Below are 72,089 nucleotides of genomic sequence, written 5' to 3'. Positions count from 1 at the left end.
CTTTTTTTTTTCTTTTTTTTCATTACAGCTTATGCACAAACCTGTGTGATGGAGTTGATGACTGATGATGATGATAGTAATGATAATGGCTGCTTGATTTTTTTCTTATGCTGGTATTCACTAGTCCTATGTGCTGAAGGCATACAGTATGCACTAAGACTTCATTAGGAATTTCTGAGATGGATGATTCCTTTTTTTCACCTAAAAATACCTTTCATCTACATTTCTGATCCCAGCTCCATTCTGTAGAGAACTTTAAATAAAAAAAGGAATTTCATGGCTGGTGTTATTTTTAAAATGAAACTTTAAAATAATTGACATTTGAGAAACAAGAAAAGGCTTTTCTATATGTTGCACATCCCTCTATTAATCTACATACTATTATTGATGAATCAAAAGAATTCTGACAAGAGAGTAATTATGTTCTGCATATTACAGCAGGATCTACAAGATGGTTTTTGTAATGGTACAGTATAAAATGAAGCAGTCTCTCAGAAAATAAAAAAAAAATGCACATTAAATATTTCTTTAATCACTGACACTGTGTGCTGCACAACACTGAGTATTCTGAATTCCGAACTCTCAGGGTTAAGATCAGAGATGTAGCTCTTGTCTCCCATAAACCCTCTTTATGAACACAGGAGGCTGCAAAGGTATTGATTTTTGAAACATCCATCAGATTCAACAATCAACCAGGACCGGTTGATTGGTCATTGGTCACTGGTACACAGATTCTCTACTTATACATATGATAGCATGGTATTCATTTTCCATTTCAATGATTAAACATAAACAATAAAGATTAGAAAATACAAGAGTGCTGGGTATCTACTGAGTAATAATGTATCACAGTTAAAACATAATAGGTTGAGTTGACCTTGAAATGAAGAACAGCAGAGGAGAGATAGGGTCATTCTCTTTTCACACAAAAAGGGAAATGAACTTCAGGTCATTCCTACTTTCTTGGCCACTGGCTGTTATCCTGGAGGTGTTGTGCTTGAGAGATTTTATCAACAATACTTCGTGATTACTACTGGGCAATCCAGAGAACGACATTAACATTGGCCTCAGAGGAATTTTTCCACATGTCATCCCAGCCCGAGGCTAAAGAGCTATAAGAGAAGTTATGGAGGAAAGTTAATTAGAAAAGGGAAAGGAGGATGGAATTGAGTATAAAGATAAAAAAAAAAAAATCTATTATTTTCAAAGTTGTAATGGTATATGTCCTTGTGTGTATTTCTATCTCCTTTCCTCTGATGCCCTGTGACATTCTCACATTTTGAGTTACGTTACATATTCAATCAGACAGCAAGCTTGGAGGAATATTATGCCATCAAATTTTTTTCAGGAGTGAAATTCTATAGCATAACTTTTTCATGAAGGTCATTACTGTAAGTTAAAAAATTGGAGACATATAGTATATGCATTTGTTAAGGATGCCCAGGTGTCATATAACATAGGATTCAAAACATTTGTGACTCAAATCTGTCACATTTATATACGAGATGAAGAAAATTAAGGATGTTGTCTGAAAGTTTGTGTCTTCATGGAAGATCTTTTGCTTATCTTCTTTACCTGATGATTAGACTGTGACAAAAAAGCATTATTATTTTTTTGCACTATAGGTTTCAGCAGCTTTCCAGTACCTTCTGGTAGACTCCTTTACCACAAAGGACTAGCTAGAAGTCTACAGCCTTTTCAACATATCTCATGTTTTCTGATATGCATACATATTTTGATTGTCTTGGATCCAATTATCTTAAACATTTGCAGTTCAGGAAACCACAGATGAATTAGTCATCCAAGACTTTCTTCATATTGGAGGACAAAAATGGCACTCTTAGGACACAATTCATTTGACTTGTTCTACATGTTTATGTTAAGATAATTTCTTTCTTAAGAATGAGTGTTTATCTCCACTCATTAGTTAACCTGGGTCAGACTGTTTAGAGGAAGACATTGATGACTTCAGTGCTGAAGATGTCTATATTTGATCAAGTATATCCAGTCCCTGAAGACTAGATAATTTCAACATATGAGGTGAGCAGAAAACTGTATGAACTTTCCTGTCCTTTCTAGGTAGGTGGACCTTCACAAGCTCACATTCTCCATCTTTGCTCATGCTTTTAAAATATTTTCTTTCCTCTGTACACTGCTCAAATTGGAAGCAATTTCTAAAGCTCTGTAGTTCGGAACCTGTCATTTATGAAAAGGGCTCAGTACAGCTGTTAAGACAGCACTGTGATGCACTGAACATCTTTATGGGCTGAGCAGAATAGACTCTGTGTGGATCCCCATTGCCTTTAGAACTTGCTCCTCTGATAGCTGTTGGAGAAACCTACATGCTTTCAGGGTGAGACAATTATTTCATTTATTTTTTGATGAATAGTGTTTCTTGGTTTGCTAAACTTTGTTCAAATAACTACTACTAAGTTTTCTAATGATGCCTTTAAATGACATTTCTAGCAGAAACATTTGTCTTATTTATTCCTGCTAGTGAGAGTGGCACATGCAGTTTACAAGTTTTCAATTTTTTAAACAAAAGTGTTTAGCTGCTGTGGAGATCTGTACTATAAAAGTGAATAAAAGAATGTTTTCAAAATTCCTAAAATTCTCTTATTCATATGCTGTCCGCTGTGATAAAACTCAAGGTGGTAGGTGCTTAATAAAATGACTGACAGGCAATATAATGCAAGTTGGTAGTAGCAGTGCTAGTTCTGTAGCACACACTTCAGTTCAGCCTAAGACCCATATCTGTGAAGAATGATAATTAAAGAAGAATAAATATGCAATATTTAAAAATGCCAGTTCACTATGATTGAACATACTGCTGTACATTTTTTATTTTTAATTCTTTTCTTTTGTCAAAAGTTCTTTTTTAATTTCTGCATATTATATATTCTGTTACCCATAAGCTTGAGTACGTAATGCTAAGACATTATTAATTTCCTAAAGTTTAAATTGTGATAACGTTTGACTTCCTTTCTCAGCTGGTTGTGGAGTTGCATTTAAATGAGATGTTTGTGATCTATACTTTTAACATTATAAATAAACCCTTCTGCTGCTGTAACTATATATATATATGTAAAATTTTTACAGAAAAGCCATTCAGAACATGAAAACACCTCTTTTGTTTACTGATTTTTTTTTTTTCTAAACTGAAGATAAAATTGTAAACTTTACAGCATAATTTTTTGCTTTCAAATCTAAGGAAAGCTCAAAAATTTTATAAGAGTTATACCGGTGGACCAGGAAGTGGCATGTTTCAAAGTTCTGTGTAGATGTTTGTGTGTGTATAGACACAAGGTGAAAATATCTTTCCCTGTGCAGTGGTAGACCACTTGGATATAGACTATCCAGCACTGAAAATATATAGCAGAGGAATTTTTCTGTTTTTCATTTCTATTATCATTTTAAAAGCAGTTTTATTTTATCTAATAAGGATTGTTGTCCCTCAAAAACTCTATGACAACCTTCACAGGTTTGTGAAATGTCTGTATTGAGATCCAAATATTATTTCTGCAAATGAGCCTCAACCATATTATTCTGAAGAAGATCACATCTGAACTAAAGGAATTGGTCTCATACAAATACCAGATGACTGTTGTATCTTAGGTAAAGCTGCAGGTGTACGAGGGATCTTTCGTATTTACAAAGTACTGGGATCTCAGTGTTGAGAGGAGAATAGGTCTGATGATTTTTTTTTTTTTTTTTTTCCCCTGCTGTGCCACTGGTCTATTTTCCCCTGGTTGACCTTCCTATGAACTAATCAGAAGAGATAAGTGAAAGAGGAAATTTATATCCTTCTAAACAAAAATGGAGGCTGCTTCTGTATGCCTTTGGACAATTTCCTTCAAACAGTTCACATTTGCATCCCCCATCAAAAAAAAGTGCAGTAGGGTAAGTAAGTTTCCTCTATGTAATTTCATAAAAGGTACACCGAGATCACACTGGTTAGGGAATTATAAAACTGCACTGTACCCTTTTGTTGATGGATTTGTATATAATTTTCAAAAGCAGACAATTTAATAATGGATCTGTAATCTATATGTGTATATTTAGACATAGAAAATTGAGCTTTATTTTTTCTCTTAAGAAAAAAATGTTTCTAAAACTGACTTTCCTAGTGATGTGAAATTTTTACATCTATTAAAACAGCCACTTTATGAAATAAGCCATTCTATTTAGTGTCCATAACCTTTTTCAGAATGCATGTGATGAATCTCTCAGAGTGTAGCAAACACTTAGATGCATTTGTAAAGCCCAGAGCAAGTGATATCATCATGTAAGTCATACCAATCAAATATTATTTAAAGTATAATAAATCAGAACAAAATTACATGTCAGGTATTCAAAGGTTATGAGCAATAGAATTGCAGTACAAAGTCATTGGCAGAAGGAGAAAATCACTACTGCAATCACACTGCAATTATCCAGTTCTAGATTCTTTATATGAAAAGTGGAATTGTAACAGTTTAATGAAACAGTGATAATAATTGTAAGCTAGTATTTTTGTCTTCTTCAGATTTGACTTTGCTAGGATGTTGTTGAGAGGCCAAAGGAACAAAACTAGCAAGTGACTAAAAGCCACCTTATGTTACTGTATCAGAAAACATCTGTCATGATGTCTAAATCCATATCATTTAGTCAGAATAAAATCATCAGTGTGCAAAGTATAGTAAAAATTATTCCATTATTTTCTTTCTTCATGACATTTTGAGGGTTATTAATAGTGCTTAAACACAGGGAACTGACATGGGAATTTCCAATCAGAATCAGAATACTTCAATAAGGTTTCTGCTCTGAGTCACCCTCTGGCAGAGTTTCTCCCTCCTTTCCATCTCCCCTTTCCCCCTCTCTTTTTTTTTTGTCCTTCTTTGTTTTTCTCTTTCTTTCTCTGTCTCTCTCCCACTCCCTCCCTGCGTAATATAGAGCACCAAGGAGACTTTCAAATGACTCTTACAGTAGGGTATTGTTAATATTCCCTTTTTCATGCAAATTTAGAAAATATATGTTTAGATTATTAGCATTAACTAAAGTAGAGTAAGATACTACACAAGGCACAAATGTATTCTTCATGCAAATAAAGGAGGTAAGTACTTCTGATTACCATGGCATAATCAGGGAACATTTGGCTCTCTCTCCAGCAGAAAGTACCTTCCTGATGAATTATGAGTCTGTTTGGTTATGTGGAGAGTTGGACCAAAATCAGACAAAGTGCTGATGGTTCATTTTTATCCTAAATCCCTAGTTTAAGGTAGGCCAAAATTCATTATTCTAAGATACTCTAATTTGTACCTTTCTCTCAAGTGTGTAAACTAATATCCTTGAAGAAGAATCCGTAAATGAGTTAATCAGAAGTCTATTATGTGGGAAATCACAAAATGATTTTTGAAGTCATAAAAACCCTTAAATGTACTGTAAATTTATTGTAAATACTGTCTGGTTGATCTTGCAGTCTTTTGGCAGGCAAAATTCTCCTTGATGCCAATGGGAGTTTTGCCATTATGAGAATTTCAAAGATGAGATCTTCTATACACACCCTAGTAGTCTAAAACATTACATTTTATTATCTCCATGAGAACTATATTCCTTATAAACTTAATAATAATGAATAAATTTGTTCCTGACTTGAGGCTCTGAGAGAAGTAATGTGGCTATAAGACCGTACCTAAGACTTACTTAGGTTTATAAGCAAGCAACCGGGTGCACTCTTTGTGCCTTGCTGATTTGCTGTCTGCCTCATGCCTGCCTAGCTGGCTGCCAGTATGTGGGTGCATTTGGTTCTGCGGGAACTGTGGCCCTATATGTAATGAATAGGGAATGTGAAAAATCATCAACTTACCCTAGATAATTTGACTTGTTAGTACAGCGACTGTTTTTCTTTGTATTAGGATAACGCAACTTCTATGAAGTTTCTAGCCAACTCTGTTTGATGCACAGAAGGCCATCACAAGGATTTTTGCTTCGTGTAAAAACTTGCCATGTACCAACCAACATCTTCAAACCCATAAGGGATAGGAAAACAACCATGCCTGAAAATGTATCTTAACATGTCACTCCCTGCCCCCTGCCTCTCAGTGAAAATAATTTGTTTCCACGCTTACTATGAATTTCTGTGTATAAAAGGAATAAGTCTTTCTTATTTAGCTGTTAACTGCAACCATATTTGTTAAGTTAAAAAGAAAAACTATAGTAGAAGCTAAATATTAAGGACTAAACCCAAAGAAGGGTTTTACATGCACAAGAACCTACAGACTCCATGGTTGTGGTTGGAATTCTGTTATTTAGTCAGCTTAGATGTAATAAAAATTATTTTATTATTCAGTGTTAGGACAGACATGCTTGTTAAACATGCTGAATTAACAGACATCAAACTGGGTAGAGAGCTTGTCAATGTACTGTGTAATGGCAAACATTTGAAGTACTTACAGTAACCAATCCTATTGCACAGCAATCTTCCTGTGCCTCATTTCCTAGTCACTTCAAATACTATCACACAGAATACTTCTTCACAAAACCTCATTTCCCAGTGCTGTGTAGCTGGTGTGAAATGAGCCACTTACCCTCAAAAATAGCTGTTGAAGGTTGTCAGAAGGCAGTTTGATCAGCTACCAATGCTCTATATGCTGTAATAAAGTGGCAATGCTGTCATTGAAACCCAGCCTTTATAGGATGCAGAGACGTAGCTTTTTGAACTGTGTTCTGGTCAGTCCTATAACTCATTGAGGATGACTGGACCAGATCAGTTCTTGTAAAGTAAATTCCAAAAGAAAACCGAGTGTACTAGAAACTACTCTGGTGTTTCAAAAGGTCTTTCCTCCTAGACCAGCTCCAAACAAATATTCCACTGTGGTTCTGATGAAGTATTTTTTCTCTGGGTAATATGCAGGGAGGAAAAAAAATCAAAACACTAAAAGCTATAAATGCTTGTTGTAGAATAATAAGGATATTTATCGTAATGCATGTCTGAATTTGGCAGCACCCTGGCCAAATGCTATTGTTTGATGATTACATATTATCGATAATAGTATAATTATACTATATGGAATCAATTTCTACTTGTATTTACAAATGGAAAATTTGTGCTATTTTTTACCCATTCAATCACTGGAATAAGTTGATTCTGCATAATTTAAAAGTTGATATATTTTATCCTGTCTGTGTTGCAGATGAAAATGTATGCATTACATACACATATATTAAATTACATTACATATACAAATAAGTAAGAATACATTCCGACACTCTCTGTGGAAAACTTACATTGATTTTGTCTGTGATTTTGAATGTGTGCTAAAAGTCAATGAGCAGTGAAAGGATAACACAAGTTATTTGAATCTCCAGAGTCCCTTTAATTGGTTGCTTCTTCCGGCTGACATCCTTGGTTGTTCAACACAGGAGATGCTGAAAGCAAAACATTGACCAAAACCTTTTCACATGAATTTCATAGTGGAACTGAAAATAAGGTTGTCAGTTTCTTGGAAGAAAGAATTTTTCAAAGACAACTCTTTGCTATAGAGGAGACAGAAGGCAATCTGACATGAGTGGTAGTGTGGTCCAACAAAGTGGGTTTGTACTACTTTGAAAAATAAATGGCTCTTGTGTATAAAGGGCCCTTCAGAACCACCAAAGGTCTGTTCTGATGTCTGCATTACCTGGGATTTTCTATTAAGATGCAATACCTGAGGACTACTGTAGTAGAATCAAAACAAGGTATCCAGCATATTTTAGAAATTACAGTTTGTCTGTCAAGTTCAGGAAAAGGGAGTTTGCTCAGCTCTATCCAGAATACTGAAGTACTTCCCACTGCTGTGCTAGTGTTTCAGATCTCACACCCCTATCTAAAAAGCTCTCCCAGGTGGATATTAAGCTGTGAAGTCTTCTGATTCTCTGACTTATGGTAATGCTTTTGGAACTGTTTACTGTGCAATCCTGAGCTCTGATCCCAGAACTCTGCAATGAATTCCATTATTTCTAAGCTATATTTATGTATTTATCTCTATTCTAGCAAACAGTATTTGCCACAGTATTTGCAAATATTTCTGGAGTTCTAGAAGGAACCTCTGTATTGATTTTACTTTCTTTTAATGACTATTCACAAGAAACATAAGACTGAAACAAAAGGAGCTTAACATAGCATACTTCAGCAGAAATTCAATTCCCAGCCATAGAAAAGAGATTTTATCCATACGAACCACATGAGATAGGACTGAAGTTAAAACAGATATTTTATTTCGACATTTGTATTCAAATCCTATTTGTCTAAATTACGTCACTGTAGTGCCTGATCTTTTAACTTTCAATAAGCCTTTGTATATATACATGTACACACAAATATCTTTCTATAAAATCTATCTCTGAATGTATGTGTGTATGTATGCATTGAGGTCTGTGTGTACTTATACACGATTATATATATTGTTAAATTCATTTGTATGTCTGTGTTTATATGCCCATGTGTACACAAATATATAAATATTTTTACAGCTTGTTGAAAGCTGATATAACCTGTCTTTGGTAAAGGAATACTTAGACACTGATTTACTTCAGAGCTAATTTCTTGAAATCTACATTCAAAACTAGAAAGACTGTCAAATCACCTTGAAAAATATGCAATTTAATCAAAAGAAATTTTCTGTCACGTAAGATAGGACTTGGCACTTCCCTTGTTGAACTTCATGAGGTTCCTCTCAGCCCATTTCTCCAGCCTGCCGAGGTCCCTCTGGATGGCAGCACAACCCTCTGGTGTATCAACCACTCCTCTCAGTTTTGTTTCCTCAGCAACCTTGCTGAGGGTGCACTCTGCCCCATCATCCAGATCATTAATGAAGATGTTAAACAAGATCAGACCCAGTACTGATCCTGGGGTACACCACTAGTCACTGGTCTCCAACTAAACTTTGTACCACTGATCACCACCCTCTGAACCCATTTGTTCAGCCTGTTTTCAACCCACCTCACTGTCTTGTCATCCAACCCGTACATCAATAGCCGCTATATAAGGATCTTACGTTAGACAGTGTCAAAGGTTTTACTGATGTCTAGGTAGACAATATCCATTGCTCTCCCCTCGTCTACCAAGCCAGTCATTTAATCACAAAAGGCTATCAGGTTGGTCAAGCATTACTTCCCCCTAGTGAATCCATGCTGACTACTCCTGATAACTTTCTCATTCTTTATGTGCCTGTGTCATGGGTTAACCCAGCAGGCAGCCAAACACCACGCAGCTGCTCGCTCACTCCCCCTCCCCCAGTGGGACGGGGAGAGAATCGGAAGGGTAAGAGTGAGAAAAACTCGTGGGTTGATATAAAGACAATTTAATAGAACAGAAGAGAGATAATGATGATAATAATAATAATAATAATAATAATAATAATAATAATAATAATAATAATGATAGAATATACAAAATGAGTGATGCACAATGCAATTGCTCACCACCCACGCTGACTGATAACCAAGTAGCAAGTGCTACTTCCTGGATCACGCTTACCATTCATATACTGAGCATGACGTCACATGGTATGGAATACCCCGTTGGCCAGCTGGGCCAGCTGTCCTGGCTGTGCTCCCTCCTCCCAGCCTCTGTATTTGGTAGAGCATGGAAGTTGTCCTTGACAGGGTACTTAGCAACAACTAAAAACATCAGTGTGTTATCAACATTCTTCTCATACTAAATCCAAAACACAGCACTAGGAAGAAATTTAACTCTATCCCAGCCGAAACCAGGACAGCCTGGAAATGGTTTCAAGGATTAATTCTTCCATCACCTTCCCAGGGATCGAGGTGAGGCTGATGGGTCTATAGGTCCATAGGTCCTTCTCTCTTGCCCTTCTGGAAGATATGAGAGATGTTTGTCTTCCTCCCGTACTCGGGTACCTCTCACAATCACCATGATTGTTTGAAGACGATTGAGAGTGGCCTCACAATGGCATCAGCCAGCTCTCTCAGCACTTGTAGATGCATCCTATCAGATCCCATGGAATTTTGTATGTCCAATTTCCTTAGGTATTCTCTAACCTGATCCTCTTCCACCAAGGGTAAGTCTTCCTTGCTCCTGACTTTCTGCCTAACCTCTGAATCCTTAGATTTCTGAAGGATGGTCTTAATAGTAAAGGGTGAGGTGAAGAAAACATTTAGTACTTCAACCTGTGTTCCCAGTAGGCATACAAACACAAAACCACACAAACACAACTTTACACCACAAATATACATATATACACATGAGAGGCCACACAGAGTGACACAGACAGACATATTCAGCACTCACACAAACACAAATAACAGTAATGGCCTCATCCTACTTCCTTCTTTAGCTGAGCAGGATGAGGATACACACACACATAGATATGTGTGGATCCCTCCAGCAGCTGGGCTTACACCTGATCTCAGTCTCCCTAATTGCTGGTATATGAATATATGAGCCCCTGAGGCTGAAGGCCCACTTTGGTTGCTGGTACAGATTCACACATACACACGCATATCCAGCATGTATCCTTGGATATTTTTAAGGCACGAGTGGACAAAGCCCTGAGCAACCAGGTCTGATTACATAAATGACCCTACTCTAGAGCAGGAGGTTGGATTAGAAACCTCTTAAGATCCCTCCCAAACTCAATTTTCCTATGATTCTATGATTCCATAACAGAAGTGAAAATACTTCAGTTTATAACAAATAGCTGATGTAATTCAATGTATTTTTCCCCTTTCTGTGATTCTCAAAGCGTGAAGTAGTTCAATTAGTGCCTACCGGCTCTTCTTTTGGTGCTTACAGAGAGAAGTAAGATTCAAGAAGGCCTACCCTTCTGTCTTTAGGACTAAATCTTCCAAGGGATTGTATGAAATGCAGAAATTTACTTTAGGCACTCTGCTTTCTGATAGAATCCTAAGCTTTTAATTCATCATCTAGATTCCCTACAAAATGCTGTGGAAGATTTGAGAACCTAAAAAAGAGATTTACAAAGTTCAGTAAAGAAAAGGAGGAGCTGGATGATAGGAAAGGCCATTGAAACGTGTTCTAGCATGCCTTCCAGTCCCTGAGTTAGACTCCAAATTGCAAGACAAAAAGAATTTCCATTTTCATGCAAAACTGTAATTTGGGAATTGGAATTGTCTTCTGTGGGCAGTTTTTGTCTGGACATGCCAAAAGGGTAAATATCATCCACTCCCTTATTACCATTGCCAGATGACATCTTCCTTGAAGAATCCCGTTAACAAATCTCTATTCTGGCTGGAGTGACAAAGACGTGAATGTAGGTCTCCTGCTTTCTAGAAGAGTATGCTAAAATGAAGTTACTGAATATGATGACGTGGATCTTGATCTTTAATTTTTTGAAGTTCTTTACCACTCTTTCATTGCAAATGAATATTAAATGAGTAGGAAGTTGAACCTGATTATCACCTCATGTCAGATGAACATCTTATCCACCTAACTGCAAAGTAGATCTTTGAATGTTAGCCCCGTAGTTTGATGACAGTTAATAGTATATATGGACTGCAAAAGTTTTAGTAGAGGAATAGCTGAAATCAAAATATCTTACAGTGTAGCATTTAGCAGACCTGTGTTCAAACTCTGGTTATAAATAATTAAAACAACAACAACCTCATCGCAGTTGACAACTTCCTCAAGGGGGGCAGCAGAGGGGGGAGGTGCTGATCTCCTCTCTTTGGTGACCCGCAATAGGACACGAGGAAATGAAATGAAGTTGTGTCAGGGGAAGTTCAGGTTAGGTATCAGGAAAACGTTCGTTACTGAGAGGGTGGTCAGTCACCGGAACAGGTTCCCCAGGGAGGTGGTCACAACACCAAGCCTGTCAGAGTTCAAGAAATGTCTGGACAATGCTCTTAGTTGTATGGTTTATTTTTAGGTAGTCCTGCAAGGAGCAGGGAGTTGGACTCGATGATCCTTATGGGTCCCTTCCAACTTGAGATTTTCTATGATTCTATGATTCTAACAAAACCAGATAGATATGTAATTCCCATATTAATTACCTTAAAATTAAAACAGACAACAAATAAAACCTAAAAAGCCTTATCTGTCAACTACTATTTGGCAGAGTCTAGTAAGCATTTTGTAAGAATGCTTTCTTCATTAACCTTGAAGTGGAGATTCAGGGAGAACCAGTAGCCTGACAATTCCAGCAGTAGGTGTTGACCAGCAAAATGACACCTGGTTTTTGTTTTGCATATGGTTACAAGCAGCAAAAACGTTGGTAGCACCTGTGAAGATTATAAAGATGCAGTCATAGTGGATTCAAAAACAGATCCATTCAGCAGTTTGCTTGTTTACTTTCTGCTGAGCAGATTGACTTGGAGACTCAGTTCCTTTCTCACTCAGACTCACTTTTTGGCAATGCACTTAGATTTCTTTGTGTAGAGACCAGGCTGTGGAGAGAGAACTACGGGTTAGTCTATGTCTATGTGTCACCTCAATACGGAAGGTGCACATGCACCTTGAAGTAACTGTGGCTGTTAGCATATAGACAGGGACTTTACTAGTCTAGCTGTTAACCCTCAAAGTTCAGTGTAATACATGTGGGTACTTTTTACATCATTATGTAGTACACTTTGTGAAATTGACATGACTCAATCAACAGATTTCTTCAGCACCCACAACCTGGATACTTTATCATTTTTACTTGTTTATTTGGAAAAATAAAAATATAGAGTTTTAATTTAAAATTAGTTCCTTTCAAAATCCCATGGATGAGTCGTCATATCTTACATACTTTCCTGATCCTCATCACATCTGTATAAAGACAAAAATGTCAATAATAACCTCTCTCTTTCCTCTACTTCTCTATCTGGCCTATAGCTTGTTTCTATTGATTTGGTGGTTTTGGTTGTTTGGTTGGTGTCGTGGTTTAACCCCAGCCAGCAAAAATAAACGCCACGCAGCCGCTCGATCACCCCCCCCCCGGTGGGATGGGGGAGAGAATTGGGAGGGCACAAGTAGGAAAGCTCCCGGGTTGAGATAAAAACAGTTTAATAATTGAAATAAAACTAAGTAGAACAGTAATAATAACAGTGAGAACAACAACAATAACAGAATACACAAAGCAGGCAATGCACAACAGAACCGCTCACCGACCGCCGACCGCGTGTCACGAACGGGGGCGAGCCCCCCCACACACCTGGTTTTTAAACTGAGCATGATGTCACATGGTATAGAATACCCCATTGGCCAGCTGGGTCCACCACCCCGGCTGTGCTCCCCCCTCCCCGTGCAAGCATCACCCAGCAACAGCCAAAGCATCAATGGGCCATCAACGCTCCTTTCACACCGAACCCAAAACACAGCACACCCCCCCAGGCTACTGGGAAGAAAGTTAACCCTGTCCCAGCTGGAACCAGGACAGTTGGTATTTTGTTTTGTTTTGTTTTTTTCTTGGGTGGAGGAAGGAGACTGGAGGTTGCTTGCCTTTTTGTTGCTATATGAAAGTTATACACATTTAAGAAACTTAAAGGAAAGCTAAAGAGAAGCAATTACTCTTGCATTACTTATACAAATATAGACATGCATGACAGTAATTCTTCTTCACAGTTAGGTGTCCAGATACTGTCAGATATTTCACATGAACTTTATTCCATTGGTCAAGAGTTTCAGAGCTTCACTCGAATGTAATGCCTTGGGAGGTCAGGATCATGCAGGGAAAGACAATTTTTCTGCCAGTTAGTGCCAATCCTGTAGAGAGTCTTAATACTAGAGAAGAATCCTTGATTTGGTCTCTGAATTTCATGAGGAGATAATGGACCACGGGGGTGATGTGCTTATCATGACCTCTGCTGCTAAGCAGATGAGCTAACACGGCCTATAATACCTGAAGGTTTTTCAGGTTGCACTGCGCCTGGTTCAGGACAGCAGCTTGAAGCTGGGTTTCCACATCTCAGTGTAAGCATCCTACTGCCGTTTTTTTTTTTTCTTTAAAGAACCTTTTCAGTTTGCATTGATAACTAAGTATTCAAAAGCTTACTACATGCCAGATATGAAGTGGAAGACCTATAATAAAGCTCCTGGTTCAGATTAGCCAGAAAAACAAATTGAAAAAATTTCAGTGCATCCCAAATGTGTATCCTAATCTTCAAGCTAAAGTGTCAGTCACTGACTGGACCCGATGACAAGGATATAAGGATCACATTGCCTACATTTTTGTCATCTGTACAATAGATCACAATCCAAAATACTCCTAATATGGTAAATGAAAAGTTAGGTGTGTTGGAGGACGGCAATCCAAATAACCTATGTCCAGAAATCAGCAAAAGGAAACACTAAACAGAAGGGTGTTCATGAGTATTTCCCCATGCTTAGTTGTCCAAGACAGGTTTTCCAGCAGGCATCTTCTTTAATTCAGGGTATGAATGGTGGAAAAAATTTGCTAGCAGTAAAAGTAGTATTCACCTGACCATATATAATTTAATCCATTAGAATCCATTTATAATCACGGAAAAAATTAAGTATTTTAAGATGTAGTTCATTTCATCCCTAAATAGATTTCTAAATGAATTGCAGCCTGTTATTCTGTGTTGACTATAGAGATAACCAGCCAAAAATGCTTGTATTGAAAATGTCTAAATTTAGAGTTAATATGTACTTCTCAGACATAAAGGACAGGATATCTTGGACATATGGGAAAGGATATCAAACAGAAATTTATACCTTGGACCTCAATATGTCTGCTATTGTTATGTCTGCTATTTGAAAAACAGATGCAATCCTTGTCTTTTTTCTCTTGCTCACAAAGCAAATGAGAGAAACTAACAAGGCCAGGATTGAATAGGGTACTTGGGGCTATGAATTTGTTCTTCCTGACTGTCACAAGAAAAAAACTACTTAGTTTGTACAGTTTAACCAAAATCAGGAGCAAAACAGTTTATAATTTTATTAATTCACATAATTAACTACTAATCAGTGAGCTATACATTCAGAATCAATGTCGGTAATGCAACAGACAAACCACAACTCTAGATGCTTACAAAATGTTAATAAGCACCTATACATTTCTAAACACTCTTCTTTAACCAAAACCTTCTAAATTTTAATCCTCCCCCCACAGTTCCTCTGCTCCCCGTCCGGAGGTCACCAGCAATGCAGGTTCCCCACCTGCTCACCCCCTGCGGGAGATGTGGGTCCTCCAGCTCTGTGTGAGGAAGCCCCCCACAAGGTCCCCTGCACCCAGCCCTGGGTGCTGGCCCCATGCTGACACCCTGCTGCCAAGTGCAAGCTGCTCCTGGTGCCCCGCGGGACAGCTGTGCTCCCTGGTCTGGGCTGAGGTTGGGGTGCTGTGGGGCCACTGTGGCAGGCACAAGCCCAGTGTGATCGCTGCTGCTTCTTTTCCAAGGTCTTTCCCTCCTGTAATGAATTTGCATGGTGTTTCTGTTTGGTTGGGTTTTTTGTTTACTTTTTTAACATACTTATTTTCAAATTGCCTCCTTCTTTGTTTCAAATATCTCTGAAAATTCTTAAGTACTGTTTAATCCAGCTGATCACTGCCCTCTTGCCTGACGTTGACAGTTGGGGGTGGGTGGCTGTCTTCCTCCTTAACATGATAATTTTTTGGACAAACACCATTCAGACAGTTTTGTCTATTCAATCCCCCCACGTATTGTGTGCACTCATATTCTTATCTTAACAGGTGGTGTTATCCAGGCTATTGGCCAAGGGTGGGTATGCACCCCCACGCTGATTTAATACACTAATCATCACAGCCATGGCTTTTACAAGAAAACCAGCATCTGCTGTATTTTTGAAGTAGAATAGATTTTGCAGAAAACCTGGTCCACGGGCACTAGAATATCTATAATGCAGTTACTGGATCAATCCCAGTAAGAACAAACACTCATGTATCATTGATTTCTGTATTTTAAGGAGCTGGGTAGGTATGTTCTCCAGCTTGCTTTCTGGTCATGTGGAGATCTCTAAGAAGACTTGTTTTCCTAATGAATTTAGATACCTCCAGGGTTGGACATTTGAGGCAGGATTTTATTTTTAATCAGAATTTTGTAATTAGGAAGTTAGGCCTAGACTGAGACATGCTTTTAGGACCCTAATTCCCAATGAAATCTTCCCTGCCTGCTGTTATTTATTCAGATTTTAAAGTTAGCTGATATTCATTTGTAGTGGTGAGCTCTGGCTCTCTTCCTCTAAAGGGCAAGTTCAATAGGCAGGACAGGACACCCCTGAGAGAGTCATTTGGGATGGATACCTCAGAGTATTCAGCTTCCCAGTCTTACAAAGGCTGCTTCCCCCACATAGCAATTAGCTGTCCCATTCAGTAGGAATGCTTAGGTCTGATAAATAAGCTATCTTCAGCTGCAAATTGAACCGGAATAAACACCACTTGTGGTTACAGTGAGGACGTGCATTTTCACTGTGAAAATAATAATTCATAAAATGTAAAATTCTATTATCTAGAAACTCTTTCTAGAATGAAAAAAAAGTTCAAATATATCTCTTTCAAGAGCTAAATAGTCCATTTTAATAAGATCTATGGAATAATTGAAGATGATAATAGAGTACTTGATTTTTTTGAGCATACATATTTAGGAAGTCGTTCTAGAACAAAGTAGTGCATGAATTTAAAGAGGAACCAGCAGCTGCATCTAGGCTGACCAAGAGGGTAGGTGGCACAGTGTATCTGGGCATCCTGGTCTTTTGATCTTCCAAATTCAGTAACCTACCCAAACACATTTAATTCCCCTTATCACTGAGAGACTAAATATGGAGGAAAATGAATTACTGGTGTAACCTCAAGCCCTCACTCTAAAATAGAGCTGTGATGTGGACAGAACAGGTACCTAAATTGGAGAGCCAGGAATAGTTCCCACAACCACCAGTTCAAAAGTGGACCTTCAGAGTGAATTCTGCAGATGAATAGCAATGAACTTTTCTTCTGGAGGAGGAAGGAAGGCTTTAGATGTCTCCCATGGGTGTCTGTGGTCTAGACACTGCAGTGCACAAGACATCTGAAGACACCTGAATAGGACTAACAGATGTGACCCAGAATGTGTGCAAGACCTGTACACTTCTGGAGCAGCAGCTGGAGGGCAAGTTGGATACATAAAAAAATCTCTCCATATGTGTCTGAATCACTACATTATTTGGGGAACGGTTACTCCAATTTCTCAATAATTATTCCAAAATGCTGCGTAGAAAATCCCTAAACTAAAATTTATTTGAGCTCCAGTAACTGAAAAATTAACAAAGCATCACTATGATAAAGAGATTTTTACACACTTTCTGTAATTTCTGCTATTCTGTTTCCTCAAGGAATTATGAAAATAGCTTAGAAATAGTATTTGCAAGTATCTAAACTTCAGGCAGATACTGGCAATTATATGGAGAACTCATGGGGTTATTCTAGCATTCCTAATTATTGTCATTAGAGCTCTTTTAGCTTGATTTCATACCCCACTAATGACCTTCACAGATTCTAAAAATCCTATTTAAGAATTTATTTTTGGTCATGTTCATTATGCTTTTTGTACAGCATATCAGCTACAGTATCTTAACCTCTGCCTACCTGAAATTTATATTACCATTCAAAAGTTTGAACAAACTGATGAAAAAAGAATTCTGTAACTGGAAATCACATAGCATTTTTTTCAGAGATTTGTGAAATGCTGTCTTTTTCTCTTCTCTACTTCTAATCTGAAAAGTAAAGCTACTTCTATTTCCAAATATAAAGCTTTTATTATGAAGAAATATAAAATATACCTTCTACTTTGTACTGCTAAATATTTTACAATGATTTCTAAGTGGAAATACTACGAGTTAGCTTTGAATCATCTGCATTGTACATGCTGGCTACCTATATTTTAGTAAATGAAATGTTTCTGAGAATCATCTCTGTAACTGAGGGCAAATAGCGCTGAATAAACCATATCCACACTTTTAAAATCTAGTATATCCTTCAAAATTGAGTTATTGCCTACTGTGTATGGTCTCTGGTACAGGTTAATATACAAATTACGTTTGGGAATTGTTTGTCAGCATACTGATTGACTCAAGCCAAGAAGATGACTGAGATTACTCTAAAAATTTAGGAGTACTTTGTATAGAGAGATATATATATAAAACCAAACACACACACACATATACATATATAAGTTATATAGACACATATATAGAGAGAGTATATATATTTTATGAAAGTTTCTTTCAAATGCTGGTGATGTTCCAAAGCTCTCCTTAACTTGCTGATAAAGTAATTATATATTAATCCAGCACAAAGTAAATGTTTTAGCGTTAAACGAAAGCTATTTGGATCTGGTAGTGTCAAAAATTCAATCACGACATCATGGTGTTCAAAACAAGAAACAAAAATCAAAAGAAATGGTTTTAACAAGGCCAAACTAACCCTTCGTTGTATCTGTAGCACAGATATTCTATTTCAAGAAGTGTCTGTCTGTTTTGTAAGAAGATTATCTCTTGTCTCTAAGATCCTCCCAGTAGTCAGACTGACTTCAACTATGCCAATAGGGAAAGGGCATGTATCGTCACCTTATATAGATTCCATATGCTTTTTGATGAGTCTATGATGCAGAATTTCTTTGGTCTTTTCCTTCAGATTCCATTTCTAAAAGTTATAAAAGTTTTTTAGTTATATTATTATAATTATTATTTAAAAAATATTCTTTAAACATTTTCATTGGTAAGTACTAACATATTTTGACTCTATTTTTGACCTTTAAATTATGAATTAATGCCTAACCAATCTGTTATTACCATCTAAGAACTTCAAATTCTAAACATGTTATTAAACCTCATTAAAAAAACTTATATAGACCTGTTTTCTGTTTGAAAATATCATTCAACCAAAAATCAAACTGCTTTCCAAAATTGTGTCAAGTTTAGCAACATTTTATTTTGGCAGAAAATGTAAGAAAAAATATATGTGTAAAAAGTTAGGATATTTAATATTTTTGAAATTACATGTTTTAATTTGCCATTTTAAAAAGACTGCATCCTTTACTTAAAAAAAAAAAAAATGTCAGGAGCCTGATTCAGCTGCAGCTTTAAGGTCTTTACTTTTCCCTTAAAGTGAAGATGGCTTTAACTCTCTAATGCTTTCTGTTATTAGAGTAGAAAACAGATCAAAACCAGGTCCTGGAGTGTAGAGAAAATCATATTTACTGGTTGAGGCAGATTGGAATAAAATAAAATAAAAAATAAATAAATAAATAAATAAATAAATAAATAAACAAAAAAACCCCAACCCAAACAATTTGAACCTAAACCTATGTCTACCCTACTTTGTCTCTGTAGGACAAGTTCTGTCCTCTAATCTTATTTTCAGTTCAACTTTAAATGACTTCTTGCATTATCAGTATCTCTGTATAGTTCCTTTATTTCATAGGGATGTTCTGTAATGCTTCATTGCATGTCTTCTTCTGTCTTTTCTCAAGGGATTTCTGGTATAATATTCATTGTGCATATTTTTAGATGTCCATATAGCAGATGTCTAAGTTAGGTTGTTCATTTTAGGCTTCCATTATAGTCAAAGATGAGAAATAGTCATTCTCAGCCATTATTTCTCTGACCTGTTTCAGTTAACTACTTGTCATGGTTTAAACCCAGCCGGCAGCTAAACACCACACAGTCGCTCGCTCACTCCCCCCGTAGGATGGGGGAGAGAATCAGAAGAGTAAAAGCAAGAAAACTCGTGGGTTGAGGTAAAGACAGTTTAATAGGTAAAGCAAAAGCTGCAGATGCAAGCAAAGCAAAACAAGGAATCCATTCACTGCTTCCCATTGGCAGGCAGATGTTCAGCCATCTCCAGGAAAGCAGGGCTCCATCACGTGTAACAGTTACTTTGGAAGACAAACGCCACCACTCCAAACATCCCCCCCCTTCCTTCTTCTTCCCCCATATTTATATGCTGAACATGGCATCATATGGTATGGGATGTCCCCCTGGCCAGCTGGGATCAGCTGTCCCAGCCGCGTCCCCTCCCAACTTCTTGTGCACACCCAGCCTACTTGCTGGTGGGGTGGGGTGAGAAGCAGAAAAGGCCTTGACTCTGTGTAAGCACTGCTCAGCAGTAACGAAAACATCTGTGTGTTGTCAGCACTGTGTTCAGCACAAATCCAAAACACAGCCCCATACTAGCTACTATGGAGAAAATTAACTCTATCACAGCCCAAACCAGCACACTACTTTATGATGAAATTAATCATGCCCAGAAAGCATTTAATTCCCTCTACAAACCATACAGAGAATCCAGGCTAACTAGCTCAGATGTAGACAGACAAGGTTCAATCCAGTCACCCTCCAGCAGCCGCAGAGTCTTGTCTGGGATGTCCTAGTATCTGTCCTCCAGCTGCCACTCCAGAAGAGAATGGGTCCCCCATTGATTCTGTGTCATGTCTGCCAGCCTGGTGTGGATGTTTTAGAGAACCAGAGGCTCTCACATGGCACTGGATGATTTTGTTAATGTAGCATAATCCTTCCTCAGATAACTATCTGTTAGGTTTGAGCAGTCCTGTTATAGTCAGTAGGAATTTGAAGTTTGACTTCAGTTACCATTTGGATGCCTTTTGAACTGCTCTATAGCATCTGAGGTGTCTATGTAATGTTGGCATTTATCACATAAGGACTAAAAGAGATCCATGATCTCCTCGGTAGGAAGCTTGAAGGTAGCTGAGATATGCTAGGTCATGGTAAAGAACATTAGATATTTATATGTGAGTAACTGAATCAAGCCTTCAGTCAATACAGTGAAAGGATCAATTCAGTTTATGCTATAGCAAACATGCACTTTTAGACAGATGAAATGTGTTTTGATCTGCACTGGCCGCAGTGCAGAAGGCTTGTTTGTGCTTCCTGGATGCACTGGGGGATTCCACATCATCTCTGGCTGTCACTTTAGAAGGTCTTTTATGTATCCTGTATTGTACCTACACGTATCTAGATATTTTGGGTTAGATGTTTGTGTTTCTGAATCAAGTCCTAGATGTTTGAATCAACAGTGGAACTAAGTCGTAGAATTCTGTTCATTTGAACAGGAGCCTAAACACAAAGCTTAGGTGTAAACCTAGATGGCTGACACATAGAGCAGGCATGATAAATTTGTGCTGAATTTGGTGAGATAAATTGCATCCCAGTCCCTACATGTGCTAAAACCTTACAGTTTGCTGTGTCTGTAATGCATATACTGTCTGCATCACCTAGCACTCTACAACCTTTATTGTGTCAATGTCCCCTATTGCTCTAGAAGAAGGAATAATTTCTGTCTTCCTCTGAAGATTAGAAGATCACACATGATTAAGAGGACAGCAAGCAAGACAAAGCAGATAAGCAGCCTTACTTCCTGCTGAAGAACAACTGTTTACCAAAACATAACACAAAATAACTAACAAAGGAAAAAACAAACACATATTATTTGATCAAACAAATCAAACAATGATGTTATAAGAGTTATAAAATAATGTTGAAAAAGTAAATGTAAATTAAAAGTTTTGATTTCATAAAAGCAAAACTTTTAGAACAACTCCAAATGTGTTTCCCTTAGAAACTTTTCCTTCATAAAAAAATTGTGACTTTTGGAAGACATTCTAAATTTAAATCTATCCTTAAACACAGTTTTAATAAATAAATCAGCTAGAAACTCTATGTGAGCCTATTTCATATTTTAATCTGCAAAGAATTTCCTGTATGATATTTCTCTGTTGCTCTGGTACTGGGTGAAAAATCTTTCCTTTTTCTAAAACAAACCCACATTAGCTGTTTCTAATAACTCTGTCATGAGAGAGTGTTCCCTTGAGCTGATGCCCCCTTTTTTACTGTAACTGAAAAGAATTACTATGAGATTGTATTTGTTTTCCCCAGGATATTGTTAGATTAGAGAATTTTCACAATGTATGGGTTAGATTTACTCATCCTTTTGTGCCATTAACATTTTCTCCCAACCTTCTTCATATTTCTTACTATCTTCCTGTTGAAGGGCAAATATAGTCAACAATAGATAAGCAAAATTCAAGAGAAATTGTGTATTGTGGCAAAACAAAAATCTAGGTGATAATTATGCTCAGAACTTAGGCCAAAAGTCAAGGAATCAGAAACTGGATTGGAATTAAGAAAAGGTAGGTTAAAAGCTGGATGACCATCAGGTAAACGGATGTGAGAAACTGAGAAAGAACGAAAACTAAGGCAAGGGAAATGAGAAAGGGATCAGAGTTAAGGCAAAAAGCAGTTTGGGCAGAACTTAGCTAAGTGGCACATTGAACAACAACAACATCAGCTGAAGGGGCTAATGCGTATGCCAAATACTGGGACTAATCACCGGTCTAGAGGTTAAAAAGATGAGGGCTTCTTTGTAAATTTGACCTTTCAGGAAAGGAGGAAGTATGCAACAGTTTGAAACAAGTAGAAGAGCAACACTGGGAAAGAAGAGATTTATAAAGCACTTGCACTGTTTTGACGATTACGGTAGCCAGGCTTCCTCTTGGTTCTTGAATATCTAGGCTTTCAGTGCTGACAGGTTATTATTCAATTTATAAATTAATATTTTCCAATTAAAAGAAAAAAAATCACTCATTCCTCAAAAAAATGCTCAAGCATACAAAGGTATACCTTTGAAAATTCAATTGTGTGTGTGTTAACTTGGTATTAAAAGTCAAAGAGGTTTTTTAAAATTATTTTTCAATTGATTAATAACTATTTCATTTTAAAAGTAAGATATTTACACTGATCACATTTTCTTGGAAAAGTAATAGTTTCTCATCTTAACAAAACACTGTAGAATATGTATTATGGTTTCATAATTATGTGTGACAGTGACAGTCAACCCATGACCTGGTGACTGGTTATTGTAAAGCCAAATTACCATTATTATATTATAAATATATGATATTCCTTTTTCCTTAGATAAGGTGTTTTGAAACAGAAATGGGTATTGAAGTTACAGCAGATTTATTGTCACAAAGAACATTTACCAATTGTTCTTCAGTGTCTTTAGGAAAATGTATGCAGATAATTCCATTCTGCAACAATAATAAGCGTAAGTAATAAGAAAAAGGGAATTTATAATTGTTAGATTTTCATTTTATTATTGATATGGTTATTACCTACTTAGTAATTCACTAATGAATTTTGAAGAAGAGACTGGTGAAATAACATGAAAACGAAAAGGTGTTTCGTTCAAGTTGTACAAGTGTCTTTCTAGTCCTTTAAGGATGATGTGAAGAAGCCTTACAGAATATATAACATCACAAAGCTCACAGCTCATCAAGTTAGTCATGATTTGAATTGTTAGATTGATGCCACACGGGTCAATGCCTAGGAGGAAGATGGAATCAGGTAGCTCCACAGATTGTTACTGGGCTTAATACTTTTGCAATGGGGCCAGAATCGTCCTTTCCCTTACATTACATCTTCCTTCACTACAATCTCTCTCTGAGTCCCAAGAGAAAAAAACCTCATCTTCTCTTGCTAACTAATCAGATTCTATCAATGCAATTGGGCCCTGCTCCCCATAAATAGTACCTCAGAAAACATTCTTCCACTATGCAGTGCTATTTCTGTGATTTGCTGTGTGCAATCCCATGTTATACTGGTCTTGAGAGTGCTTAGATCAAATTGGTTTATGCGTTTGGTTAATTTTCTAAAATGTAAGGTCAATATCTTACCCCAATAGATTGACCAAATATAGGTTTGAACAGAAAATGAAATGTACTCCTGGGATGATAAAATCTCATTCCTCTACAGGAAATATCTGGGATATGTACCTTTTTCATGGTATTTATATGATATGTGAGTTCATGTCGGGCTGTATATAACTTCCAAAATAGATTTTTTTCTTCCGAGATATGATGAATACATCTGGAAATTACACAAGAGACAGTAAACTTGAAGGGGGAAGACGGTTCTCAAGAAAACAACTTAATTACATATCAAAGCTAATTAAGACACACCTGTCAACATTTTGGGTTTTTTATGAGAAATTTGGTGCAATGGACTTATTCCACTGTGGCAGCTGTCTGTAATGGTACTGCATTTCCCAACTGAAAAGTAAAGAACAAGTAGCTCAGGGAGTGATAAAATCATCTTACACACAGGAGATTACCTTTAGCTGATCATCCTGCAGACTCATTTGCTTATGCTCTGGAAATGACTTTTTCTTTCTTTTTTTTTTTTTTTTTTTTTAAATTTGCCCGTGTAAAAAAGATTTACATTTGGGGAAAGTTTTACTTGACTCATTTTTTTTTGCAGTTGTTCAGGACCATGAATTGAAATTGTTCTTTATAGTTGTTTCCTTCAAAACATTTCTCTCTCACCACAAAGAATCCTATACAGTGACTAGGCATATGTGAATCTGAATGGAAGCCCTTTTCAAACAGCAATTAAGTATTCAGCTGGAATCTCCTTTTTTACTACTCACAAGTAAGTATTGGCTCAGGTGCCAAGAATGAAACATGGTATCCAATTCATGAATTATTAGTTCTTAGTCATTTTCTCTGTTTTTTTGTTATTACAGTGTTTCAGCTTTTCTGTAGGTCCTTATAAAATTGCACCATCTTTTCACTCAGTAGCTGCATTGACTTAAGTGTTGTATCAAAGCAATACTGTTGCCATTACACAACATATGTCCAAACTGTACAAAGGAATGGGAAAAGTTGCAGAGCTCTTCACCTTTGAAGGATAGTGACTTTCAAACTCTGCTGTTTGCTCCATTTAGAGAGAATTTAGAAGATGCTGCTGTCTGGTAGAGATCTGTGATGAATTCAGTGGTCCCTGCTCCAGCTTCTTGACCCATGCTGCTGCTGCTGCTGATAGAGACCCTCGAAGGAAGATCTCTTAAACTGTACTCAAGTATTTCCACTAAGTAACAGAAACACTGGGATGTGCTCTTATTTCTTCAAAGGTATCCAGCCTGGAGAAAGACTGATCTCTGGAATGTGATAAGAAGTGAAATACTAGAGCTCAGTTCAGTTGCATAAAGGAAAAGGAAGAGCCATACTCTAGGAAAAGCATATCCAGTATGCTGCTCCAGAACAGGCTCACATAGATCGTGCTGTCATATCTGCCAGCCCATGCAGATTATTTTCATTTTACTAGGTATGGCAGTAGGTGTCTATTCTTAAGCAATTCAATTCAGCCTTTACTCAAAGTAATGAATGGAGAGCTAAGTAGAGGTATTCAGTTTATTGGTCTGGGGAGACATTTCATGTTATGCAACTCTAAAAACTCAATTCAGAGCAACAACTGAAGGTAAGATTATGAACGGTTGAAGTAAGCAAAAAGGCAAGAAGACAAGAAACTTTCGTTCTCTTATTTTCCAGCATTATATAAATCCTCACACCAAGGTAAAAAGATACTCTGATGTGATGATGAATATGTAAAACTCCATGTAGAACGAAGTACAGAATCAGTCCTTTTCTCTTGTATTTTTTTCACACATATATTCAATAGAAAATTAGCTAATTGTCATCCTAAATCCATCTCTGATGCCACTACTTGCCCTTGTGCATTACAATGCATGGGCCCAAAACTGTGGTTCTTAATTGAGCAGAACTACCATTGAAAACAACAGGATTTCATTTGATTAAGGACTGCAAAATACGTCCCCATGTGTGCACTTCTTTGTTCATGGTTAGTCAGACAGTAAGTCATGCAAAAGCTCTTTTTAATTACATTTTCAGATGGTGACATAATTGGTTGGAACAATCAATATCTTGCTTGATTCCTGAAGGTGAGACTTTCCAAATGAGACCACTGTCATACTTATTCTGAAATATAAAACCTTGAGAATACTTTTCAGTAGATTATTATTTATTATTACTTGCATTCAAATAAATAGAAAATAAGATACATATTTATATGTTACGGCTTTTTTGAGTTTGTCAGAATTCTCAAGATATTAGAAATACATCATAACTGTTGCTTTACTTTTAGTATAGTTAAAACAAAGAAAACTAGATACTGCCACCACAGAAAAGTTGTACGTAGTACCATGTAAAATATAGATACATGTTCAACAAGCAGGCAGAGAATTTTCATGAATGGAATTTTTTTTTGTGGTGGTCAGCTCATCAGGGAGAGCAAGGGGGACAATCTGAAGAAAATGACTAAGGAGGACCACAAATCCACATAGGCAGTGACACCCCCGCTGAGAAAAAGATGTGTGAGAAAAAGCTTTTAGCTTAATTTTAAGACTATGGTAAAAAAAACCACTTGCCTTCATCATCTATTTCTCCACCTTACAGAAACAACCTCAACATTCTGAATTTAGCTAAGCATTTGGGTCAAAAGGGCCAATAATACACATTAAACTTTAATAGGCTTGACAGGCAGTAAGTTAAGAAAAAGAAGTGAAGGCATCAGTGTTATTTATCCTTTTGTTCCCAATCTACTATGCAACCTGAAAAATGATCCACTAATTTGATCCAGCTCATACTGGGGTATAATATCTTTTATTTTAATCTGTTTGCTATATCCAGACTGAAGTCTGGCTTCAAGTAAGTTAACTGTTCTAAAACACTGTGATTTTAAGCTAGAAAAGGAAATTGAAGATGGGGGGAGAGATTTGTGCTCATTTTAACCCTTATTCCTCTCACATCTTTTACAAGCAAAATTCCTACTGCGATGAAAAAGAAAACAGCTACCTCACATCCCTGAAGAGCCTCTGTCTCTGCCATCAACCTATATAGTGTATTGGATGAATGCAGTGCACAAAGACTATTATTAACACTTCTATGTATCTTCGGCTTCTTTTTTAGATAAATTCAAGACTTTTCAAACTGAATGTATTTGACTAAGGGGAAAACATTTGGAAATCTAATAAATAAGAGTTGCCATCATTTCTGAGTAACAATCAATTTTCTGATGTTTAAATTATTTACTGTACTTAATGACTTGTGGATTGTGTTAACAATAATCACATGCTCCAGTAGAATGTCTTTTGTAATGCATGCTTGTAGACAAAGAGTAATAAAATATGCTTCCAAAACTATATTTTAGCTCCTCTCCCATGTGGCTACTTAAGAAAAGACTTGTAAGACTAGGATGGCATGGAAAATTATAAAATTGCCTTTGAAAATGGTGTATTCATTATTGATGCCACTTATTTCTCAGCATACAGAAGGACTTACGGAGTGTTGTGGTTTGAAAGAATAAGTATGTGGCTGAGGAATAAAATCTTCCCTACCTCCCACATTCCCCTATCCTTCAGGATAGTTGGTAAGTTCTGGTAAAGCATATACAAGTTGAAATATTGGCATTGTTGTACTCAGTGAAGTAACATTCTCTGATCTCAGCAGATACCATTTTTCCCCTTTAAATGAAAAGGTCATTAATATCTGTTTTTCTAGAATATTTGGCAGTGACTGCTGCTGCTGCAGGACAAGTGTTTCGCCACATTTTTCCCTCAAGATTGTGTGACTGGTTATAATTCTGGTGTTGATATCCAAGGTAGTGAAGAGTGTCACTGAACTTTATCTGATGCTAAAGATGATTAAGAGGGGCAGGATCAGCTTCATGATATGTATTGTACTTTTTGTTAGGTGCCAACCTCCCTTCTACATACCAATATGTAAAACTGTATGCTACAGTTTAATTTTTGAAAGGGGAAGGTCCAAAAGCGCTGCCTGTGAGCTATAAGTTACTTTATTCCACAGCCAAAAAGTTGGATTTGCATGGGAAAATGAACAGCATGGGCATAAATTAAACTAAGCCCTATCCAGAAAGTAATTGGAATCAGCTTCAATTACAGTAATTAGTAGGCTTAAAGAAGAAACACAGATGCATTGCATAGCTATGCAGTTCACCCACAATCATCTTCACAGAGAGCGTGTATATTAAAATGGTGCTCAGAAAATGTTTGATCTGTACTGTTTAATGGTGAACGAACAGTTAATTTGTAGGAAATATACAGCCAAGATATAAATGTGCTCACATGTAATTACACAGGACACAGATGAGTGCCATTCTCTGAAAAGAAGGTTCATGTTGATCAAAAAAAAAAAAAAGGTAGTGTGGAATAGCATATTGAACAGAGATGACTGACCAGTAAATTGAGCTTGCTCTGTGTCGTGGTTTAACCCAGCAGGCAGCCAAACACCACACAGCCACTCGCTCACTCCCCCTCGCCCCCACAGTGGGACAGGGTGAGAATCGGAAGGGTAAGAGTTAGAAAACTCATGGGTTGAGATAAAGACAGTTTAATAGAGCAGAAAAGGAAGGGAAAATCATAATAATAATTATAATGATAAAATATACAAAATGAGTGATGCACAATGCAATTCCTCACCACCTGCCGAGCAATGTCCAAAAAACAGCGATCGCTACTTCCTGGACATGCCTACCATTCATATACTGAGCATAACGTCACATGGTATGGAATACCCCGTTGGCCAGCTGGGCCAGCTGTCCCGGCTATGCTCCCCCCCATCCTCTTGTGCACTTGGCAGAGCATGGGAAGCTGAAAAGTCCTTGACTACCAGGGTACTTAGCAACAACTAAAAACATCTGTGTGTTACCAACATTCTTGTCATACTAAATCCAAAACACATCGCTAGGAAGAAATTTAACTCTATCCCAGCCAAAACCAGGACACTCTGAGAGCTCAGGCAAAGAACAGGGCTGAAAATCTAGCAGATAAGCAACTCTCAATACCACTGGGTTAAATTAAGGCATATTAGCTTGGGCTCAGCACAGCACTGACTGAAGTCTCGGTGGGGCGTCTCCTGGGGTACTGATACAGTGAACTCGAGCCTACTCATAACACACCATCCAGTACTACCACATAGTAACCACCCACAAGAAGTGCAGAGTGGGTCTGCCCCCTTCAGCAGATTGCCTTAAACCAATGTTAAATTCCCTTACAGTTTATGGCACATCCTCCTTATTCTACAGCTTCAGAGGGTACTCTCAATAGTCAAGGTGAGAAGAAGCTTTCTGGGCTGAGGGAGGTTGGTATTAGCATTGCATGCTGATCTTAAGGAACATTAAAGAGCCACTAAAGGCCAGCTTTATCTCACCTAACTTTAGTCTCCAAAAGTTAAGACCTAGCCTAAAGTTATCTCCTGTTGTAGCCAGTGGAGAAAAGAAAACTGCAGAGGGCAACTTATTCCAGGTGCCTTAATGTGTCTCATAGGATAGAATGAATAGCTGGAATGATGTCTCTGACTCTGAATCCACTGTTTATAGATGTAACCTAAATTAATGCCACCCCTTGGATCGATTTAGCACAAGTCTGAGCCACAACCTCTAGACTGTTTGAGGGACTGGTTCAACTTTCAGCTGTCCTCAAGAACAGGGAAAAGGTAAAAGTGGCACCATACTTGTCATCTTTCCATACAGATACACATCTGTGCATCTGGAGATTATGCCCTGGGCATTTAAATTTGGTATGCTGTTCTTTACACACACTGTGAAACCTCTCTGACTGTCATGTTAGGACTTGTCAGCTCAACCTCTGAGCAAGGTTCTTTGCTTTGTAATTTTTATTAACTTCAGAATCCTGAAAGAGAAAAAGCTGTTAGTCTCAGCTTTCTCAGTGAGAAAATACTTATTCTCTGGATTTACCTTTTTTAATGAATTTGCTGTAGGAAATTATAGTCAGGAATTTACTTCCATATTGCATGAAATATCAAATAGACTTCCCTGCAAGCAGGAAGAAGAAAGCTGAAATATATATCTGTGTTACCTAATTACATTTGTTATTGTCATTCTCAAAATGTAGGGCCTGACTCTAATTGAATTTATTCTAACATAGAAGAGATAAAACACCAATGAATTCAGTTGAGTTATCCTGATATAATACTGATAACTATAAATGATAACAAAATCAGTCCCTAAGAATATCAGCTGTAAACTATATGACAATGTATAAGTAAACCTGTGTTTCAGGCAAGCTTTAAATCTCTTCTGTGGCCTTCCTGTCTTGTCCTGTATCCCACTAACTAATGTCATATAGGATTTTTAGAAATGTAGAAACAGCATGAAACAGCTGTTACAAAATAGTTATTTCGTGCCAGGACCAATAGTGGATAATTTTATTTTAATTTAAAGTCTTGTCTACATGACAAAGGTACTGAGAAACTTATATTATGACTATAGAAAGTTTATAGCCAACAATAATTGCTACACTTCCAGTACATCATTCTACCTGCAAAGAAATGTTTCTGCATCCCTGCATCTTTGATTACAGTGAAATCGTAGAATATTTCCACTACTCATAACGTAGAAGGGAAAATTCCCCAAATTCTCTCAACAGTGCTCTTACTTCCCTAACTGCCAAGCATTTGAATATTCCAGTAGATTTGATACCTACTGGACTGGGTGAATGTCTGGCAAGAAGTTATTCATTATTTATCATAAATCATAAATCTTTATTTTAAAGTCAGTGGAACAAACATTGCTTAGTAGTAAACACATTTTATTTTTCTTTCTTCTAAAAATGATCAGCAAGCATAAGGCAGTCATTGATTGAACTAACGTTAGTCTCACTCTTGACCAATGTCTCTCACACAGCAGAACAAACAAACAAGACAGCTGCTTGGAAATGAGACTGATGCACGTTTGATTTTGGTAGGATCTAAGGAGGCAAATGCGACAGAGCCATGCAAACCTTTATGAAGAACTGATACGCAAGTTGCCCTTTAGAAAAGTTTTTCTCTGGAATGATGTTCTCCTTTTTTCAGGCTTTCACAGAAGTGAAGCTACTGCTGATTCTGCTTAAAGTTTTTAGCTTGTTCTGGGGACCATAGTTCTTGCTGACCAAGAAGGAAGCAGGCATAGGCACACCAGCAGAGAATTTGACACTTCTGTTTTATCTGCTTTCCTGCTTATCTTTCCGCAATAACTATTTCAGTACAATACTGTTTCAAAACATTTTTCCACAAAGTATTAGCTTTTGCAAGGGAGAGGTATAAGAGGCATAAGGGCCAGTCTTATTCAATATCTTTATCAATGATCTGGATGAGGAGATTGAGTGCTCCCTCAGTAAGTTTGCAGACGACACCAAGCTGGGCAGGAGTGTTGATCTGCTCGAGGGTAAAAAGGTTCTGCAGCTTGGATCGATGGGCCGAGGCCAACTGTATGAGGTTTAACAAAGCCAAGTACCAGGTCCTGCACTTGGGTCACAACAACCCCATGCAACACTACAGGTTTGGGGAAGAGCGTCTGGAAAGCTGCCCGGTAAAAAAGGACCTGGGGGTGTTGATTGACAGCCAGCTGAACATGAGCCAGTAGTGTGCCCAGGCGGCCAAGAAGGCCAATGGCATCCTGGCCTATATCAGAAATAGTGTGGCAAGCAGGAGTAGGGAGGTGATTGTGCCCCTGTACTCGGCACTGGTGAGGCCGCACCTCGAACACTGTGTTCAGTTTTGGGCTCCTCACTACAAGAAGGACATTGAGGTGCTGGAGCGTGTCCAGAGGAGGGCAACGAAGCTGGTGAAGGGTTTGGAGAACAAGTCTTATGAGGAGTGGCTGAGGGAACTGGGACTGTTTAGTCTGGAGAAGAGGAGGCTCAGGGGAGACCTTGTGGGTGGTGTTCTCTTCTCCCAAGTAACAAGCAAAAGGACGAGAGGAAATGGCCTCACGTTGCGCCAAGGGAGCTTTAGATTGGACATTAGGAAAAATTTCTTTGCTGAAAAAGTGGTCAAGCACTGGAACAGGCTGCCCAGGGAAGTGGTTAAGTCACCATCCCTGGAAGTATTTAAAAGACGTGTAGATTAGGGTGCTTAGGGACATGGTGTAGTGGGCATGATGGTGTTGGGTTGATGGTTGGACTCGATGATCTTAAAGGTCTTTTCCAACCTTAATGATTCTATGATTCTATGATTCTTTTTTTTCTTATGCCTAGTGAATCATAAATTCAATTAAATTCATGCCCCTGTACAACAGGTTTTCTTCTTTCTTGAACATAATTAAAAAAAAAAAATATTAAGGAAGAAAGGCCATAAGCATTTTTCTAGATGTAGTTTTCAGTACAGGGTCTATGCTCAACTGTCAAATTTGCTTAAGTCTGCTGTTAATTATATATGGTGTGGTGTTACATAGTTCAGTATTCTAGCACTTCTGGAGCTCAGTCCTTTCATGAGTCAAACAAGATGAAAAAATTTGAACTGTTTTTTCAACTGTTACTTCTTAAACAGTATATGACTGGACAATCCAAATTTTCTCCCAGGGTTTTTTTGACAGTTCACATTGAGAAAAAATGTAAACAGCTATCTCATATTTATGAAATATAGCACATAACTGTGGAGGAACATTAGGACATACAGTCCAATCAGCTAGCAGGTGACCTGTTAGTATAAGTATTAATAGGCTGGTTAAAGCTTGTTAGGATTCCTCCTTCTCTCTCCTACTGTTGGGGCAGTCCAGTGCCTTACTCTATTCTATGAACCTTCTATTTCCAGACTCAGTTTATTCAGATATAATTTATACCCATTTGTTTCTGCATCAACGATATTTTTAGCTTAGCTACTTCTTGTGGCTACCTGACACTTTACTCCACTTCCATTTTTGTAAGCAGTTAAGTCAGTGCTCAGGCTTCATGTTTCTGGATGAATTTTCTTGTATATGATTGAGTATCTGTTCCTCTATCACTTTAATATTTATTCTACACACTCATTTAGTTTGGGCATCTTGAATATGGATGAACAGAATGGCATCCAGAATTTCAGATAACGTTATATCAGGGTGCTCAAAACAGTATTCACTTTTCTTATTCTTCGGTGACAGCACTTCTTGTGATTGTAGTTACTTTTTCATAATGACATTATATTAGAGAAACATCATAATCTGGCAGCCAATTAATATACACCAGTCTCTCTCCTCCACTGTTCTTAACAGAAAAGGCTTCAGCTTTTGCAGAAATGCTTATTAGTTGTCATTATCCATTGTTACATTTCATCTTCTTTTGTCTTCACATGTAGTACTCATGTAATTTTAAGATCAAACCAAGAATATATTTAATCTTAAAAAAAAAAATGCTTACAGTATCATTGATGTATTTCCTAATTCTTCTCCCACTTCTTATTTCACGGCTAGAGAACCTTTAACATTTTTTTCTTTGCAAAATCTAATATTGTGAGGTGACTGTAAAAGGGAGGTCTACTTGCAATCTAAAATAATGTCTGGGTAATGCACAAGTAGTTTTGATGGCACAACACAGTATCTGAGAAACCATGTTGATAAGGGCCTCAGAAAAGAGTGTGTTTAAGTGTGTATTATTAAGGTGTCTTTCATACTGGAATCAAAAATAACTGAATGACAGAAGTTTTGAATGGGTTAAACATTAATAAAACAAATGCATATTATTTAGTTAAGCGAATGTTGAAAATTCTGGATGTGGCGGCATCAAAAGTACATATTTGAATATCATACTATTAAAAATTTAAGTCTGGCAAGATGACAGAGATCTCAAAGGTTTAAAGTTCTTACTATAGCCCTGTATAATATAATGTACAGGCTACAGACAGGATTTGTAATTTTTTTGCACTGTCAACGGTATAGGAGAAGCTTGTTCCATTAACATTCCAGCAAACAGAAGGCAAAGCTTCACACATACTGTTCATTCAATATAACTGTACTTCAGATCTAGTCACAGCATCCGATGCTTGTTAAAAAAAAAAAAAAAAAGAAGAAGAAGAAAAAAAAAGAGGGCAATGCAAGAGAAGGGAGGGCACATTTTGATGTGCCATAAAGTGAAACACAGAGCCATGGAAAATTAGGCTTCCGTAGTTCTGTTTTTCATGTAACTGCTTTGGTTTTTCAAAACTGTCTCTTTCTAATTCTTGAAATGACAGTGATTTGACTTTATATTAGAAGGGTGTGTGTATTTCAACCTACTTACATTGCAACATATTTGGGTTTAAACAGAGAGGAAAGGACAGAGACTTACAGCTAGTATGATATAACATCCTTCTATCATTTTATGTAAGTGTGCACATAATTTTATTACAGAACCAATAATAAGGGAGACATCCTCTTGGCAGCAGAATACATTTGGAAGATTGTGTTAAACTGATTGGATTTTTAAATGTATACTGTCTTATTTTCCGGTAAAAAAGAAAATGACTCAATGGTATTGAATGTTACATTTATATTTATTATCATATTTATTATATAAAGAAAACAAAATACAGAGGAGTCTATAGGCAAAGGTGATCATGTACAAGACATACTGCATTTAACATTTCCATCCCTCTACCTATGGAACAAGAAATCATAATGTATAAATAGAAATAATATATAACAATCCCCATGACATATTCATTACAAAAACCTGGGATCCCATTGAGAAGAGTAACATGTGAGGATACCCAGCAGATATAGTACTAAATATTTGTTCTAAAAGTGCAAATTAACTGCTGCAGTCAGAAAGCTGATGAAGTGATAAGAGAAAAATCAACCATAAAAGAAGAAAATGATGAAGATAAAACCATTCAATAATCCAAGGGAAATTCAAATTTCCTGGCTAACATTCATGAACTCATACCTATATATGTGTGTATGCCCATATATCTCTATATAATTTATTTAACATTAGCAAATATTTGTTTGTTCTCAGTCTTGACTTTGTCATGGAAATGGTGTGGGTTGCTATACTGTTAAAATTCACAGTTTCCTGAGTTTTAAAGCTAATAAGACCTATTAAATAAAGTCTTCTGACTGTGAGTAAACAAACACAGAATTACACCTCATTACTTCAATTTTCATCTCAGCAAGAAGGGTATTAATAAGACTACTGAAATGAGTGGGGATGCAGCCTTTGCACACTTACACCCAGAGTGCGTCCAGGCATGGTCACTCACTCGGCACCGCTGTTCCTGTGTGGTCTCCTTTCACTGTGGTCTCCTTTCACTGTTGACTCTTTTCACAGCTCTTTGTGATTACACATCGACAACATGATGCATTCAGGACCAGGGAGCAAGCCCATGCATGAAAGTGAAACACCTGATGCTGCTGCCGCTGCCGCCTCTTCCTCACAGCTGCTCTGTGTACCCACAGCACCTTTATGCTGCTCCATTAGGAAAGTAAGAAAAGCAAAGGACAGTAACAAGTGTATAAATATGAAAAGTAGGAGAGGAAAGAGCTCTTCAGCAACTTGTTTACGAATCCAATTAATAGATCTAATAACCAGGAAAAAGATCACTCAGATAAATTGGTCTTATTTTCTGCTGGCCAAATATTTGTACCACAGTGAGTGACAAAGAACAGCAAATCAGAAACTGTAACTGCAGATAAATGTGGTACAGTAGAAAGGCAAATATTATTTACCATAATACTGAGAGAGAAATTCACCCCCAGGTAGAGGATCCCATTATGAGAACTTATTTCTCCACAGGGGGCACTACAATCTATTTAGTAGCATCTAGGACAAAACAAGTTTCAAGGAAATGATGAATTGACAGCTTGTGTGGAGGAAGGAAGAAGTTTTGAAGGTTTCACTGTCTTGGTACTTTTTCATGCTTGAACACTGAACAGATTGGAAAATCCCACACTGCATTTTGGACATGCTAACTGATTGCATTAAGGAATGAAAAGGACTTGGATGGGGATTCTGGATAGATCCTTTTACTGAGGTAAACGGACCTTCACTAAGGTAAGCCAACACAAAGGGTGAGATTCACCTTGTTTTTCAGCCATTCACATGGTAACATTTTTTTTAAATTAGCCTTGAAGTTTTCCTCTGTAAGAAGGAGAGGTGCAGATAACATCTGGAAAGTAATTCCTATATCCTAAGATAGGTGTCTAAGACAAGTGGGATATATAGCTCTCTGTCAGTGCTCATCTCTCTTCAGTGAATACAAAAGGAGTTACACAACTGGATAAGATTCCATACTTGTTTTTAGGACAGATGAATCATTCTTTTAGTTTTTTTGTTAGATTTTTCCACATGAAGAATAGCTCTTATACATATTTTCTGCAAATAAACCCCTGCAGTATATTCATTAAGGTAAAGAACTAACCTAAGCACTGAAAAATATACAAAATTTTATTATCTGAATGCCTGTGACGACAGAACACAAATTTTCAAATACTTTAAAGTGACAGACATCCTACTTTATGCCCGAAGCCACTCAGGGATGTGTGTGAAGACCTAAGGTTTGTCTATTTTATACTCACCAGATGCCTCTAGCCCCTTACATGCACCTGAGAAAATATGAGGTTTAAAACAAGGGAAGTACTTGAATCAGAACAGTTTCAGGTCTACCGTTCTTCCATCTTTCCAATTATACTTGTGTTCCTGCAATTTTGTGAGCTTGGAGGCAGAAAGAGGGCAGTCATACACACACAGAGTAAGACTGCAGCAAAATAAAGCAACAGTTCAGGAGCATCCTTCATCATCTGCTTGTTCAGACATGCTAGTGGCCCATAACACGCCATTTAACAGTGTGAGGATGAGACAGAACCATGTGGTTCACTGCAGTGTTGAGACTCAGTGACAGAGAAGATGAGATAGCTGTGTGTTAATCAGTGTCACCGTGAGGCAAAGGAACCAGACTCCAAACTTTCATTTGAAAGAGGCACCTAAGGCCATTAACCAGAATTGTGATTTCCAGGCATTGCCTGCAGTACAGGCATTCTTGTATTACGAGATCAAATGCCATGTTGCAGATTTTCCTGTTTTTTTTTCCTAAAAGTCAGCAGTGGCTACTCTCAGGTGCATCTATTCAACACATCATGCACATGTGTCTAGTGCAAGTCTAATAAAGTATATGGTAACTACAACCCCAAATTTATTCACTGGACATGTGACATAGGAACATACTGTGTGTCATCAGTTTGTCTGGCCAGGTTTGGAAAGACTGGCAGTCAGAACTGCCAGGTCCTGCAAGATCCTTCACACAATGCATATAGGTATATAGATACTGTTTCAATGCATGTATGAGCTTATGAAGAAAAGCTGAACTTCCTACCCACCTAGTATTACTTGTTTATCTCCTGCTGCCTGACCCTTCCTATCCCAATGATGTAATGGTGAGGAGGGGAGAGGTGGGAAGGTGGTGAAATCACCCTGCTTCTCTTTCTGGCTGGAAGGAATCCAGCTTTTGAAAAGCAGTTATTGAAATTTAAATCTGCTACCCTTCTTTAATTTGGGTTTTTGTGCGTGGATTGTTTTATTTTTTCTTTTTGTTTTTTTTTTTTTCCTCCTGTCAGCAAAACCTGTTTTCTGCTGTGTTTTCTTATCCCTAATGTTAATGCAATCTGCTGGAATCAGGCTAACTTTCACCTTGTTTAGTTTTTGAGAGAATTATTTCCTCTTGCATTTGCTATGGATGTTAACCCCATTTCTCTTTACAACCCTTCTGGGGCACATACCAGTTTTGTTTTGCTCTCTTACCCAGCAGATGTTTTATACTCTCTTTTGCCTTTCAGTAATGTCACCATCACCATCAACTTCTAAATGCATAAGTCCACCAGGGACACAGTTCAGGCTGTCAGCAGCACATATTAGTCCTGGGCCCGATCCTGCTGCTTTTACTCAGTTAAATCCTGATTTCACAGACAGGACTGCCTGGATTTTCTGAGGCTCTCAGTGGATGAAAGAATCTGCCTATCTAGCAGAATCTGATGCTTCCTCACACAAGTGAGGGAAACAAGAGACTGCATTTTAAAAGCACAGCAATTACACATTGTTTGGGTGTGTGGGTTTGCTTGGTTAATTTTTTTTCTGCAGCTTTGTTACTCTTTTTGCCCTTGTATGCAGACTGCCAGAATAACATAACATTTTGGAGATTGATCTAGATGAGCTAAAGATCTTCTGTGATTAAGATGTTGTGGCTTCTTGAGCTCTTTTTTATGTTTAAAACGTAAAGTGGTGATAAAGATTTGTGATCAAATTTAAATTAAAGTGTTTCTAATAGAGATTAAATTTAGATTCCATTAGGCAATTTTTGTATACATCCTAAACAGCAAATGGTTGCTACAAACATATTAATTGAGTTTTAATTATAAGATAGATGTTTACATGATATGACTACTAAGCTTTCTTGAAACTGTTTCTAGTAATGAACTAACATTCTGAGACATATTTATGAATGCTTTAACTGAGTAACTGAGTTATAAGATGAAGCAAGATATAATAATAAAAACTACCTAAAACCCACAATTAGATACAAATTAAGCAGTCAGGCATTTTATATAACCTTTATTGTTGCAATTAATTTTTCACTTGAGTCCATCTTCTGATATATAATCAGATCAACATATATTAACTACAGCAGCTATAGTACGTAAATCATCCAGAGCTGAGTAATTATTAATATTGGACAGTTAAATAATACTCACTCATAAAAAGATTTTTAGATTCACTAGATATATGATAAAACATGGATAGCCATACAGTAAAACACTGCATAGTCATTAACCCTCTCTAGACAGCTGCTTAACTGTCATATTATATACTTTTTTCATGAAATCATCTTATCCTAGTCATTTTTTTCCTGATCAGACTGTTTTGCATGCGTAACTGGTCCTAGTTCTCTTCTCTTCGCATGGATCTCTGCTTCAGTTCACGATTGGGGAAGCTGAGGCAAACATTTTCAAAGACTTGGTTGAACACAAAGCTGCTATTCTCTATCTTTCAGATGAGGGTAGCAAGATAAAATCCTGGGATGCAGAGTCATGGATGACTCACAAGTATCACAAGAAGATACTATATGACATCCCAGCAAAATGTACAACATGTATGAGGGAGTACTGATTCCTAGCGGAGTACCGACCCAATCCTTTAGCTGTTTGCCATGATATGGGGAAAGTTACTGCTAAAACTGTACACACCAAGTGAGAGTGATTAATTGGATTGCACTCAAATACATTTGAAACCTTAACTTGCTTTTGTTTTTAAAGGATCTTTTGTTGTTTGTGAATAATAATGGATTACTATCTCGCAGCACTGTTATGACATTTGATTAATGTTTGTTAAGTGTTTTGAGACCCTTATTTGAAAGGCACTAAAAACTACAAAGTATTGTTATTATCCTTTCTCTGAATTCTCCCAAGTTCCAGGTGACTCATAACATTTTAGGGAAAGGCTGTCAGAATAACCCCATAGACTCCATTAAAGCAACGTATTTCATCTGTTTACCTATAATTTCCATTTTATGCTTTTAGATTTTCCTAGGTTCTGGTCTCTTTCCTTCAGCTGAGCAATGTATGAGACAGAATGATGTCTCACATGATGAAAATGGGGCTGTTCCCAATATTGGGACTTTTAATCTTGGCAACCTGTTGATAAACTGCTTTTACAATAGGGTCTCTAAAATGAAGAAAAACAAGCAACAAAAGTAAATGGCAGGTAAAAAATATAGACCATGCCAGGATTTCTCAGAGGTTTAACATGTACCAAATTATTTTACTGAGAAATCCCCAGCTGTACAAAAAGATCTTAATTTCTTCCAGTTTGTGCTCTTCACTTTTTCTGTATCAGTCAGGCAGCTGGGTTAGTTTTGCATTTCTGATGCAGAACTCAGATCAGATATTTTGAAGTCAGTCCAAGGGCATACGAAATGAGGAGTGTGGTAGTACAAAGTGATTGTGCTCTGTGCGCATGTGTATCCAGATACACCACAGTTTGTTATGTAATATTTAGTACAATTTGAATGTTACCTTTCTCTGCATATATTGGTAACTGAATGGCTGCTGGCAATTATTTTTCAAATAGTGCAGAATCTTTGTTTTGGGAAAGGTTTCTTATATAATTCGGTTGTTTCTTCTAGCTGCTCAGGGTTTTAGAATGAAAATAGATCAGGACTCTGGCAGATATTTTAAAACAGAAATACAAACCAAGTTTTCTTGATGTTCCGGTGACAGGGCTGGATAGGGTACAATAGCAGGAGAGAAACACTCAGAAGCAGTCCTGTCACTGTCTACTGACCTGAATACAAACAAATCAGGAACCACACTAGTATTCCTATTTCTGTGCCCTTTTCTTCCTCCCCCAGCCCTCAGGAAAACAAAATATTCGTTTAAAAAAAAAAAAAAGTCAAAACCCAGAAAGTTATACAATTATAACATACTCCCTCCTCCTGTGGAATGTGTCTTTGAGCTTTAGACTAGCAGACAGCAGTGCAGCAGCAGAGTTTTAGCACATAAAATGTCTCTATCAGTTAAAGCAAACCATACGATAGGAGCAACAGAGTGTGCCAGAAATCCTTACAGTCAAACAGTAAAAAAATATCCAGAGAGAGAAAAAAACACAAGCATAGAGTAGTAGAAGCTTCACTATCTTGCTTAGATTATCAAAGATGGGGGGCGGGGGAAAGAAATATAGAGGAAAAACACATTTAAAAATCACATCTTAGACTATTCCCAAACTGAAGTAATTGTCAACTTTTTTTCTCCCCCCCTCCCCGCCCCCGATTTCTCTACTGATTCTATTGCTTTCCATTTAGATAATGGAAATGTAGACAGGTATAGTTTTCTTTTTAGTTACATTGTTGTCCCTTTTTGAATATCCTTTGCAATTTGTACTCCAGAATCTAAGCTTTGATTAAAAAGCAATATTTGTAGCACAGATGGTAATGAAGATAACCATGAAAGCATCAACTGAGTATAAACCAGGACAGCGATGACTTTCGTATATTGCCAACTGCTTGAAACAATGGCTCTGAAAAAAACTAGTCCAGTGGGTGATTTGGCCCATTTGTCTCAATGCCTGGTTAACTCCTGCTATGTCTGAACTGAGAGACCTGAGGACACCTCCAAGCAAACAGGTCTGGATGGACAGGTCAAATATGTTTTCAACCCATTCTAAGGGCAACCCAAGTCTCTCCCCTCTTCCCTTCCCCAGGCCCTGCTCTCTACAAACAGTGACCCTAGTGTACAAGTCAGATGAGATCAGTGGTGTGTTCCAAGAAGGTCCGTGGTCTTGATGATCCGGTGACAAGGTTGCAGGGAAAGCACCTGTAGGTCTTCTTAAAGCCAGACTCTTAATCCCGAGCCTGATGCCCCTTATTCTCAAGTGCAAGGGAGTTTTAACTCTGAATTTCAATAAGACAAGTTCTCTCTGTCAATAACAACTTTGCCCTACACAGGACAATATTTTCAGTATAATTTTGATTGTGGTTTTAAATGGACACATCTAGCTCATTTACACATGGAAAGGGATTTAATAAGAGATAGGCAATGTTACAGGCATAATGATACTGAAATCCACCACCACCCCCCTCAATACTTGTTTTTGTAGAAGAATGTCTTCGTCTGTGTTGTATACATTATTTCACTAACTAGAGAATCTCTGGAGCAATCCCTGACCTCCTATTCCTGCTCTCCTTAAGCCCTGTGATGCTCAAGAAAAGAATTACAGGGATAAGCCAAGCAAAAACTTAAACCAGGACAGCTGTTGCAGAAAGAATTTAAGGGGCAAAGAAGAGAGTTCATCTCTAAACAGATTTTTTTGGAGGGTTGGTCTCAGTTCTATTTTTTTTCTTGCAGATTTATAGAGAATATCCTGTCCCTGAAGTAACTGGCTGTGTGGTTCATTCCCTACAGCCCAGAATATTCAGACATGACCCCAAATCTCTAACATCTCTGTCTTTTATTATTTTTCATCCCATTATCTGCCTCCTAACATTACCCCCACTAAGAAATCTAAAATAACAAATCAGGAAAGAAATCACCAGTCAGAGAACAAAACAAAGTAAAACAAAAAAGTCCCAAACTTTCACAATAAAACACAGTGGAGCTGATCTTCCTGCTTCTATGCTTGCCTTTTTCTCTTTTTTTTTAGCTGCCTTGTCTGGATTGTAAATGCACCAGACCTCTTATTCTGCTTGCACAGAGCCCAGAACAATGTCTTTTGTTTGATTCCTAAGGACTTTGATAGTTAGTGTCATAAAATAGAAACATCTAAAACTCCTTCACTGCTAATCCTCTGATAAAGAATATTCAACTGATTTGATAATCCCAACAATTTATCCTTTTGCCCATTTATTTTTATGGGGGGAAAAAAAAAAATTCCAGCTCCACATTTACAAATACAGCAGGAGAATGCTTGTAACGAAAAGCCAAACATTTCCTACCAAAACCTGGATTTAACCCAGAAGCCAAATTTCCAGCTTCTCCTTAACATCTTTACAGTGCAATGATGTGCATCAGTACAAATATCTAACATCAGACACTCTGGGAATGACATAAAATAAACTTATTTTCACAAAAAGATAGCATGTGGAAAACTGCAATGATTTTTTTGTTTATGTATTAATTCCCGCATATATGTGTACACATACATATGTATATATGTGTATGTATATATACATAGACACAGAAAAGCATATGTGAAAGTGCTGAAGTTCAGACATACCTACATATTTATAAATATATGTGTATATATGCTGTACATAAATACACTGCACTCTTTTATATTTTACTTTATAAACTTACTGCTTAAACTTGCTATAAAATTGGACTTAATTTTGCAAAGGAAGTCACAACTCTTGTTGAAAAAGGTAATTATGCATTTTGAGGCTCTCATACTAGAAGTAAGCTGCAGTGTTCAGGTTGCAAATATGTCCACTAGCTAAGAAAAATAACAATACCACCACAATACCCTGTAATAAAAGACTATTTCAACCACCAGCTATGTAGGAATGAATTGTGAACATCTCCTCATCTGTTTAATTTTAGAACAAAATAAGAAAATAAATGAACAAATATGGTAGTGACTCATAAATCAAATTAAATGTTAAAAAGGATTGGTGTCCACCTTTTTTTTGTTTTTCCTGTGGTGACTTGTTTCCCAATGTAGCAGTGACCTGCTTGCTGTAGCTACTTGGTGTAACTTCCCACAAAAAGAATGTTTGTCCTTAAGAAAGGTAATGAAACTGTTTCCTCCAATAGCAACTTATTTTTATATAGCTTATACGGTAAGCCAAATCTGATCTGACAGCGTCCTTGTAAAGCTTCTTTGAAGTACTGAAATACAGATTATAGTTAGAGTCTGGGGTTTTTTTTAATGAAGAAGGTATTAGGATTTTCACTTTTCATCTTTGTTTTAGAATTACTCTCTTGACAAAGTCTGTGTGAACTCTCTTCAGATGCTTCAGCGTATTTGTCAGACCACTGCACAGCAATGCAAAGCATATTAATTCTTGGCACAAGTGTTTTGTCTCCAAGGAGCATCAGGACACCTTCTGTCCTGTAATTAAACTGAACCTGCTCTTGGATCTGTTTATCCGAGCTGGTGCCATCTTCTGACTGACAGTCCTGTGGTGATGTATTGGTGCAATGCATCATCAAAGAAAGACGCTGTGATGATGCATTACCAGAAGGATGGGGGAGCAGGTTCGGTTTAATCCTGGCACCAAAGGCAGAGTACAGGGCTTGCCCAGGGCCATGTGGCCGTACTGATCCCCCAGGCGTTTTAGCGCTGCTGTCAACAGGATGCAGAGCAGGGTGAAGAAGTGTATGATATAATCACTGACAGTATGAAGGTATGCACCTTTTTACAGGTAAGACAGTGGTTTTTTATGAGCCACCCAAACAGGTTGGGCAGTTTAAATTTCTCTAGAAAACCTTTATTGGTATAAGGTTGTGAATAAGCTTTAATGCAGGTAAAAGGAGAGGAATCACAGACCTTTGTTAGAGATTAATCAATTTTAGGAAAGAATAATCTCCATCCCCTTCAAAAAAAAACCTTTTTCCATATTGGAGGAAAAAAAAAAAGCTACAAGTTTTCTTTGAGTTTTGACATTTTGCCTCATAGCTTCCCTTTTCTCTACTTGAATCCATCACTGGATCCCAAGGTTCTCTTGGGAGAATCCAGGGATCCAGTGTCTTTCGCTTTTCCTTTTTCTGATACAGAGTGTGATTGTATTAATTGCCAATGATCCATTCAACATAATACGTCATTGAATTAAATTCAGCGTTCAGGAAACCAGATCTATTTGAGGAGCAACTTTTAAACACATGATTGAGTTTAAGCATGTGCTTAAGTCAATAAACTTTAATGAGGCAATGTTTAATGGCTTTCTTCAATCAGGGCAAAGGTAATCTGCGTTGACAGCTTACAGTTTTAAGCTTAGACACTAACATTATTTTAAGATTTAAATATCCACTTCAAATACAGCAGTATTTAAATAGGCTTTCAGAACCTATATACGCATCCTATATATGAATTGTAATGTTTTAAATTACGGCACCAAAAAAAAAAAAGAATGTTTAAAAATGCTAAAGTAACTTTCACGTTAATGGACTTTGTGTCTAGTCTCTAGTCTAAACGAAAACCCACATACTTTGGTTTTGGTGAACTGCACTTTATGATAAGAAATTTTAAATCCATTTGGTTACATATTTTTCACCTTCTCTCTCCTCATGCATTGACTACACATTTTTTGGAAGAGTTGAATTTGATTAAGTCCAAGACAACATTTCCATGCTATACCCCAGTGCTCTCTTTAGATTGGCCCATGATGAAAAGAGGACTTGTATTTATGCAGAATAGGAAAAAAAACCCTATTAACCTCACATGATATATTCAAAGGAGAAATTCACAAATTTTCAATTTTATTTTTCTTATAAGTAAGAAAACTGAGTGCATTATTAAGATCTGCAGGACGAATGAACTCTCTGATACTCTATGTATCTAATCTCTATGTTTTTAAGGACTGTTTTTTTTAAATCTCATTTTCTCTGCACATTTTAATTCACCGTTAAAAACATCAATGTATACACAGATAGGAAGTGCTGTTAATTTTTGTGGGATCTCTGTAAGTTACAAAAAGATAGAAACCCTTTTTAAATGTAAAATTTAACCTTAGTTATAGCTTTGTGAATGGCATATTGATAATAAAATTCTATGTATTATTTGTTTGTTGTTAACATTCATTGTATTGGATTGCATTCCAGCTCCTTCACAGGTGTTCACGCTATTTAAACACCCTTTCCCCAAATGTACCTCCTCAAACAAATCTAGTGTGACACAGTGCTTGACTCCCGTCTCCCTCTCCTCAAACATTATGCTGATATTTCAGTGCAGCTTGGGGCTCCTGGAAAGGGCTGCGCTGGGCATCGTGTTCAGAGGTACCACAGTAACTCCTCTTTCCATTTCTTCTCTCTAACACCTGGCACAATGTTGTGAGACCGTACAAAGCATATGGCCCCGATGCACCAGACCACTAAATTTCCTCATTTCTTTCCTTTGTTAGATTATATGGGGCATGACATCTGGGGAGGTGAAAAGCTTTGCTGGCTGCTTTATTCTAAAAACGCTCAAGATTTTAAAAAACAGAGCCGTATTTTGTTTAAACTTGCAAGACAGACATTATTTTTCTGAAATGTACTGAAATAAAATCTCCAGCTGAGCTGCAATTTTAGTAAGCTATCTGGCCTACTCCTTATACCCCTTATGCAACTAAGCCTAAGCATCTTAATGAACTTTAATGTTAACCTAAATGCTTAAAGAAAACAATGCAGACAGGGAAACCAAAACCAGAATAAAATCTTTCAGAATGAAGTACATTTACTTTGCTTTTTCCTATAAACACTATCTGTAGAGTTTACAGGCAAATTACAGGTATATATAGGCTACAAGCAAATAGGGCCTTTCAACATACTATACGTCTGCAAAGGCAATTGCTCACCTAGGGAAAACTCATTACTGGTAAACAATCCCATTTTAAGATCTCCAAGGAGGTAAACTATCCAGAAACAACACCTAGGTAATAGCTACCTATTTATCTGCTATACTGGAAACATGCTTTCTTTTTTTTTTTTTTCCCCCCAATACACTTTCTAGCTGAGCTTCAGAGTTAGGTTAATTAGGAGTTAGACATGCTGCAAATTAAAATCTGACATCTGAAGCTGTTTTGAACTCTCAGATTCCCATGGACCAGGCAAGTTTGTTTATATAGGTTCTCTTTTCATTCCTCAGATGTCCTTTAGAAAAGGTTAAGATTTTCCGGTTGGCAATGCAGCATGTCTTGAACATTTTCACTATTCTGTGTTTTAGGATAGAATATTTTGTGTGTGAGGAGTCTGGTAATTTCCTATATTTTAATTCTAATGGCTTCCATTTGCTGGAATTAGTTCTTTCTGATCTGTGACCTTTAAGTTTAACTTATTTGCTGATTTTATGGTGTAACCAAATGAGAGTGAGGAAAAATGCTTATCTATCTTGTTTTCTTAATAATTTTCTGAACTAAATAAAGCCAATTTAGAAGGTACATGGCACATTATTACTTTTTTAATGGTCAAGTGTTTTAATAATTTAATCAGTAATAATGGTGCATGCATCTGTGTGTAAAGGACTTTTTTTCCTTCGAGAATCCTCTGGAAAGTTAGCTATGGCCACGCCTTTCACTATGGAAAATACAAGATTTACCTACTCAAAAACAGTTTCCAGGGGCAATTCTGTATGTGTTTACCTGATTATTATGTTATACAGAAGGAAAGGAAAAAAAAAAAAAAAAGAGGGAGCAAACTTCAAGTGTAATTAAAAACCCAAGAAAAAAAGTGAAACTTCCTTTGCAAGACACGGAATCTGCAAACAGTTTGCGAAGAAGAGAAATTACAGGCTATGGATACAGTTTCCTCAGTCAATTTGGCGTATGATAACATTGAAATCAGTATAAGATTATTTCTAAGCATACAATTTAAGATTATTTATTACCATCATATCCACTGTCATGTGTATATATATTTACAACAAATGTAAAATCTTGATCCCTGTACATGGCACCTGTACTTAACTACTTAAGAAGCAAGCAAAAACAGGAGAAATGAGTACTCATAATACACCATTTTTTTTCTTTTATTTTTTGTGAACACTGAAACATTTTGTATTCATAATAGGCTTTATTCCTGAGTTAAAAGTGCTTTGTAAATGACTAGTGATCATCAGTATTTTATTTAAACCCACACTATAGTTGTAATTTGACAGGAACCTTTTTTCTTTAAATGTGTATATGTACTTTAAAAAAGAGAATTGATCCACATGCTGCAGACAACTTTGACATAACTATAAATTGCAGCACGGCTGATACCTAGCCCTGGCAAAGTGTATTCATACAGTTCAGTCTAAATATTACTCCCAAACCAAGGCTTCTCAAAAATATAAATTTACTTCTTCCTTCTTTTCAGGCTCTATCTTTTCCCCTTCCATCTTTAAATGCCTGGGGAAGCGGGGGGTGGAGGGTGGGGGGGTAAATATGAGCTTTTCAAGTTTATGAAAGTCTGCTAAATAAAGTAAAAAAAAATAAGCAGATGATACACATATTGGCACACACATACAAATAACACAAAGAGAAGCAGATAAGTATTAGGAAAGAAGATGAATCTTTATTCAAAGAATTAAAAGAAGGACATTGCAGTCATTGCCTTAGGAAGTATGTTTAGTTCAGCGTGTCAGTCGTCAGAAGATTCATCTAGTCGTGCTTTGGTGTTTGAGATAGGCTAGGTGGTTACCAAGAATAAAAGCCTGTTTGATTTCTAAAATGTATTTTCCAGGTAGCTCCGTGATCAGAATGGAGCAAGCTTCCTTCAGAATTGCAGAGACAACATGAAAGCTTATCACTCTGTCTCCTTCTACATGGGGTGCCTCTTGCAAGTAAGATAAAGCTAATCAAAACCTCAAGCAGTTGTGGCAGGAGAGAGTGAATTAAGCATACAGAAACCACTAGGAGGTCTTGTCTTTGTAAGCAGGAATGATTTGATATGTGCCTTTATATTTTAATTGAAATGAAATGCACAGATACTGCGTGCAACAAAGAGAGAGTTCGCTGTAATGAACAAGTCAAATCTTGTGTGGTCTTAGATTTCTGTCTAAAATTGATAAATGTTACATAAAGGATTTTTAACTTTTGTTTATCTCTGTTGTCGCCATTTAAAATGAAACTATTTCAGTATCAATAAATGTATTCCCCAAGGCGTAAGTGATTCTCATTCACCTCCACTACACTGTCCGCTTTCACAATGGATTGGCTGACCATACAATTCTGATTTTCAAATCTGAGTTTCAGGAAATGATATTGAGCTGCTTTGAGTTGTCATAGCAATTGCATTTCTAAAAGAGATAAGTACGTTTCAGATTCCTAAATAGTGCTGCATTAGGAGCGTTTTAGAAACTATAATGGAGCTATCGGATTCAGTATTCAGAATTGTTGTATTGGAATGATCACATCATTTATGAAAACACATCCCTAGATGTCCTTGACCATTTATGACAGCAGTAATGAGAGCAAACACAGCCAACCTCAATTTAAACATGAATAAATATGAACCTTTCTGACATCAACTGTCCTTCCTTTGACAGTTTCACTGTATACTGACTAAAGAAGACATACCACTATTCCAGAGCAGATTTCATCTTAAAAAAACAATCTGGGTCTTTACTGTCAGTGCAGAAGAGCTAGAGATGCTATAAAATCATAAAACACCTTTATTTCTTCCTGCTTTTCAGCAGTTGGAAATAACGTTGAAGCTGGCTGATGTGGCAGGGCTTGTGACTACACTGCTGATGAATATTGCAAAAATGGCAATTGTGTTACATACTTACCTACAATAGCCAAATATTTAACACAGACTAAGATGCTGGCACAAATTATGTCTGAATTATCTGTGTGTAATCAGCCAAGTTCGTATTTCATATATAGACATCACAGAGGGAGAAGAGTCACCGGGGTCCGGTTCAGCCAACCTGTAGTCTGAACCATTCTCTGAAAGGGTCTGCTTTTCTCCATTGACTCCACAGGGTCGGTTGGGTGACTAGCCTATTTACATAGGCACCTATAACTAGATGGTTTGAATTGTCCTTACTACAAACCCACAGTTTAAGAACTGTTTTTATATACTTATTTTATCTGTGTTTTCTGGGTCATTTGGAGAGCTTGTCTAATTTCACATGGCATATTACATTGACCCATGTTAATTAGAGGTCAGCCCCCAGGTCTATTTAAATATTCATTGCAAAAAAAATTTAGGGAGAAATATGCCACTTCAAGTTACCTTCTATTACTTCTTAAGTTCTCCATTTCAGCAATGACTTCAGCATTACCTTAAGAGTGTCATGTCTGTGTCAGCATCAAACACTAAAACTGCTGATGAGGAAATGTCTCACTCAAACCCAACTCCCCCTGCTTTGTCATTGCATGCCGGATTCACAGCCTATGCACTCAGGTCCCTAAAATCTTTAGAACCTGCTAACGTCAGGTTGATCTTTGGAAGCACAGCCCCTTGGAAAACAGATTTTTAACTCCATATTATCACTTGTTTTCCTCTTTCCTTTTCTCTGACATATGTTTAATATCCCATTGGCACAGAGGAAATCTGTTCCTTCACAAGATCCTAATTTGAGAGAGGGCAAGTCCTAGCCTCAACTCTGTCTTTCCTCCAACTGCATATTGAGGTCCTTCTGAAGCACTAGGCTTAAGTGACCATTTCCAGAAGTCTCCTGTCCTCCCTGTGGCCATGTTCATGGGTATTTTTCATTCCTTTTCATGACAGGGAGTCTTTAAATCTTCACTTTTTTCAAAACACAATTTTCCAGTGGAAGTTGCACTGGGTCAAGCTTTGGGTATCAATAACAGACATTAACTTTCCATCTCAGCACTATGCGCTCCAATGTGTAACTTCCACCTCCCACAGGTTCAGCTAGCTGCCACTCCTCCCCACTACATCTATAAGTTCAAGCAAGTTCCAGTTCTAACAGTGGAAACACAAACAGGTGTGTGACACAAAGTCTTAGTTCTGTTCTGTAAAGAGCTGTTTTAGATGGTTTGCACTATTAGGTGGTTGTGTGCATAACACACGCCCAGTTCTCTTGCTTACTAATCCTTTTTTACCCTTCAATATTAGAAATCTAGATTTCTGGGTTCTGAAGTTAATTTATATCTTTTTCCCAAGATGAAAACTGAACTAATTCCCATATTTTTGAATGGATATTTTCCCTTGTAGGCTCTTGATAATTTCTTAAAGAGTCACTCAACTTTAAAGCTGGTTTTTTTTTTCTGTGTTTTGGGTTCTTTTTTTTTTCGGTCTTTTTTTTTTCTTTTTTTTTTTCTTTTTTTTTTTTTTTTTCTTCTGGCAAGGAAAGCAATACTTGGCAATCAGCTTAGTGTATAATACATTTGCTGCTGAAATAATTGATGTATATCAACTTTATACATAAAACATGACAAAAGCCCCAAAGCCCATCAGCTATACTTTACAGTCAGGAGATTAAAAATAAAAAATATTGTTAAAAAGTTGATTGGCAAAAATGTCCTTGTTATTCAACTAGTTTGCATCAGTGTCTTTTCAATGACAACTAAGCTCTTTAAAAAGTCTTATTTTGTTTGATAAAAAATCTCTTTAAAGAGGAGTTTGAATGTTACACTTCCAAATTCGGTTTTTGAATACTTTAAAAATATGTTTACTCATTTGAAACATTGCATGTAATGCAGTAAAACATATAAGCTAAGCAAACAACTTATAAAATCATACATGTACAACAGCGAATCAAAATATCATCTTAACAGATCTGACAAAAAAAATATTGTTATCTACTAAATTCATAAAATTAAGCATGTAGAGTGCAGATCACTATATGCATGTGCATGTGTGTGTATATTTAATCCCACTGTGATTTACAAATACTGAGCAGTACCATACAATTTATCCTATCAGAATTATTGAACAAAACACATGAAGTAGCATCCTAATCAGTATGAATAGGCATAGTACAATCTATTTCTTAGTTATAGAATTAACATCAATATGGTAACATCTATAGAAACTAAAACCATAGTGCTCTACAGACCTGTACTTATACATAGCTGGTAAATTGCATCCTTTTCCTTGTGCTTGAACTAATAGTACAAGAAATTTCAGATTTCAGAAAGATTCAGAAAGACAGATTTCAGAAACCTATCACCTTTATGATATACAAGTAATATTTAAAATGCCTTCTCCTCTAAATCCTGAAGAAGTCATTGTTCTTATGTGTATCTAGAGGTCAAGTAAAAGTGATTGTAAAAGTTGACATGTTACAGGAGTTCTTAGAAATGCACACACACTCTAGGAGTGGTACGGTACACTAGAGGTGAGATAGTTGAGCAGGGACTAGAACTAACTGGAATATAGATTAAATCATTCTTTCCTTAGGAATTGAACTATAAATAGAACTAATTTCTCCCTGTGGAACCGAACTGATGCTTGGCCAATTTCTGAAGACAATAGAATCATGGCAAACCAACACATTTATCAACAAATTTAAATTTGGATTCCTGAATATTCAAAATAATACATCCAGACAATTAAAAAGAATCATAGAATCATAGAATATCTCAAGTTGGAACGGACCCATAAGGATCATTGAATCCAAATCCCTGTTCCTCACAGGACTACCTAAAACTAAATCATATGACTAAGAGCATCGCCCAGACACTCCTTGAACTCTGACAGGCTTGGTGCCATGACAACTTCCCTTGGAAGCCTGTTCCAGTCACCAACCACCGTCTCAGCGAAGAACCTTTTCCTAATGTCCAACGTGAACTTCCCCTGATGCAGCTTCATTCCATTTCCTCATGTCCTATCGCTGGTCACCAGAGAGAGGAGATCAGCACCTCCCCCTCCGCTGCGCCCCCCTGAGGAAGTTGCCGACTATGATGAGGTCACCCCTCAGCCTTCTGTTCTCCAAGCTGAACAAACCAAGTGACCTCAGCCGCTCCTCTTGCCCTTGAGACCTCTCATCATCTTGGTCACCCTCCTCTGGACACACTCTAATAGTTTGATGTCGTTCTTATATTGAGGTGCCCAAAACTGCACACAGTACTTGGGCTGGGGCCAAACCAGTGCAGTGTAGAGTGGGACAATCACCTCCCTCAACCAGCTAGCTATGCTGTGCTTGATGCACCCCAGGATATGGTTGGCCCTTTTGGCTGCCAGGGCACACTGTTGACTCATATTCAACTTGCCATCAACCCAAACCCCCAGATCTATTTTCATGGGATTGCTCTCCAGCCTCTCGTCCCCCAATTTGTATGTATAATCAGGATTATCCCATCCCAGGTGCAGAATCTGGCACTTGCTCTTGTTAAAAGAATCAAAATTTTGGAATGATCACCTCTAAGTTACATGAGTAGCTCAGAGTAGAAGGTGGATTTATCTTGATTGCTCTCTGAGGCAAGAAACTCCTAAGAAGAACGAAAGTCATCTCAGAAGAAATATTCCCAGCTCCGTAATCAGTAGTATAGCAACCTTATAAACTCAGCAGCTTGATGAGCTAATCAAATAGACTAGCAATATGATTAGTTTGTTGTTGTATGATGGACAGTAAGAAGAAGATTTGGTTGGAGCTGTGACTTGAACCATGATTTCTATGTTCACTGTTCACCCTTAGGTTTGCTCACTCTTTTGTTCCAGGATACTTGAATCATTAAGTAATAATAAATACTCTGAGTCCAATTCAGCAGACTCATTTTAGGCAACCATGTAGCATGAATTGAAAGGTACCTTCAGAGTGTCTATTTCTTAAGAAAGATTCTAAAAAAAGTCTAAACATGGAGTTCATGTATAGGTCTTTGCGTTACAGAAGTCTAGAACTGGTTGTGATGAAACCTTTTAGCTTCTGTTCAGATATACAGGGAATATCAGAAATTACTTTAAGTTTGTGTCAAATACTATTATTTGGGATGGCAGCAGAAAAAGAAATATCAGGAATAAAAGGGATTTTTTACAATTGAAATTAACTTTTCACTTTACCAGTACTTATACTTTGTTCTACTCTTTATGAGAATAATCAGAAAACAAGGGGAAATGTTATTATTACAAGATCAGTGATCCTGTAGATTTTCATAGCTTGTAGTCATCACACATTCACTGCAGATACCAAATCCACTTATTCAGCAAATTCAGGTATATGCTTATTTCTCTTAATCTGTACTTTGTATGAGGGTATTATTATTATTATTATTGCAACTATTGAGTCATGCAATTTGATTGTATATAATTCCTGCAGTAAAAGAAAACACAAAGGGAAGGAGGGAGGAAAGAGTATCCAAGTACAAATGTTATCCTTCTCCTGCCTCTTTTTCAGACTTCTACATTAATTGATATTAATCCCTGAGGAGGGGGGTGTTAAGATCCGTCAGTCCAACATGCTGCAGTATAACTAATTAATAGTAATGGTGGAGCTGTGAACTTATCAGACTAAGCTATTAAAATTAAAACATCACTAGCTATCACCACCCTGAAAAAGGAATAAACCACATTTATTACCAATGGGAAAGCCAGAGCTGATCCTCCCTTTCTAATTCCTAAGGAAGAGGGCGGTGTTGGATTTAATTTACCACAAGGAAAAGAACTTGTTTGTGTGTACTCTATTCTACAGCTGCATCTCCTCTTTCAGCAGCCTGGGGTCCAAAGGAAATGGTAGAAGAATATCTTTTATTAAACTACAGTTATTATCAGAGCACTAATAATTCTGAGATCTCAAAAAACAGAAGAAAGTTTGTGCTCTCCAGAGTGGCACCGACACAAGGGACAACTGAAGCACCAGTGAAAACAGCCTAAGGGAGGCCCTTTTTTGGTGGTGTTTTTAAAGAAAGCCTCTGGGTTTTATCATGTAGCAACAAAAACAACGAAATTGGGAGGAACTATTGCTTAAAGTAATCACTTAACTGCTGTTTTCCATATGAGAAAATCAAACTAGCCAGCTGGACTTCTTAATTAGTCCAATCTACAGAGTCTGCAAGTGTAGCCTGAGTGAAGTACTCCTGTCCAAGACTTGTTCCTTTGTCCAACTTACCTTGAACTCAAAATTCAAAACCCACTGCTGTCAGTGGCAGTCTTCTTATTTTACCCCTTGCTTATACAGAGCTATTACTGCATTCAAAATTAGGGAGACTGCAGAAGCTGCATATGCTGTGAAAACCCTGAAACTTTCACAGCGGCAGATAAACAGCCAGGGAGAGGGATCTGAGTGGGAAGACCCAGGGGCCAGGACGTGCTTATGACAGGAAATTTCTGCCCTATGAAATTTTTCAGGTAATTAATTCAGGTCATGGAGCATGGTGTCACCTGAAAGCTTGGTGTATTCACACTGCTGTACTCTGAGAATTGCTATTTATTTGATAAATGTCCACAAGGCCCACAGAAATCAAATGACATTCATAAATCTAAACAGGAGGTGATAAAAACACAAAGCCCAGCTTTTAATAAGCAGGGATTTCCATCTGGTAGTTCTGGTGACATTACAGGTGTGTGTAGCAGAGGCATTTATGGATGCACAATTTTAGTATCCCCAGGATTTCTTCCCAGCATATACATTTACTGATTCAGAACAGAGCAAACTACCAGAAACTTGCACCAAATAATTTACCAAAAGGGTAATACTTTGATAGCACTGAAAATGCACTATCAAAATCAGTAGAAAGAAAAATGCACAGGTAGACCTGGACATTAAATTCTGTAAGAGCTGTGGTTTTGCTTAGGCTGCTGCGAATAGTTTCTTGTATGGTCCTATTTCATTGAAATGTAAACCACAGGTTCAAATTACGTGGCCAGAGGGATCTACAGAGTGTTCAGGTGCTGATTTATAGAAGTCTCCACTGCAGTCAGACTTTGATGTAGCAGCAAGCGTGTTAAAAACAGATGACAGGAAAGAGCTTGTCAGAAAAGGATACTTGGGGGTAAGGTGTTCCTTTCATTGTGTCTTCGCAAAAACCCCAATGGGCAAGGATCAGAATATCTAAAGCTTAAATATGGAAAAAATAAATATCATTTTTAAAAGGAAATTGGAAAAAAAAATCAGTTTCACCCTAGTTTTATTTTGTGGTACAAAATTTAACTGATTTTGACTTATTTTAGACACGCTTCTTGTGTCAAAATAGGAGCAAGCCCTAACACCACATTTCAAACTAAATCTGATGACTACATAATAGAAATGGAGAACTTTTTCAAATCAGTCTTTTTGAGGCTTTTCCTTAAAAAGGACTGTTCTGAATAATAAAAATATACTTTGTATGATATTGAAACTATTCACAGAAATGGAAATGAAAAGGAGAAACCTGAATATTGATATTTTCTAAATTTCTTGACAATCTTTAAATGACAACTGGTAAATTAGATTACTCTTACTTATAGACATCAAAGAACACAGTGTCTCAGAAAAACTCTGAAAAATGGCACTACGTGCACTAGCTATTCTGCACAGTACCAGTGGAAGACCAAGATACAATATGATATCACTGCACAGGGAAAGATCTAAGTAACCATAAAATAGGTTCAGAACATAGTTGCTGAAGTTCTCCATCAGAAGTACTTAATTAATTGTCTCAATCAGCCCCTAATAAGAGACCTTTCCCATTAGCACAGACGAACCCTCTCCCTAGAAAAGAGACAGGTTCATTTACAATTTTCACCAGAACATCTCAAAGCTGTGACCAGAACTAAACTTCCTAGATGCAAACATTTCAGTGTTTAAGTTTGACTGACAATCCCCTCAAGTTAGTTAGCAAGTAATTATGCTCCCTAGTGTTGGTCAAAAATAGGACACAGCCTGGTTCTGAAAATGGATATCTGTATAAAAAGATTTTTATTTTACTTAGATGTTCTGACAGGATTGTTCAGAAATTATTACACTTAAAAATGTTATTACTGTGATGAAATATTACAGCATCAGTCCATTATCCTAAATTATATAACTTCCAAAACAACTTTTTGCAAATACAGTGATGATACAACTCCAAAGTCTACATTTACATGTAACGCCATATGTATTCCAATAACAGTATGCCCTTCAAATGAGCAAGTAAAGTATTTATGTGACCTCTACACTGCATTTTTTTTCTAAATTATTTAAATTTATAATATATGTGAGAAAAAAAAAAAACCACCCAACAACCTGATATGATTAACAATTTAACAAAGTCCATATTTGACATTCTTGGCTAAAGTACATAGTTTACACATAACAGTGACTTTTGTTTAGGACACCTGGGAGGATTCCAACCTATTCTTTGATTAGCCTTAGTCTTTGGCCTTAATTCATTAAATATTGGGATGATTTGCAGTTTTTCTCTGGCAGGTCCTATTCAAAGTTTTTTGAAGTCAAGGGAACGATGTCAACTGAGTTTAGACAAGTCCCTAAATATATCTAGTATCTACATGTGCCCTTTCATACGGCACACAGGGGAAGGAAATAAGAAAATTGCATGGTGTAATTGCAAATGTTACAATTAGTACAAATACTGTAAACATTACTGACAGTTTGGAAAAGGTCTCCCATTGTTCAAATAACTGTACAAAACAAATATTTTTGATTCAATAGCTAGAATTAGACTAGGAGATATTTTACAGTATCCATCTATTCTACAGAATCAGAGCTGCAACTTCACGCATTTCTAAAAACTTCATTTCACTGACTAGAAAACCATTTAAATGAACTTGCTACAGAACCTAACAGAAACTGGATTATTTCATATTTCACTGAGAGACATGAGTAATAAACTGCTTGGTCAGTGGTTGACAAACCTATCCTGATGTCCCTATGAGGTGCTTAGCTATATTTATTTTTTCACTTCCTCTGTCTTCCGAAAAAGTGATCGAAATTTTCTTAAACAATTCAGTTGCCTGAGACATTAGTTCTGTCAGACATTTTTCCATGACTCTTACCTTTCCTACTACCAGTGTTAGAATTATTTGATCCCAAATTAACCAGAGAAAAGTAATACAAGAAAATGTTCCCCTTTGCAAATGGTTTCAGTAGTATTTTATAGTAGCATGTCTACCATTCCTATCAGACTATTTTAGAGTATATAAAAGCCCTTCACAAAGTCTAATAATCTAGTCTAATCTAGTCTAAAGTCTAACTTTATTATGTAGATAAGTAATAATATTTTTATATGCTGATAAATGCAGGTAGCCAGTTGGGAGGCTGCCCATTTTTAAAAACATAATTCAGGTTTCTCTGAGTTTACTTGGCTGCAGCTGGTTGATTAGGAATGCTGTATGAAATACACAGTTTATTTTTAAATTTATTTAAGTGAACTTTAAGCCTCTGAATTGTTTATGGAACAAACAAGAAGGAAAAGTTAATCAGAGAGTTATATCTGAACTTCAGTCCTACTCTGGAGCTCAGTGGTGGCTAACACGCAACCTGGTGTTCGCAGCCTGAACATGAGCCCTCCTGTTGAACTTGTGTCTTCCTTACATGCAAAGTAGGCAAGATATATCCTGCTGAAAATGGATTCCTATAGGCTATATCAAAAACTATCAAGAGTCCTGGGAAGGCAATTCAGAATGTCTGTCTCCATAAAGGAAACAATCTCTCTGAAGTTTCCTAAGAGCTCTGCAACTTGTCTAATCTTGTCAACCATGCTTCCTCTTTAGTCAGTGAGAAGATAAATTTTAGTCACCAAGTGGAAGATGGCAGTTAAGAGTCCCTCTCTCCTTCATGGAGAAAAACTGTATTCCCAAGCCAAAGGAGGGGTCTGAAATAAGTGAGATGTTTCTGGGGGTTCTGATCACTTTCTTTTGGTTCCAGAGAAATTCCAAAGTACTGAGGCGGGATACTAAAATCTTCTATGTTAACTTAGAGGAGATTCTCTTACAAGATTTGCTCAGCAGCAGAATCTCCATCAACATCTCCTAAATCTGAAGCTTCTGCTTTCTTAAAATATGTTTTGTGTACTTGGCTAACATTCCCAAGGAACAACACATATGGTAACCAAGCTCTGACTCAGCTATTTCCATTACAAGAAGGGGTATAGCTGTTCCAGAGCACTGTTTCACTAAAACTAATGTATCTGGGTTCTTAGTTCAAGGTCCATGGAGTGGAGTCCATGAGCCCTTGGAGTGTAATGGAACATCATTGCAGACCTCATGGCTCAAGTCAAATGTGAGACAACAGTAAATACTGCTGATAAGCAAAGGTCTGATGATCAAGCTTTCTCCCTTGCCCTCCTTCACTCAGCCATGTTGCCTTTCTGTATGCCATTTCTAAGCGCCCAAAATAGTGAATTAGAACCCTCAAAAAATGAGACAAAAAATTAAATAAAAAATAAGATTCAGTATGTAAGCAAATATTCAAGGGTGTGGGTTTTTTTTGTCTGTGTTTCTTTTTTTTCTTCAGAGTTTTGAGGTATTAGAGTGCAAAACATGACATTGTTGCAAGGATAATTGTCTACAAAAGATAATGCATTAACAGAAAAGAGAAAAAAAAATGGCAAATATTTGTCACACTTGCCTATCCACTGCAGCCACCTCCCAGACCAGTAAATCTGCATCTTTTTTTGCCTTTTAGGAAAAGAACAACCTATAGAAAGCCATAGTTTTACTAATGATGGGGCATTTTTTCCTTTTCCTGGTGGGAGATTGAATAATGCTTCCAGATTCTCACATTCCTGTCATTTTTGACAATTCCCCAAAACAGCTTTTAGAACCATTGGAAAATGACCTGCTCTGTGCATGATTTATTCTTAGTTTTCATTTCTCTCTCCATTACTCTGGGAAACCAAATTTTGCTACCAGTTTGGTCAGCTCACCAAAGTGCTAAGATAAACTTTGGAGGTTTTGCATTCTTTTCTCTTATGGCTACGATGAACAAAAATTTTGATTTTAACTTGCAATTACCACAATGCCATATCTCATTCACCTAGTCAGGTTAGACAAGCAAGAAGACCACCAAGTACTCTGTCATTCTAAACAGCCTGGGAAGGCTTTCTGTTAAATCTTTGCTTGCCATGTCTTTAAGATACTGATTGTGTGTGTGTGTGTGTGTGTAGCAGCCTGATATTTAAATGAAATGTAATACTGTATATAAATGAATGATATTTTTGTCTATATTTTATTTTCTAATTAAAATATAGTAAAATATGGTAAGTGTGAATGTATATTATAGTAATAAAACTTTTTATCTCAATCTCTGAGTAAGCCCCAATGGAGCTGTCATGGTCTATTATGCTCCAAAGTAGCCTTTAGGGTCTATTATGTCAATTATCATACACATCCATGACAGATTGTTCTTTTTTGGTTGCTTTTTTTTTTAATATTAACATTAAAAATAAAAACAAGAAGGGTCTGGATCGCTCAGGGTGTTGAAATGCAGCAGAGAGCTTTTCACTTCGAGGTTACCCACTGAAATCTAACTCGGGTCAGTGGTAACTGAAATTGCTGTTCAGTGACGCACATAAAAGGGGCTTAGTGTCTCAAAAAAACAAATCTGAAGCATTGAAGTTAATGGAAGTGCTGAAAAGTACTTCAGTGATTACAGAATTAGGTCCTTAGTTCAGGTTCCAACAGTTCATATTGTAGCTGGACACACACTACTAATGTTGACACTAATTTGCTGTCTTCACTGGACAAGTACAAATACAGTCACAGGTCCAGTGATCTTCTCAAGTATCCTGATTAAATTCCACAAAGGTTTTACTGTATTTGTTTTAGTTGTTACACTACTTCATATCACGGTTTTCTTACCTTTAAAAAAAGGCAGAATGAGAGAAGTTATATTGAAAGGTGATAAAGATGATAAGAAGGTGTGGGACTTCTTCTGTATGAGAAGGGATTAAAAATAACTTTTCTCTGTTAGAAAGCACAACCAAAATTGGTATGATAGAGGTCTATAAATCATAAAGTGAAAGATAGTATTCTTTTTCCTGTAATTAGTAATTTAAACAGTGGAACTCAAAGACAAAGCAGGTTGAAAGTTCAAAGGTTCCACAAGGAAACACAAATTCAAGTTCATTGATCAAGGGATTAAACCCACACTAATCCAAATGCAACTACAGTCTCAGCATATCCCAAACAGCTTAATGTCAGAATCTGGAGAAGTATTCTCCAGATATCTACTCCTAGTCTTTTGAAAGGTAGGATCATGGAATAGAATAACCTTCAGTTTTGTGACACATATGATTCTGTAATTATGTTGGCATAAGTGAGGGCAGATTCTCACCTCTAATCTTCCTTTCATGCCAAGAGTTAACATGGCTTGCACATTGCTATGGAATTACTGAATTACCGAGCTCTCAGTTATATGGAAAAGTAAGGCAAGGAAATGCGAGGAAATGAAAAACAAGGCAAGGAGACATGTCAATCTTCATGGCTGAGAATCCTGCATTTTCTAAAACTGGCTCTAGAAAAAGAACAAAAGAAAAAAAGAAAAGGAAAAAAAAAGTTACAGGGTATTATTCATCTCATCCAAAGGTAAACATCTAAAACTGATGAGAAGAATCATGATCTGGAAGTAAGTATTTGTCTCATTGATTATAATATTAGCTAGATTTAACTAGCAAAACAAGAAATGGTTCCATTGAGAGATTTAAGGTGTCCAGGACATTTTCATGAAGGTAAACACATATGATACAATACGTGCAGAATACTCATGCCCTTTGGCATGAGTGATGGAGGTTAGGTAGGATACAACAGATCATCTCAAATACACCAATGTATAGACAACTAAATTCGCCCTAGAACATTCAAACAGATAGGTTAGGGGTAATATTCAGTCATTGAAATGTAGGCATATAGTGACATTTTTTTGTATTGTTTTATACCAGACCTGATGCTCAGCTTCGGTATCAGAGTGTCTGGGTCTCCATAAGTTCTGTGCCCTACCTAGGTGGCCTGTGTATGCCTTCAATATCCTAGAAAACCTCAAGTGGCACTAAATTCCTGTGTTTGGGCAACTGAATCCTGCCCCAGATGTCAATATTCATATCGAAAATGTCTAAAGTTAGATTAAGTGAATCCAAACACTAATGATTAAGGACAAGTGAAATAACCCCATGTTTTGAGTCACTGATCATGCATCTCCTACGTCAATCTCCAAGGTCTTACAAAGCTAATGCATGTAGCACTCCTGATTAGTAGGACAAAATCTTTTCAATGAAATCCTATCCCATTAACATCAACAGCAAACCTCCCTTAGATTTCAGTAGGTTGTTCTTTCTCTAGCTGTCAGACCAAGCACAAGAAAACAAGTAAAACACCTCAAATACAGCTTTTCCTCTCCACACACCTTGAATCAGGAAAACAACCTAATATTGTTAGATAAGGTAAGACAAGCACTCGAGTTCATTTTTTGCTTATTGTCCTGGTTTTGGCTGGGATAAAGTTTATTTTCTTCATAGTAATTGGTATAGTGCTGTGTTTTGGATTTAGTATGAGAACAATGTTGATAACACACTGATGTTTTAGTTGTTGCTAAGTAGTGTTTACATAGTCAAGGACTTTTCAGCTTTCCCATGTTCTGCCAGGTGCACAAGAAGCTGGGAGGAGACACAGCTGGGACAGCTGACCCAAACTGGCCAAAGGGATATTCCGTACCATATGTCATCATGCTCAACATGGGGGAAAAAGAATGAAGGGGGGGCATGCGGAGTGATGGCGTTTGTCTTCCCAAGTAAGCGTCATGCATGATGGAGCCCTGTTTTCTTGGAGATGGCTGAACACCTGCCTACCGACAGGAAGTAGTGAATGAATTCCTTGTTTTGCTTCGCTTGCGTGCGCGGCTTTTGCTTTACCTATTAAACTGTCTTTATCTAAACCCATGAGTTTTCTCGCTTTTACTCTTCCGATTCTTTCCCCCATCCCATTGCAGGGGAGGGAGCGAGCGCCTGTGTGGTGCTTAGTTGCTGGCTGGGGTTAAACCATGACACTTGTACAGGGCTGTATTAGCAATAGCAATACTATGAAAATTTTGTGAGAAGTTCATGGAACCTATGCTTCAGGAATGTCCCCAAATCAGTTAGTTAATTGGGACATGGCAGTTTAAACACCCTATAAGAGGATACATTTGTCCACTTCATTGTTTTAATAAAATTCTCTTTTTTGACAACCAGCCTTGCAGAAGTAGGGTAGATGACGGTGAAATCATTGTTCAGTCTTTTACATGGGTGATCACAAAGATTGCAGCTATACTCGCTACTTGGCTTAAGAGAAAAGGGTTCTTGTCTTTCCCCCACACATCACTGAGAGCAAAGCACAGTATTGCCCTTTGTGTTTCATTTAATGTTGAAAATTTGCTTTCTTCTGCTTGCATATAGTGTAATGCGACAATTATGTGACACATTAAAAAAAAAATTATGACAATGCTTGCACTGTATCCAAATGTGAAGAGATCTGCAGTCATTTCAAATGGAAAACCTGCTATTAGCTCACACAATGGATTCCCCAGCTGAAAAGAAGACATAAATTGGAGTGAATCAAACATTCACTGCCAGCAGATCTGCTGCTTGTGTTCACTGATGAGATGTAAATGTGCTTAGCAAGAGTACAGCATCAGAAGAGGACCATGAAATTATAATATAGTGACTGTAATGAGAATGGGTTAATTTGTAGCATTTCTTATTCTAATTATGGTATTTGACACATGGGAACAAGACCATTTTCAGCCATTTTCTTTTCTTGTTACTATCCCTTATTACAAGAATGAGAAACAAGAACAATCTGCGTGCTTTTCTATTCTGTGAAATACAGTAGCATGCTGCACTGTTTTGACCCTTTCAATATTCTGCATAGGTAATTTGAGAGAAGACAGTCCAGTTATGGTCTCAGTAAAGAGCATTTAATGAATCCAGGAAAAGTATAATTTGCATGGAAATAGCCTGAATTATTCTTTTAAGTGCACAAGAATATAATGGGAGAAAAAAAAACAACAAACCAACAACAAAACCCAAAAACTAGAAAACCGAAACTGCACAAAATTTCTCCATCTCTAGCACAATGATTTTAACGAGAATTAAAATTTATATGAACTTAACCTATTCTCAGAGTGATGGGATGTTAGTTTCATCTAGCAGTGTGTAAAATATCTGTGCAGACATATTCTGTTTGTAAGAGAGATGTCCAGCTGGTGAAAAATATCCTGTTCCGCACAATTCAGATATTAATCCATTATTTTGACAGAAAATAAGTATACAGAGGTTAAGATACTTGCCACTCAGACTAAATGGATGTATTTTCAGGCCTACGGGTTCTATATTTTTTAACAATGGCTACAAAATTATATCCATAAAGAACACAGAAACATGGAATTCACATTTCAGTGAACAAACCCAAATTCTGATAACACATATATGGACAAAATACCTTTTTTAACAAAAGACATATGCTTATAGGAGTACTGGCAATTTGGTTAAAAAAATCCTACTGCTGTTTACTTCTACCTGCTTGGTAACTGTTATTTGAGAGTTATTGCATTTATGTGCAGACATGCACATTTTGGAGAAGTGCAAATTAACTCCACTTTTGTGAGTTGCTTCTGGTACTCAGTATCTTGTCTTGCCTTTTAAAATATAAATATAGAACAAATTGTTGTCCCTAAAACTTACAACCCTGAAAGTGTGAAATGGGTGAGGATAATGGAGGAAACTAAAAAAAAAGACCCAAAAGACACAACAAAGCCTGCAGGTTTTCCTACCAAACCATCTTCAAAGAGGATGAGGAGGACACATGCACTCTGAAGACTCTATCAGATCTGAGAGGGAGAAATGGGATCAGATTTATAAAGGACATTTGTCGGATTTATTAAAACTTCATTTGAGCATTTAAATCAAATGCTAAGATTCAGGCTATTTTTAGGTACCTACTTGACATGTTGAAACAGCTGAAATGAAGGAATATGTTCACAGGGTGATTAAAAAGTTGTCATTAGAGGGGTTCTCACCAGGGAATTAGAATTCACGTGCTTCCTCAGTCTGTCTTTGAATCATGATGGAACTTAGATAAAACATCAGGCGTCTAAGGCTTAGATAAAGATTGATCTAAAGACGTCTGAGCGCTTCTGTTTAGGCATATAAGGAACTCTGTGATCCAGAATGCCCATTATAAATCAATTTTAGGCTTCTTCAGCAATAATCCAGAGCCCACGGACCAGACAACTTAATCTTTGTCTGAGAGAAGGATCCCAAATTGCCACAAGTCTGAACTTGGAATTTAGAAATTCTGAATCTCATTTACAAATGTTCATGTCCTATTAATTTTTCCCAAGTAATTACAGAACCCTCAGTTTCTTGGATTAAAATGCTAATACAATTTGGAAATGAAATAAATTTAATTTACCTAGTAGAAAATTCATAAACCTAGTAGAATTCGTAGTAGAAAGAGAGAGGAAAGATAGCATCAAAACGGTGTTATAGACCTACCAAGAAAAGGACATTGAGGTACCCTGACTTCAGGGTATCACAGGAAAGTGCATTCAGATTGACTGAATAACTTATACCCACACTGGTAACAGAGAAACTCATTTCCCTTTGAATGCTCAGTAAAGGAAGCAGCCCTGAAATAGCTAAAAATAAAGGTTGCAGGAAAAGAATTATCTTTTGAGAAAAATCATTATATAACATAAATGCATACACTATATGCACATCCATATGCACATGTGCATATGCACATGCACACTGTTATATAAATGCCATTATCCTTAGATCCATTTCATTTACTTACCACTGGGTATTTCTTACATACCACACTAAAACAAAAATAAGATAATTTTGGCCTTACTAAGTTTCCCTAAATATATTCACCTATTTGAGATGCTTGCCTGGCCCCTAACTGTCACTTGCCAAGGCAATAGGCCTCCTGTAGGTCCTGACTCCTGGATGTTAACCCAGGTGTATTTAATATGTTAGAGTACCTCGAATCACAATAGACACCTGTTTTTTGGCACCTAGCATGCCAGGTACTGGGAGTAGGATTCGCTGAATATCTCTGCAGCTGTAACTACAGCAGTCACTTTGGCAGGCTTCAGGTACCAAAGCATAAGACAGAAAAGGCATCATGCCCAGACTCTAGCTGCTGATCTCCAGAAGGCTGCAGATCTTCCGTAAGTTTTGTCTCTAACCTGCCAGCTCCATTTAGGTGTATTGGCATCTGAGATGGCAGTATATACCCATGTTTATGTCGCTGAATCCTGCCCTAAGTCTCTATTAATTATAATAGGAGCATAGACATCTAGTTCACATGTAGATAATGAGGGGAAAACTTCACTCATTACCTCTACTACTTCTTTATTAATAGTAAAAGTTTGAAGGCAGTGAGATGATGAGGCCAAGATTGTTTTTCACATTTCCTTATTTTGCCTTTCTTTTAATCCACTTTTATTTAATTGTATTTAAATTAATGTTGAAGTGAACTTAATGCTATTTCTGGTGGCAGTAGCTCAAATCAGGATCTATTTCCATTTATTCTTCTTCTTCCCCCTACTCCACTCTATCATTTCTGTTTTGTAACTCACTTTATTCACAAACTGTGATCAAATGTGAGAAGTACAAAGAAATGGAGCGTTATTTTTAATTTATTTGTAAAAGTTTGGATTAATGTAATTGTATGTCTCTAGTAATAAGTCATTATGTCACAATAAATGTAAAATAACGTGTCATCCATGTTTGTCAAGACTTTTTCAAGTCAAAAGGGAGTATGACTTTTATACAGTGTACATAAACTAAAGTAAAAAATAAAACTATTAAAATACTAGCTGTTTTAACAGTTTCTAATAACCCTCCTCGCCATAATAGTATTAAAACAGAGTTCAGTTTTTGTGAACTTTGTTTTATCAGCGTCATTGTAAAAACCAAAATATTTTCCTTTTAATGAAGGTTGCTACAGTTACCGATTTCTTGAGACTGCACCCATGGTATATCTCCTTTTCTCTGCTTCTATGAATAGCAAAGATGAAAACAAAACTCTCAAATCATATTTGATCTTCAGACCATCTGGTCAGTTCAGCTTCCCATTGTGTCCTCTTTATCTCTGATAATTTTATAGTGGTTTAATGTTTAATTTATGATGCTTTCTTCTGCAGCTTTCCCCTCTATTCTTTCTCTTTAACAGTCACATAGATACCCATGTTGTTGCTACCTGCACATCCTCACTTTGGTCCTCGGCAAGGAATTCAGTCTTGTATATATATTTGAAACTAAGTTGGTATATTTTCCTTATAGAGCATTTTCTTAAAAAAGAAAAAAAAAAAGACTAGAAGGACTTTCGCAATAGAAAGCCCATTTTTATTAGAATATAAATCATGATAATTACCTTTCAAATACAGAATGACAGAAGAGAAATAAGAAATATTTATGACGATTCCTCTCCATTCCCACACATTTTTAGAAGAAGTTTCCTTGTTTTCACTCTTGGTTTTAGTTAACCTTATGAATACAGGAGTTGCAGCAAACTCGGTAGAAGCCTTTCTAGTCCTAGGAAAACATTCTGTTACAGTGGAGACTTGCCTGTCAGCTTCCAGCCCCTGTCACTGTTGTCTGAGTCTCATTGCTTTGCTCTAGCCGTGCTTCTCATCCTTCCCTCGCACAACCCTCCTAATATCCTTGAAGCTTTTCCCTTCCAAGCACACTCAGCATCTCTAAAGGGAAGGAGCAGTTTCATTGTTAGAGGTTTTCATGCGACCTAGTCATTCCTTTTTTAAAACAGCACAACATATAAATTAGGAACAAAAAGATTAAACAGATACTCCCCATCATACCGCTTGTTCACTAATTGTATTCTCTCCTGATAAACAAAAGGAAGCCAGGCACTAAACCGTAGTATCAAGGCCACTGGCACCATCTGTTTGGGGCTAAATTCTTCTAGAGCAGTAGTGTCGTAGGTTGACCCAAAGAGAAGGTTCCAGCAAAGACCCTGGAGCTAGGTATGAAATTAAGTGGAATTGAAGTGCAGGAGTCTCATACTCAGGCTTGCAGCCTGACCCTCTTCTATTTAACACCTGAAATAGACTCTGTGTCATTAATACAAGACATGCAGCTAATTAGGCAGGAAATAACAAGAAAATAGAAAGGATGGTTTGGAAGCAGTAAAGGGGAGAAGGGAGGCTAACCTTAGTCTTGGAGATTAATCTTCCTTGGAGAATAATTCCAAATGGGAGTTTCAGTTATGTGATCTTCATCTCCTGGGGGACTCTACCACTCTCCATTTAACACAGGGAAACTGAGGGAGCTGAAGGACAGTGACAAAGCTCAACTAAAATTATGTGGAACTCCTCCAGAATGGTCTCTTGGATTCAAAGAATTGAAACCCCCCATATTTAAACCAAATTCTATTCTTTTTTTTTTAATCTTTTGGAATAAAATAAGAATATGGTTGGTTATACATCTTAGGTTACTTGATTAAAGGATCATGACCACAAACACAAAGGAGCACAGAGAAACCATGACTAGCAGAGGAACCCAAATAAACTGATCAGAGAAGCAAGCCCCGGCCCCAACTCTTCCCAGGGCTGCCATGGGACAACATCAACGCCATGGGCTTTGGGTGAGACACATCAAGATGGGTCAATGGGAGATGCTCTTTGCCTCACCTCATAGGCTGAGGAGGGGTCACTGCCCAGGGGTATGGAACTTATTAAACTTATTATGGGATGCCAGGGAGGATAACCTTGGGATTATTTAAGACTTATTATGGGATGTTCAGGGGAAGATCCGAAGGTGTGGAAAGAGATGTTGTCATGTTGTCTGGCCATGCCCTGTGAGTGATCAGTGCAGTCTGTCTTGTCTTCTTACCAAATTGCATTTCTAACTATTTTCCTGCATGAGGAGCTCCATATTCTGTGTGCACGTGTATGGATGTCTAAGTGCCAGTAACTGGTGTGGGACCACAGGTCATAAGGGCCTATGTGTCTAGGTGCCAGCACCTGGAGTGTATGCATATTGTGTGGCTACATCAGCGTGATTGTTTGCAAATACCAAGGCAGAGTAGTCCACGAGTAGGGTAAGAGGCTTGGGAGCCAGGTATCAAAGCAGCCAGAAGCCTGGGCTGGATACTGGAGAAACCAGAAAGCCTGGAAATTGGGAACTGGAAAGAGCAGAGGGGTCCAAACCAACTACTGCAGAGACCACAAGGTCTAGGTTGACTTAGTGACCTGTTTACATGTATGTGGCTGTATTGGAGACAATAGGATCCCAGGGATCAGCTCCTGGTTAGATTGAGTGTTTAAGGCCATTTACCAGAGAGATCAACAGTATGTGTATGCTTGTGCATCTGTGTGTGCACACAAATTGGGGGGGGGTTCTGAGCTACCAGGAGCTGGAGGGGCACTGCAGGCTTTGGGCGTGTCAGCAGCTGGGGAATGCAAGGATCTAGGGCCAATTTCTGCCCTTGGTGAATAAGTCGATGCAACTGGAAGGATCCGCTTTGTACGTCTGCACACTATTTCCCACTAACAGATCCTTATCCTGAACTGCCAAAGAGGGGGACAAGATTTGGCAATTGTTTGTGCAATCTGTGTTTGCATGTTTCTATCTGTGTTGTTCTGCGTGGCTTGCAGTGTGTATTGCCAATGCTCATGTGTGTGCCTTTGGGAAATGCACGTTCAGCCTCGCTACTGGCTGGACCTGGGAACAGGGAGCTGTAGCAGCCTCCCCTCTACCGTGCTACCAGATTTGGCAAAACCTTAACAGTATTCACCAGCACTTCCCACCTTTAAAATTTTGACTTTGCAAACTCACATTTTTTGAACTTATTTTTATTTTTATACATTTTTTGAATGGATATTTTATATTAACTCATTAATAAAGCATTTCTGGCTTTTACTTTGCTTTAGTTCTTGGTTCTTACATGTCAACAGTAAAAGCTACTCACAATTTCAACTGAAGGACAGAGAATCATAAGACAGAAACCACGTGGCTAATGAGAGAAAAGTAAAAAGCTTTGGTAGTTGTCTCACTGGCATTAACAGTTCTGTAGAAAAGTTGTTATATCTCAATTTAAATTTTTATATATATGTATATTTATCTATATGTAGGTATATTGGGACAGTGATACCCGAAGTAAAGCAAATTTAGCATTTATCATCCACTGGAAGAATTGCATATCTGCGTGTAAAAAGGACCCTTCCAGGTGATGGTTACAAAAATGTACTCCTGGAGCATTATTCATCAAGAAGTTATTTTTTATACACTCAGTACATAAAATCTGCAAGCCTTAGATAAAATTGTCGGAATAATTAGGTTCTTTTTACCTCATCAGTGAATGAAATGCAGTGATTCCAAAGTAATATTTCTGGAGAAGGCACCAAAAGGACTGAGGCTGATTCACAGTAGCTAATAACATGGCACACACCCCACCCAAGCAAGCAAAAGCTAATAATAAAAATAAATTTAATGGGTAATTTCTGTGCTTTAGACTGCAGTTTCTTTGAGTTGAATACTAGAAAGAGAGAAAAGAGATGCTTTTTGACTTGAGAGAGAATTAAAGCCTTGCTCCTTCTTGGGCAGTACTGTCTCTGATTAGTAGGTGAGAAGGAGGATTTAGATGTGATAGACACAATTTATGGCATCCATCTTGACTTCTGCTGCTACTTTGGCAAATCTTCTTGTTTACAAACTGCTTCAGTTGTAAGAGTTTTTAAGTATTAGTTATTCAGGGAATAATTGTAAAAAGAGCCATGGGACCTAACAGCAATATTTTCATGTCTAACTATCAACAAGGGAAAAGAGAGAGGCTCATCAAACTGGAAAATATGCATCCACTCTGAATCAAATGTTGGAAAAAAAGCTTGGCATAAATATTGTGTAGTCTGCTTGCAAGAGAAATAAACAATGGAATACAGCAAAATTAATCTGCCTATGCATAAGGGCAATCTCACAGGTAGAAATGTTTCTATATGTAGAAGCTTCTCTATACATAAATAATTACTTATATGCTGTAATTATAACGAGAGCTAGCAATAGTGTTGTAAATCCCTCTCTTTTAACAGAAGCAGCACAGTCGGGATTAATCCAGCTCTATTGCTATAATAATATGTGCAAAATACATGCCCTTTTGTTCAAATGTAGCCTCAGCTGAGCCTCGTACATGCATTGAACTCACTGCTATCTTCAATTTCAGTTGTACAAGTACAGGGTAGCCAGCTCTTTTGAACTTCAGGCTCAAATCAGACACCAAAAAAACCCGTCCAAAGCTGCTTTCGAAAGGTTAATCTATAGCATCATGTGGAGGTGAATGGATACCACTTTAGCAGCACTTGGATTGAGAAATGGAAGTTCCTTTCACATGACCTCTCCACGTTCACAGCAGCAGTACAGCTGACAAGTTTTGTTGTGCTGTGTTTTGGCTTTGTGCAACTGCCTGACCTTTTCCTTGGCCAGGCAGGCCTGCTGTGCAGTCAGCACATGAAGCCCTCTGCCTGTCCCAGGCTGGCAACATTTAATGGATCGCATTAAGCTCTGATCTGTGTCTTAAAGCAATTAGAGCAGCTTTGGTTGGAAAAACTCCATTTTCATTTTATTAAAAAAACTCAGGAAACTAGGAGCAGAAAGGAAATAAAAAGAGAAACCATAAAGGGAGTTCTGGATTCTGTTGACTTTGCTGAAAGCCTGAAGAAAGCCAAATGCTTCATCCAGCCCTAATAATGAGGCTTAGACTGGCTCTGATAGCAGTCTTTGTACCACCTCTATTTATGTTCTATGTAAAATGTCCAATGAAGCATAGAAAACATGCAATTTGTATAGAGAATGGGAGTTATGCAATTTTTGCTGGCATAAGCAATGCAATAACTGCTCAGAAATAGCCTTTTGCATTCATGAATGGGGTCCATTATCTGCTCTGTTTCTCTTCTTTCCTCATTCTGAGTTGGGGCATGGCAATAAAAGAAAGGCATCCTCTTTGCCTCAGAGCTTTGGTTTTCAAACAGCAAGTGGATAACAACATATGACAGCTCATTCTTGACTTCTGATTAAGAAGCAGCCATGTTTTACGGACACTTACTAAGTTGCCAGTCAATTAAACATTTGAATACATTTATAAGTATTTAATTGGACTACCTTTGCAAATAGGGCTTTTCTGGAGTTATCAAACAGATTCAACACTGTAAGGCACTAGATAAGAAGCACTGATTGTTATTGTTATTATTATTACTATTACTGTCATCACCTCCATTAGTGGGGATAGTTAGGGTGAATGCAGCGCGGAGTGTTTGCAAGGTAACTTTCTGGCAGAATGCGTGTCCTATATAATCAGTTGTCTGTAAATAAAGAGCTATCAATTCTGTCTTTAATAATTTTCTCAGTGTTTTTGTTTGTTGCACTTTTGGGGAGAAGAATTTACACAAAGGGGTACTGACAGGGTTGCTAAAGGCACAGCAGATGACATAATATATTTGGATTTTCAGAAAGCCTTTCGTAACATTCCACATGACAAGTTCTTGCTTAATCTCCAAGATGAAACAAGGATTCAGGGCACGACATGGGCAGAGATACAGAACAGGTTGAAAAATAGCAAAGCAGTGGCTATAGATAGTTCCTGTGAAAGAAGCTATGTCAAACCAGAGAAAGTGTTATTTCAGGTCTACAGGGACTAGTACTTTAAAGCCTGATGTGCATGTATGTGCTTTAATTTAGAAAGATGATCTACAAACACAAAGAACAACTCCAGTCTAGTTGTGTTTTCTGAGGACGAAAAAATGAAAGATGATGAATGAAGGCCATACAGACAGCTAAATTTAAAAGGGGCTTAGATTTGATTTGTAAATAGGTTGTCACAGAGGGAATTAAATGTAATATTGACAAATACAAAGTAATAAAACTTTAGTGCTGTAAAACCCACTAAATTCTAGCGTAGAACTAATGGGATTAAACTTTAAGGGAATTTAAGAAAAGGAAACAAAACCAACCAACCAAACAAAAATAAACCCCACAAACAAACCAAACCAAAACAAAACACAACACTTTTCTGGGCTGGATAAATAGAGGAGTGTTTCATGTTCCCTTTCTGAGACCATATATTTAGTCTTTTTCTTGCAGTAATAACAATACTAATACTTGGCATTTCTAAACAGCTTTCATCAAATGAAGTAACCTGCACAAATCCTCCAAGATATTGGTCATTACAGGAATTCATATTTCAGAAGGCCACCTATTCCCTGAAAGAAAGAAGTGAAATATTAGCAGATGGTAAGGGGCACAACATTTTTGGTGGGGGTGGGGGTCATTATTTTGGTATTGCATGAATAAGTTCATATCACGCTTGTAACTGTTTCTCCTTTCTCCATTTCTGTTTTACAATCACATTTGGGGTAAACACCACCTCTTCACTGATCACTAACAGGATCAACAGTAGACAGTTTCATTGTACTCCTTCCTTTTTTCCCTTCCTCACTAAACAATCTATTTTCCTTTCATTTAAAGGGGAAAAAGCTGAGCAAAGTATGAAAGCAGTTTTCTAAAAGAAGACCTTGCTGTTGATAATGCCATGTTGCCCTTTGGCCTGGAAG

Source organism: Calonectris borealis, chromosome 1 (genome assembly GCF_964195595.1).
Source record: "Calonectris borealis chromosome 1, bCalBor7.hap1.2, whole genome shotgun sequence".
NCBI lineage: Eukaryota > Metazoa > Chordata > Aves > Procellariiformes > Procellariidae > Calonectris > Calonectris borealis.
The sequence above is the reverse complement of the archived record's forward strand: the minus strand, read 5'-3'. Positions refer to the sequence as shown.